Consider the following 72,089-nt stretch of genomic DNA (forward strand, 5'->3'; position numbering starts at 1 on the left):
GGTTAGTCTCCATCAAAAAGAGAGAACAGGTAACAACAGATAAGACAAATAGCAAGCACTTTTTGAAAGAGAAAAGTTTTCGTGACCTTTGAGAAAAATGATCTAGTTCAATTAGAACCTAATCAGAAACAGAATTGTTCTTGCGAACAACCTACTCTGATACCAATTGTTAGGTCCGGAGGGTCTCGAATAGGTGTATGGGGGGATACACCATAGGCTATTTTTAAATCAGTTAAACAAGATCTCAATACAGTGATCAAAACGAAACTTTACACACAAACTGAGACACATGTTTACTAAAAAGAGTTTTGACCAGAACAAGGTTGACGACTGATACTGAAAGACTCTTCAGTAAGGAGTTATCAGTTAAGTCACAAGAACTTAACTGATCCACGTAAGGCTTCAGTTGAGTTTGATAAAACAGAAATGTTATAAATCTTCCTGACTATCAGAGGATAGATCAGTCAGACTGATAACATACGCAGCAGAAATCTTTTGTTTCGCAATAGCCTTTGTTCAGCACGTTGGTAGTCTTAAGTTTCTCTTTGCAATTAATCAGTATTCAGTTTATCAAAGGTAAGAGCACAAGTAGGAAAGTAAAACTGAAAGCTGTAAATAACACAGAGATTTTTACGTGGTTCGAAAAACACTTCCTACATCCACGGTCGGTTGATCAGACCAACAACTTCACTTTGCAAGTTCTTACGGGTGGACTGCAAACCGATGCTTGTGCTTACGGGTGCACAGCAAACTGAACCGTGTGCTTGCGGGTGCACACAACCGAATCAACTGAAGATTCAATCTTCAGTACCAACACACCTTGTTGGATTTCTCACTCCTAGCACGAACTGGCACTAGGATCTCACGGAGTTAGAGTACCTTCCAGAACTCCTTTGCAACTCAAACACTCGATTCTATCGGTCGAAGGGAGGTTTGAAATCTTGCCAACTAAACTTCAAAGATCAAGTTCTTTGGAGCTAGTTTGACCTAGGCTTTGGATAATCAAGGTTTGCCTAAGGTCTAAGAGAATTTATGTAATCAGCAGTGACTGATTTTTGGCTTTGGGATTATCTTCTTCGATTCAAGCTTTGGGAAGTTTGAGCTTTGGTTGAGGGGCAATTTTGGCAGAGCTTCAGCTTATGTTGTTGAATCGGTGAAGATTGAAGTGATCCTCGAGCGCTACTTATAGGAGAAGTCTTGAATAGATCCGTTGGCGGAGAAGGTCTTCAAGATTTCTTCCGTTAGAGAGTATTTTGAACTTGGGCTGAGGCTTCAATCTTCGAGGTTCCTTGTTTGGTGAGAACGGCTATGTTGAAGAGCAGGAGATACAACGTCTCTGATAAAGTAGTCACCAAATAGGAATGACCTCTGCAGAGAAATGATGATCCTGAGATCTCTGCATTTAATGTTGTTGTACCTTTCTGGAGTACGTGGCTTCCTTTGAACGTTGGAGGTTCAGTCCGAGGAAGAATGTTTAACTGATACTTGACTTTAGTATCAGTCCGCAGATTCCACGTGGCATGCATTAAGTAATGAGTTCAAGACTGATTCTTCGACTGATACTTCAGTCGGCAACTTCAGTCTTCAGTCTTCAGTCCTTCGTTCTTCAGTCTTCAGAACAGCAACTAAACTAGAAAAGAACTCTGACACTTGAGTTCGAACAGTTTCTAGTCTATTACAAACAACGCCTATGGATTTTGGTATCATCAAAACAAGAATTAGGATATTCCATTAAGTTCCCAACATATATATTATTGACACTCTTCACTAATACTCTCTTCGTTCCTAAATTTGCAAAACTATGTTCGCCGTGCATCGCACAGGCGAATATATTCTCCATTATGAGTTATTTGCAACTAAAATTTGCGAAATCTTTGGCAATTCCAAGCTGTAATTTCTTTAATTTTGCAATACGCTCCAGCTTATAGTAAGAAAAAAATTTGTTTCACCCATGAAGAAGTATTGTCCACCCATGAAGTATACGCTCCAATTTTTGCAATACGATTCACAAAACACCTTAAAGATAGATAATCTTTTCGTATAGAATCCTTATTTAGTCCACCCATGAAGAAGTATTGTAATCAAACTAATTTCATAAACAATTCATTCATTAGAAGAAAATAAGAAACTTAGAAGAGGTAAATAAAGTCCCATATTTAGTCATAAAATGACATTCGTTTCTTCTACCTAATTAGTAAAGAAAAATAAATAAGTTGTGAATGACTAAAGCCTAGCACTGATGAGATGCTGTGCACAAATTGTGCAGTCTATACACATAGTAACTGCCACTCACATTCTTGGCGCTCTATCACAATCAGCAAGGGGCAAAATGGGAATTTTACTGACTTCACCATGGCCATGCCTCTACTCACTTCTTATTACTCTGCATCATGTCAACACAAAGTGGCAATCACCAAGCTACCTCATCCATGTAATCTATGCAACGTTGCACGAATGGCTATGTAATTTGAATAATATTTTTTACATAGAAAAGTCGACACCGTACCTTCCCAATCGTGAGAGCTTAGGCTCTTGGAGCAGCAGGTCTTGAAGTGGTTTTACACTCGTTTCCTTGGAAGGAGAGCTGCAATAGACAAGAAAACAAATGCCTCTAATTGCTCGTCTCAAAACTTGTTCAACAAGTAAGCACAAATATGAGTATAAGTCAACACATTCCTAAGGCAACGATGGGAAAAGTTGTGGATAATGATGGGTCCAACTGCCATATATACATGTCTATAAGAAATTCCTGCGTACGGATTTACTACTAAAACACGAAGCTGGCTGAGGTAATAAAACAAATCTCATTATGCAAGTCAAAGTGCCTACCAGACTAAAAAGAGACCAACCTGTGAATGAAATCAAAAGAGAGAAGCCTGTGGCGAATGGTGTAGTCGTTGTCAACATAAGTCACAACGAGGTTACCCGCATCTGGGTGAGGCCAGCTCCTTGACGTAGGGAATCGTAGTAGAAATGTTCCAGGATCTTGAAGACCTCCTGGGCCTTGAAGTGAAGATTCCGCTTCTTCTTTGGTGATAAAACCTTCGATCCACATAGGTGACATTGAATCCCACATTGCATTAACCGCACTTTGTGACAAGGTAAAAGCTACTGGGAATAACCATGACCACATTCTCTCAAAACCTTCTTGCAAAACGGCATCCCGACAGCCAGTTATTCTCCTCAAACACTCAAGGTCCTGTGAGTTTAAAAGGATCAAATAGTTATTCTAATTTGTATCTTACATAAAAGAGAAAACAATGGACAACATATAAATGTAAGTCTTTTTGGGAGAACTTGATTATAACCCAACCAGGAAGAAGTAGAATCTTAAAAAAGAGTAAGCAGATGAGGCAAAGTGAATGGACATGTTATGAAATAAAACGTAGCAGTCAGTTCTTACTTGATTAAGAATACAGCATTTAATGTGTAAAATCATGTCAAATCCAAATAATTTATACGCTGATTGCTTAAGATCCAAAGAATTTATCAAAATGAACCAAGTTAGGTAATTAGTTGCTTACGGGCAGTGAACGTTCATCTAAAAAGGAGTAATATGGAAGCTGATATATTATACTCCCTCCGTCCACTAATTCATGACCTAGGGGAGGAAACACGGGTTTTAAAAAAAAGTGCATTGTTTATTAGTTGAGTGGAGAAAGGGACCCACAAAGTGTATTGTTTATTAGTTGAGTGGAGAAAAAGTGTATTGTTTATTGGGACCCACCAATTAAAAAATGTATAAATAGTTACTAAAAATGGGTAGGACATGAAATGGTGGACGGAGGGAGTAAATCTAAATGTGAGGTTCACATATAACCAAAAAAATAAATAAAGAGCTAGACCTGATCCATTAAAGGACGAGTAGAGCAGGCTATCTTCATGAATTGTTCATTAATACTGAAAGCCAGATTCTCCCACAGAACGTGATGGTTGTTCCCTGATACTGAAGTCCAAGCTTGAATCCCCTCCTCCACCAATCTCTTTGCCATTTTTATTTGATGCCTGAAACATACAAGCTTGCTTCACTTATGAAAGAAAATATTTGAATAAAACAATACGAGGAAAAATGGAAGCAGGTTCAACCGTAAACAGTGAAAAAGAAAAGGCATGAGCAAGAAAAATTATATTTGCATCGCTAATATCCACATAACAAAAGCAGCAGGATTTCAACTCTATGACACCATGTTTAACCGGCTGATGCTATTTCATGAATGCATAATAGAGGGACACACCATAAACATCAAAAAATTAATGGAAAAAGCAATCCTAAAGGTGTGGGACTAAAAGTGGTTAGTACAAATTAGTTTGGAATATGGGATTAGTTCCTTATGCTCATTCTCTATTTCCTCCTTGGTTGATAATAGTTGGCGCAATGCAAATAGTCGATGCGGCTTCAACATCTCTTGGTCAACAGAATTTAATAAGAATAGCATGTTCCTCTGTCTCTCATAAGAAGTATAATCTCTTCATGCGTGTCCCATGCATGGGGGGCTCGGCTCGTACAAGACTCCAGTTGAAATTAATGAAAATTGGCAATTTTCGCCACAATCCCAGCTTCGGCAAACCAAGCCTATACCATGAACACAAACTCCGACAAGCATATATGCCCAATTCTTTATTCTATCATTGATAATTCTTATTTTGATGATCATCTATTCAAGCTGGGCGGCCATCCTTCAATCCGGCTTATCCATAGTTTGACCGGAAAAGGTCTTAGACTGCTATCTCTAGGCTTTAAGAAAGAAATCCTCAGGCAAAGGTGAGGGAAATTCAGTATTGCTTTCCAGGTTGGTTCCCAAGTCCTACCTTGGTTAAGAGTTATACATGAGGTCCCTGATTACGTACCATGTTATCAAGGAAGGAAGCCTTGCCCTACCATGGGTACGACCTTCTCAGTTGACTGCCAAAGTGAGAGCATTGAATCAAAGGTAGACAGCATAAGGGGCAAACAGCAATTTAGTCAAGATTAGAACTTAGAAGCTCAACCCAAATAAAATTTAATATGAACCTACTCCCATTTTACAGCGAATGAAATAAATAGCCAATATGAAGGTGAAGGTAAAAAGGTAATACTGTATATGATGAGGGATTACCATGGTACCAAGAGAAACAATACATAACTCTTGAGCATTTTGCAAAATGTATTACTAGGGATTTCAACGAAGCTTACAAAGTTTGGAGGTAACCAGGATGCTGTGAACTAATCAATGATTTAAATAGGCCAGCAGGACTTTATATGAGTTAAACTACTCGTGAGTTAGTCGAAGCTCAAATACTTAAAGCTCATTCGAGCTCATTTAATGAGGCTTCTAAACATAATCAAATCAATCTTGAGCTTGACAATACTTGGATTTTAGCAAACTGAGAAGTCGTGTGATTATTGTAAACAATTTATAAAACGTGTTGAAAACCAAAATAAGTCAAAGCTCGTGAATTGTTTAACAATTAAGTTAACCCTTGAATTTAAATATGTGTGTGTGTGTGTGTGTAGGGAGAAGATCCATAGAGAACTGCAAATAATTAGAGAACGGAGAATTCGGGAAAAAGTAACGAATAAGTCTATAATTTCGATGAATAAATCAATGTATCGTATGAATAAGATTTTGGCCTGGGTTCGAATCCTGAGAGGGGTGAGATTTTCACTATTTTTACTGAATACATATATTCATTAGTTATGCTGATATCTTCGTTAAATTTATAGATTTATTCGTTGTTCTCCGTTCTCTAATTATTTGCAGTTCTCTATGGAACCTAACCCTATATATATATATATATATATATATATATGGTGTGGTTCTAGAGAGAACTATATTATTTGTGAGAACGGGAGAACCATCAAATCTAATGCATTCACTGTAAAAATTAATGCATCCGCTGTTAAAATTAATGCACTTAAAAAAATAAAAAAAAATGCTCCCTTCAGGATTCGAACCCAAGATCTGCATTCATCCAACAAGATGATGCATCCACCGTAGATCTTGATGATCGAATGGCTGAAAATGGTTCTCCGGTCTTCTTTTATTTATGGTTCTTTCCTGAACCTCTCCCTATATATACATATATATATACACAAGGCTCACTTAGGCTCAAATTAAGCTCGAGCTTGACTTAATAACAAACCATCCCAAATCAAAACTTTCTAATATTCACCTACACACATTTTAATTATGCCCCTAGCGTATGTGTGTGAGAGAGAGTATATTACCTATGATGTAAGCATCCAGAAAACAGGGAAACCTGCTTTTCAAAATGTGTTAGTTGCTCTTCAGTAGCTGAAATCGCAATTTCCTTGAGAAGATGCCATTTCTCTGCTGGACCTCCTAGGCAGTATTTAAATATTATCAAATCTGAAATTGGACTTGAAACACTGAGCATGCTTCTTGGATCAGAGTTTGTTGCTTCACTATTATCGGAAGCACATGAATTGTTCTCTGTTCCACAATGATCTTCTGGTTTCCTCTTCATACTCATTGCATGTGCATTATCCTAATTCCAACAAATCATTAAATCTTGGTGCAGAAAGCCACTAGGAATGTATAGCCAATTAAAAGAAGCATACGTTGAGCACAGTTTATATCCTAACTAAGCTAATTCTCAATCATAAATTATCTAAAGAGAAAAAAACCGATCCCAATCTGGCACACAATATTTAACCTGTAGAAGTATAAAGGAACAATAAAGGACGAGGAATCAATGTATGGTAGGTAAAGCCACCGATAGCAACAATCTGATTTTTGCACACACATACAGAGTAAAGAGGCATTACCTGATTAGCAGTCCAACCATGAGAGTGGTGAACTTTGTTGGCTTGACTAACTTCTTCTTTGAACATCACAAATGGCACGTCTTGTCCTAATTTGATCCGCTTTGATGATGGACTTGGTTTGGCTTCACGAACAATATTGGTGATCAGTTGCATTGATCCATCATCAGGACTAGGCGATTCACATCCATTCCCATAGTAAGTTCTATTGGATGACTTTCTCAATGTGATCGAAGCTGTTCGTGTATTCCTACTTCGTGAAACACAACGAATAGGAAGAGATAGGGTCCCAAGGAAAGGGTATTTTCCCAATCCTGGAACGTCAAACATTATCTGGAAGAGCCTGTTGTCACATTTCGAAGAAAGCTGAAATGAAAAGTTGAAGGACTCAGTATCTACAGATGTAAGAACATATAATTCAATGTGAAAAAACATAGACGGAGCCTATGGTTTTCAATATTACGTCCAGAACCATGGCTTTTCACTGATTTGGCCACTACAAGATACACAAACTAAATTTTGGAAATTGATGATTGTTTCCAAGCTTATACGAGTTCGGAAGCTATACAAGGCTATAGTAATTCACTTTGAAAAAGTTGGGGCACTGAGATCCACCTCAACTGGTGAAGGTTTATATATTCAGCTCTAACAGATGATACTTGAAGGTTTCGACAAATTTCTGAGGTGACTTTCCTCAAAATTGACTCAATGCATACCTGCGATATCTTGAGCTTAAAAGAAGCGCGCCCGTTGATCAGTTTGCACAGTCTATTATGAGAAGCATATTCAATACCATCGCAGTTCATAAGAAGGGGAGGTTCTGCATCAGTAGTGTTCTCAACAGGGACTCCATTGTCAGCATACAGGAGAGAAGCCACAACCTAAGAGGGAAAGAACACCATGCACGTAAATACAAAGTTACATTTGTATGATTATCAACTATTAGAAGATGGAGATGGGAAACCTCCAATTCTTTGTTCACATGACCGCCAAATGCATCCAATAACACAACATCCAGAGAAAATATCCTGCGGCAAGATGCCTGCTTTTTGTATTTTTCACAAAAGACAATATAGATTATCGGAGTTAGATATAGAATAAGATGTGAGGACATTAATCACAGATTCACTAAGTGATTCCCTAATGATATGCCAGGAAGACATGACATTCTTGCAAATTGGAATCCAACTATGATGCATTTCATGTGTATGATACAATTTCAGTGCCGAAATTTACAGGATCTTCAGTCTAGTATTACTTTTAACAGCTATTTACTATTTACATGCAAGTGCAAAAATTGGCGCAATGAGACAATGTTAATTTCCCTAAATTGGTGTAATGTCAAAGAGTATAAAAAAAGTATGTGCACCAAAAGTTCCCAAGGTTCACTAGTCAACTGTCATCTCGTGGAACACTTAGATATCAGGATCACAAAATAGCTGAAGGTTGAAGGAAGTACCACGTAGTCTTCCAATATTAAAAGTAAAAACCTTCAGTCCATTCAAGAATGAGTTTCTATCTCTTTGAGCTTCGTTTCTTATTCTTAAACACTGATGAAGATTACAACCTAGTGCATGGCTAAGAGTTAATAGTTTTAGTTCTAGAAAGATGAATTTTGACACAAGAGGCTGCACAAAGAAACAAAGGATATGCAAATGCAGAGGTTGTTAGTAAACCTTAACTCACACAAACTTATACGTATAATTTTTCCATGAATAACAGTACACAGTTACCCAGTGTACTGTGAGAAATATATTCAAAAAAATTCAGATTGAGTTGATTTACCTTGCCCCCAACAATGCTCCACACACCATCGCTGTCTTCTTCAATTTCTGATGCACTTGAATGGTCAATCGACAGTTGTAATGGAGGATCCTGGCGTCATTAGGGGGCAACAGTCTCAGAAACAAAGGATTTACTTATACCATGAAAAAAACTAATAAACGATGGTAAAATCAAACCTTGACATAGTGATTTTTTATAGCTGGTTTTCGGAACATGATATCAAGCCCATGAACATAACCATGTAATATATCTTCATTTTCATCGGGGCATGCCAAGCATAGTCTTTTCAAACCCTCTGTGTGCAAGTCCTTGTTAAATGAGCAAGTCAAAGGATTTTCTCCGACAATTTCTCCATCTACATGAAGCCTCATGAGATCCCTCAAAACCTGAAATGGAGTTCTCGATCTATCAGGTCTACCTCAATAGGCATAAGAAAAGACAATACACTCACGACTCAGCAAGTTTTAACAAAGCATGTGTTAAACTATGAAGTGACGCATGAAAAATAAAATATATCAAACATGCTACAGTAGATAAATAAGCAGTCTCCTTTCCCATTTTACAAGTCCACCTAGAAATATTAACCTCCTAATGGTAAATTCCAGCTGCAACACCATGTTTCTGCAGCAGACTTATCCTGAACCATGTGCTGTAAATTATGTTCTTGACATATCGGGGTAATGCACACTATATTATTTTAAATTCCCATATATCATGCTTCCACATAATAATTCTTAATGATTTTGACTCAATCAATTCAATATATCCATTCCATCTAATGCGATTCAGTTATTCGGGATATTGCTCGAATTCCAAATCTTTTAACCTTTTTCAGTCCCAGACCCCTCCAATTTAAAGCTTGTAAGGTGACATTTATTTGATCTGTTACTTTGAATAAGGCATCATTAGTGCAGCCCTTAAACCACCAGCTTGGCATATCAATAGATGCCCAGAGTTAATAATGTATAACATAACGAAAACAGCATTTTCGGAAACCACATGTTATATGAAACTTACCAGTGCATCTTATTCAAGATGTTACATTCTGTTCATTTATTTTGTGTGAGTGAGAGAATACAAGCAGAAAACGATGGACATGTAGACACATGATAACTAATGAGAAGTGTCAGACGATAAAAATAGATGGATTTCCACTTCTTCCATTCAAAAAAGCCCACAATCTAAACTTACTTTTGGAATCCTTTCTCAAACTTAAGGAAGATGCATCGAATTCCACCAAAATTTGTGTCTATGTTGTTTGCAAGTAATCAGAGTAAGACTTTTGTCAATGTACTCAACAAACTTCTTATGAAGCAGTCATAATACAAGCTTATGGTGTTTCACATCATATCAATAAGTCATGGAAATGACCATATTTTCTGATCATATATTAATTACTACAACCTCGAAGTAATAGATTCTTTTATTTTCAGAGATGATATAGAATCAATCACCACATATATAATAGAGAATTGGAATAGTAAAATGTGACAATCAAGATCTAGGAGGATTTGAGAAAAATATACTTCATAGTGAAAACTACCATTCTCATCAATAAGTGACAAAAGAGTCAGCAAAGTATATCTAGATCTAAAAAGGCATATCAAGTTATATAGATCAATCCATAGTAAATACTACAGTAAAGGAAATGTAATGTAGGACATCTAGTAAAGTTTGAAAGCGTAACACCTAGCAAAACAAATACCTCACATCCAACATGAACCCATTTTTTCATAGGGAACTCAATCTCAGTGGAAGCGCATGGAATTTCAGTCGAGGGAGTTGGGTTGTCAGGACTTGGAGCCTCTTTGTGCATAAACAGCAAAGGAAAGAGCTTCATTTTCTTCTTGTCATCCAGGTACAGGAAAGGCATATTACAAGTGACATCCGGGTGTTTCTGCATAATGCACAGATGATAAAATGAACCACGTCAAGCATGATTCTAAATACCCGATAGTGAAGTTAAGCTCATATAAGTTTGTCCATATCGTAGAAAAGCATAACTACCATAACACATTACCCAGCATTATGTGAATGGAAAGATAAATAATTTGGATGCTTCATCACCTTAGTCATTAAAACTAAGCTTGCACCTTAAAGAGTAATAAGATGAAAAGCCATACTAAACAAACAAGATATTTAGAAGCTGTTTGTTGAGCAATACAATGACGGAACATAACTTTCACTGGCACGGTGGTTGCACTAGTCAAGACCAGGTCACCCTTGTATGATCGATCTAGCATCATACCACAATCACTTCGAGATACAATGTGATAACTGATGAGCAACAGACATATGTAATCATCCGACATCAACCTTCTAAGAGGACATCAAAATGAGCCAAACACTCCCATTTACTTAAGACACATAAATCAGCACAAGGGGAGAACACAAACCCCAAAAATTCCCCAAATGCACAAGAAAAAAGGCATAAACAGAACACAAGCGCCTCAAAGATTCAAACTTTCTCGACTAAGTGACCAACCCTACTTCATCCTTGAAATCATCAGAAAGGAAAACAGACGCATCGGAGTCCATTTCTTAGACACACACAAACAAAGGAAGGTCGAGTGAGAAAGAGAAGCAGCAGCAAAACCTGAACAAGAATTGAAGACGGGAAAGAAACACAACTATCAATGTAAATCCAGAAACACAGAGCGAAACATCCATCTGCCTCCTCCGCATCGTCATCTCTTCTGAATTCCACTTTGAGATTCTTCAAGGAAACATAATCTTTCTCCTCCACCCCACTGAAATCACTCATCCTCCCCAAAATTTTCTTTGATCAGAAACACAAAAGTTTTGCAGAAACCCTTTTCAAGAACCGGCGGTTTTTGCAGATTTTCACCGCTACTAGTGAGGCATGTCCTGCAGTTGCGGTCCCTTTTCAGCAGAATTTCAAGAATCTTGGGTAAATTTTCTATTTCCTTTTTCCTGTATTTTGGTATTGCTTTTTTTCGGTTTGTTTTGTGGGGAAGTTGAGAGTGGAGTTGTTGTGTGACGGCTGTTAATTAACGGTTGGTAGAGTCTTCGGCAGTTCGGCTTCTGGTCTTTTCCCCCGCTTCAAAAATTTGGGTTATGTTTGCATGTTTCGCACCTACAGTTTAAGGGACAAGGTAGCCAAAAGAACAAGGTTCTCATATCAAAATAGGAGTTATTGCTGAAAAATACTACTCCCTCCGTCCACGAAATGAGTACCCATATTTCCTTTTTCGTCCGTCCACGAAATGAGTACCCATTTCCCTTTTTGGCAAGTGTACCCCACACATCTCTTTAATTAATACACTCAAAAAGTGGGACCCTTAAACTATTTACACTACATTCCATACATTTTCTTAAAACCCGTGCCGTCCACAAATGGGTACTCATTTCGTGGACGGAGGGAGTACTTCAAGTTTGACAATTTTTTTGGTTTATATCATAATCTTTAATTTATGCTAAAAAATACATAAATTTAAGATTAATTCTGAATTGTCCCACAATGGACAATTTCGTGTAAATCCAATCTTAACAATCCACTAATCAGGGAATTTAAGCTAAGCTGTAGACTAATAATAGGATGGAATAGGACAAATTTTTTTCAAATTCAATATGAATAATTCCACGATTTGCTATTTTTCACTACAACATTAAATTGGATTTGGGCAAAATTAATCGTCGTGGAACAATTCAGAATCAATCTTAAATTTATGTATTTTCTGACAAAAATTAAAAGTCGTAATATAAATCACAAAATATGCAAACTTGAGGTATTTTTAAGCAATAACCCCAAAAAAATAAAGGTAAACAAATATATTGACATCTATCTATATATGTTTATATAAAAGACATAAATCCTTTTTAATTATTGGGATTGTATATTGAAAGCTGGATGTTTTATGTTTGTATAGGATGTTACTAGTTTGTCATTATTTATCTCTTATTTGAATTGTTTATAATTATATATGTTTGTCCAATTATCTTGTTATATAAGTAGATTATATGATGTGTTGTAAATCACATAATATCATATGATTTGGTTAACCTTATGAGATAATAATATTAATCACAATTGAGATAATTTGAGGATGGAATATTAATTTAAGCTGCAACATACAAAAATTAAAGACTTGTCTTCATTATTTATGGGTTATTCGCTCTTGAATATATGAACTTTGGGTCCATTTTTATTTTTTCCACCAATTTTAAAAGTTGTCAAAAAAAAACAAACAAACTTAAAGATTGTTGCAATTTTTCCATAATTAAACATTAGTCAAAATTAATGTTGACATGACAGGTGATGTGGCACCAATTCAATCAAAACGACATCGTTTTGAACTTATCAAAATTACTACTCCATATTAATTCAATCTCACATCTCCACCCTCTCTATCTCAAACATTTCCACACTATGCACCGCCACGCCATTGACGTCAAGGCTGAGCACCATCATCTTCAATCAGGGCTGGTCTTGTATCTCACAAGGCCCTAAGCAAAAATTAGAAAATGGACCCTTATAGTTTTCTTTTATATCGGCGAAACAACAATATATTAATATAAACTTTTTAGCCAAAAAACTCAGAAGAGTTTTCAAACAAAAGAAAAGAAAATATAAGTTATTACGAATTCAACACTAATGGTATGATCTAAATGAAGAAAATAACTTTCATAAGACGATGCTCTGTAAATAAGTACCTTATTATATGGTTCACCATAGCAGCAATATTGAATGCAATATGTCCCCATAATATGTAACCAAAACACAATTTCTTGTATATCTAGCAAGGATAAAAAGTACTATATGAAATATTGATAGAACATATAACAAATATTAGTTCAAAATAGGGATAAGTTTCTTACTTTATCTAAATACAATACGTCTTGCAATTTTAGAGACAAAAGTATTTATCAAGTTTGTGTAATCTAATTGATCAACCAATTTTCTTTCAATTGATAACATAGCCAACCTATTCAACCTGTCTTGCGACATAGTTGATCGTAGATAAGTGTAATACCCGGGCTTTTAATGACTTGTTTAATTGCTTAAGTTTGAGTAATTAAGGTTTTAGCTCCCTTTAATTTTATAGAGACACGAGAATTCGTTTAGAACTATTTTGATTTACAATTTTTGGGAAGTCAGTATTTTTATATACGGATGATGTGAGATTTTATATCCGTATTTGAGTATGAGTATTTGAATAATTTGAGATAATTATTTGAAGGAGAATGATGAACTCGAAAGTGAGATCTAAGTCCGTTAAGACGCTTTTGAAATTTTAACATTTTGACGATGAATAGTAATAATCTCTATTTCGTCTTTTTGTCGACTCTCAAAATCTTACGTGCGCGTCATCGAGAAATATTCTTAGTTTTTCGTTACGAGTCCAAAAATGAAAGTTTTTATTTTTGGACGACGAGTGAATAATAAACCGGGTTTTATCGATAAACGAATAAAGCTCGTTTATTAGAATTTCGAGAATGAGCTTGCATTTTCTATATTTATATAGAATTACGAGCGTAATGAAAGTGAGTAGGAGTTGAGAGAGCGAGTAACGAAGAGTATGGGTAGTTAGTCGTTAAAACGAGACGAGATATTCAACGATTAAAAAATAAATATCTAAACCTACCCTACCCCTATCCCCCCCTCCCCCCAACCGCCCACTATCCCCCTCTCTCTCTTAACTCACGCTGCACACAACACACACACACTAATTTGTGCTGCACACACACTAAAACACATTAGAAACACACACACACACTTCACGTTAACACCATTTCATTGGTGTTGGAGCTTTTAAGATCCGATTTGAGTGCCGAGACGAGCCCCGATCATCTTTTCGAACACGTATCTAGGTAGGTGACATATTTACCTTCCTTTTGATGGTTAATTTTTCGAGTTTAGTCGACGTAGAAAAACGTCGATTTCTCGATTTTATTTTGAAACGATGTCGGATCGTCGTGAATTTTTAATATGTTGTTCCTAGCATATAGTTGAGCATGTTTAATGAAGGGAGTAAGAACGGAACGAACCGTAGCTATGAAACCCATGAGGGCAGCCCCGTTTTTCACATATTAGCTCGTCTTTCGATTTTTGTTTGATCGTTTAGACTTGATATTTGTGCTTAGGGGTATACTAGGATCGATATATATTAAATTCGTATTTTTCCAAGCACGAAAATTGTATAAGTTTTAGAGTATGATTATTTAAATTCGTGAAGTTTGGGACGTTGCATGATGAATATTATTGCGTATATGTGTTCTACGATATCACATGAGCATGCTAGATTAATTTCGAATTTTTTGAGAAATGTTAAAAACGAGAAGCATGAGGATCGAATGGTTTGATGCCCCAGATGTGGATATTTGATTTTTATTTTAATGATTTGAGTTTATATATGCGTTTATATTTATTGAATATTGCACGTATAATTTACTTAGATTTATTTGAACACCGACGTTCAAATTTGATGAAGACCGCGAGTCATAAGGCCAGAGACGAGCGATGCTCGATTTTAATTGAGTTAATTTGAGCATGCCAATGTGTTTAGAATAATTAAAAATATTTGTATTTAAATTTTGGGAATTTATTTCCATTAAATAAAAATTTTCTAATTATTCGATTATTTATCTTTCATCAGGGTTGGATTAAATTGGTAATTGAATCAATAGGTTGAATACATGTGTTTGATTAACGATAGTACATCCCTAGAATCAATAGGTTGAATACATGTATTTGATTAATGATAGTACATCCCTAGGGTCAGAATCTTTTATTATTTGAGTTTTTATCCTGTTTTATTTGCTTTGTTTTTATTTTAGTTTTATTCTTCCATCTTTTTTGAGCTTGCCTGAATATTACTAGAGTTTATTTAGGATTACTTAGAGTGATTCGTTATATTAATCCATGTGGATACGATACTCTACTTGCCATATTCGTGCTACAATTACACTGTTTAGTTGCAGTTTTTGTTGCTATAGAAATAGTGATCATAAACTAGCAAATTATAAACAATGGAAAATAAAAACATTTGATAGATAAAACTGTAAGAAAATTCTTTGAATCTTATTGTCTCTTGCGTTGATTCCACTGATTTTCTCTTCTTTTTTCGTCTCTCAAGGTCTAAAATAAAGGCTATGACCATTTACTGAAACTTTCAGAGGGCATTTATAGGGCATAATGAAAAAAAAAACACTGACTAATCCAAGTCAAACTAGAATTAGGCCCTAAAAAAATCCTAAAAATTCATCAAAACGCCCTTAATACGATGCCAAATGTGGGCCAGGAACGCGGCTGCAGGCTCCCTCGAATCTTCTGAACTTCGCAACCTTGCGATGGAAACACGTGAAAATGGCCTTCAGGCGGCCCCGGCACGTGACCATGCATTCTAGCCGCGTGCAATTTTCTGTTGCGTGCGACATTTTTTGTTTCAATCTGTTTTCTCTCGTTCGTAATTCAATTTCAATCTATTTTCGCTCACGAACTTGTATTGAGATAAACTTTAATCCTATAAAGTTCAATATCCTTGATTGATATCCAATAGTTTTGCAAATTCACTCAAACAACAAGGAAGTAACAAGTTCGAGACAATAAACCAACTTAAGCTTAAATTAACCATCAAACACACATTTTTCTACCCTCACTTTTCCAACTAAGTTGATCAACTTCTTTTCAGCACAGGATTTAAGAAACTAGTGTTTTAAGGGTATTCGGTAATAAATTGAATAAGTGCTTAGATGTTTCCATATATTTATCATGTATAAGGAAATTGATCAACTTAGTCAAGTTAGTTGGGATAGAGGAAGTATAAAATTGATCAATGAGCATTCTCTTGTGTGATTATTTTGCAGCTTATTGTCCACCCGGCAGCAAAATCTGTTAGAACCGGGTACACGATCAAGATATTACAAAATACTCCCTCCGTCCACGAAATGAGTACCCATTTGTGGACGGCACGGGTTTTAAGAAAATGTATGGAATGTAGTGTAAATAGTTTAAGGGTCCCACTTTTTGAGTGTATTAATTAAAGAGATGTGTGGGGTACACTTGCCAAAAAGGGAAATGGGTACTCATTTCGTGGACGGACGAAAAAGGAAATATGGGTACTCATTTCGTGGACGGAGGGAGTGTTTATTTTGAGAAAATACGACTCAAAATAATTGAAAATTACAAAGTAAATAATTTGAGAAATTACAACTCAAATAATTTGATACAACTGAAATACATGTATAAATAATTTATACGTATAAACAAAGTCGAGTCGAGATGAATCTCTTCCCGCAAGAAGATTATCGCCCCGGTAGTGCTCTTCGGTTTGGCGTATCTTTCCCAAAGGTAAAACGACTACGTCTCGTCGGATGTAGCACCACAATCCGGCGAGCTCCGGCGAACTGAATAGGATCAAGAACTGAGCACAAGTGTTATGTAGAGAGTGTGTGTGTCGAAATGGTAGAATGCAGTATTTGTTGGTGTATCTGAGTGTGTGTTTTCTGCATGCTCTCCACAAGCCTATTTATAGACATGTGGTAAGTATGAATTCAATACATTGAATTCCACTCCGACGGCTGGAAGGTTGAAGATGTGGCCGGTGGCAGCAGCCATTGAAGAAACTAAGCTGCAAAAATGAAGTTGCCATGCAGAAGTCGTACTGGCGTGCTTCTGCTGCTGCTGTGACTTGTTCTGCTGCTGTGGGCTGGGCCAGGAAACAATTAGTTGGGCCAAGAAAAATCTGTTGGGCCAAAAATTAAAAAGCCCAGTGGAGTTGGTCCAAAAAATAGTTTGGGCCCCAAACACCACCCCAAAGCACCAATTGCCAAGATCCAAGTCCTTGGCCGCGGCCCGCCCGTCCGGCGGCGGCGGCGGCGGCGGCGTCGTCGTCGTCCGTCCGTCCGATCGATCGTCGTCGGCGGCGGCGGCGCGCGTGTGTGTGTGCGCGCGAGGCTAGTACTTAGATCAAGCCCACTAGCAAGCCCACAAGTCAATTTATCAACTCCATGTGCTTTGCTATTCTTATACATGAAAAACATCTCTATGTTTTCCAATGTGGGATAACATAGCATAAATGTTATTTTCCCTCTTCAACATCCAAACTTTGACATACAATATCTCACTCATCGGAAATCGGTTTTGAGACTTCAAGTATATCACGTTGATCTACTCGAGATGTAGATTAACATCCAATCATTATTTTAATTAAATAATAAATATTTAATTAAATAATAATTTCCAAATATGGCATTAAAACCATATTTCCAACAATCCCCCACATGAGTGAGAAATCAGTATGCGAAAGTATGCAGACACTTAGCTCAGTCCTCTTAAGATACAACATTGCATTTGGAAAGGTAGCTTGTGGCTTTGAACCTGCCATAGTCAATATTATCGAGTATACCGGCGGCCTAGTGGATTGTGTTCCTTGAACTAGTCCTCCTCGGTGTATACTTAGTCAACAATATTGACACAATATTGCTTCAATCCTTATTCGTTCTCACGTTTGTGTCCATTACAGGCCTTGGAACACCTCTTTGGATTCATAAGTGTTTCAATCGAAGCGGCCCCACTTCACACTTACATAGGTGACTCTTAACTCAAGTATCCTGCTATACTTGTCCTCTTCGAGGAGTTCTAGAATCATTAAAAGTCAAAGACTTAACCTCACCACGTGCAGGTTTCCGAACACTCACTGTTCTACAAGGAATAGGCAATTCGAGTGTTCAACACACGGATTTTCATAGCTTAGTTGTCCCATTGAACCAAGTTCTTGGGATCCTCCAGTCATCATGGTTGGGTTGCCACTATGATTATCCTTAATTTGTGGACTTCAAACCCATTCCCCCTAACAGTTTATACATCTGATCTCGATGGATACTTTTTGTCAAAGGATCCGCTATGTTATCAATTGATCTTATATAATCAATTGAGATAACTCCACTAGTGATCAAATGTCTCACGGTATTATGACGTCGACGAATATGTCTCGACTTACCGTTATACAAATGATTTTGTGCTCGTCCGATAGCAGCTTGACTATCACAATGAATTATTACGGACGACATAGGTTTCGACCAACATGGAATATCCTCGAGGAAATTTTTAAGCCACTCGGCTTCTTCACCAGCTTTATCCAAAGCTATGAATTCTGATTCCATGGTCGATCTAGCAATACATGTTTGCTTCTTGGATTTCCAAGACACAGCACCACCCCCCACAGTGAATACATAACCGCTCGTTGAAAACGAGTCTTTGGCATCAGATATCCAATTTGCATCACAGTACCCTTCAAGTACAGAGGGTTCCCTAGTATAATGAATCGCATAGTTTTGAGTATATTTCAAATATCTCAAAACCCTTTCAAGAGCTTTCCAATGTTCATTACTAGGGTTAGCTGTAAAGCTGCTCAACTTGTTGACCGAGCATGCTATATCGGGACGAGTGCAATTTGTTAGATACAACAAGCTCCCAATAATCTTCGCATATTCTATCGCGTCAACAGGTTCTCCCTTGTGTACATTCAAATGCACACTAGGTTCCCATGGTGTCTTAGCTATTGGCTTGTCAAAAGCGTTGAATTTCTTTAACACTTTCTCAACGTAGTGAGATTGTGTTATAGTAATACCATCAGGTCTTCTTAGAATTTTAATTCCAAGGATAACATCAGCTAAGCCCATATCTTTCATGCTAAAATTTTTACTTAGCATGCCTTTGGTTTCTTGAATCACTCGGGAATTACTTCCCATGATGAGCATGTCATCTACATAAAGACAAACAATAACATATCCGTTATTAGAATTCTTAATGTAGATACATTTATCGCACTCATTGATTCTGAATCCATTTGACAACATTACACTGTCAAATTTTAAATGCCATTGAAGCGGTGCTTGCTTCAACCCATATAAAGACCTTTGAAGTTTGCACACTTTGTGCTCTTGCCCAGGTACTACAAACCCTTCAGGTTGCTTCATATATATTTCATCTTCCAACTCGCCATACAAGAACGCAGTTTTCACATCCATTTGGTGAATCTCGAGATTGTGCAAGGCAGCAATAGCGAGAAGCATCCGAATAGATGTTAGTCTGGTCACAGGTGAATAGGTATCGAAGAAATCGTACCCTTCTTTCTGCCTGAAACCTTGAACGACAAGTCGGGCTTTGTACTTATCTATAGTACCATCAGATTTGTACTTCTTCTTTAGGATCCATTTGCATCCTAAAGCTTTACTTCCAGGTGGTAGATCCACTAACACCCAAGTATGATTCTGCATAATGGAATCAATCTCAATATCGATGGCTTCTTTCCAGAGAGTTGCATCTGAGCCAGACATAGCTTCTTTAATCGTCACCGGTTCGCCATCTAGCATCAAGACAACATAATCCGGTCCATAGACATTAGCTTTTCTAACTCGTTCCCCACGTCTCGGTTCTACATCCATAGGTGTAGACCTTGGTCTTTTCCTATTAGGTGGTACATGATTAGAACCCGTGGCATCATCTACTTGAGTAGAATTACTAGCTACTTCCATAGGTTTAGAACCTGTAGCATCACCATCAACTCCATCATTAGAGTTCGATGTACCTTTATCCTTGTTAGGATAGATATTTTCAAAGAATATAGCATTCCTTGATTCTATCGTTGTCCCAACATGTATATCAGGTATCTCCGATCTGTGCACTATAAAACGATAGGCACTGCTATTAAGTGCATGACCAATGAAGATACAATCCACCGTTTTAGGTCCTATTGTAACTTGCTTTGGTAAAGGCACTTCTACCTTGGCTAAACACCCCCACACTTTGAGGTATTTATACGAAGGTTTCCTTCCTTTCCATAGCTCATAAGGAGTTACATCTTTCCCTTTGAGTGGAATCTTGTTCAAGATATAGTTGGCCGTTAAGACAGCTTCCCCCCACATGTTCTGGGGTAATCCTGAACTAATCAACAAGGCATTCATCATCTCCTTAAGAGTTCGATTCTTGCGTTCAGCAACGCCGTTAGATTGTGGTGAATAAGGAGCCGTCGTTTGATGGATTATACCACTTTCGTTGCATAATTCAGCAAACGGAGCTACATATTCTCCACCTCTATCACTTCGAACCATCTTAATTCGACATCCAAGTTGATTCTCGGCTTCATTTTTGAAGTTTCTAAAAGCTTCAATAGCCTCATCTTTACTTTTCAATAAGTAAAGGTAACAATACTTTGTGCAATCGTCTATAAAGGTGATAAAGTACTTCTTGCCAGCTCTAGTTTGCACGAACTTTAAATCACAAACATCTGTGTGAATAAGTTCCAATGGTTGAGTGCTCCTTTTTACCGATTTAAACGGTAACTTAGCCATTTTGGCTTCAACACAAACTTCACATTTTTCTTGTGAGTTGTATTCATCAACTTTTAGTAAATTCATTTTTACTAATCTCTTTATAGCATTTAGATTAACATGTCCAAGTCTACAATGCCATAAATCAGAACACTCAATCAAGTAAGCAGAAGAAGTTGATGCATCTTTATTGATTTTAGCCTTGGCAGGCTTACAAGCTCTTACACCAAGTTTGAAAAGTCATTCGGAGGCATAGCCTTTCCCTAGGAACTTTCCCCACTTGCGTATTACAACATAGTCAGATTTGAAAAACAATTCAAAATCCTTATTCGTAAGCCTAAAGCCCGAAATTAAATTCTTTCTGACAGTTGGAACGTGTAATACGTCTTTCAATGTGATCTCCACGCCCGACGTGAGTTGAAGAATCACATCTCCCATGCCAAGGACTTGGGATGTCCGTTCGCTAGCCTCCATTATCGTTTTATTTTCCACTTCTTTGTAGTTGTGGAACAACTCACGATTTATGCATATATGGACGGTAGCGCCTGTGTCCACGAACCAAGCGTTCGGGTTGTCCACATGATTCACCTCGGAGATCATGGCAGCAAAGTCATCGTGGTTCCAATCGTCGAAGTCCTTCTCGACGTTGTTCACGTTGCCATTTGCTTTCTTCCGCTTTGGCTTGCGGCAATCCTTAGCCATGTGACCTTTTTTGTCACAATTATAACATACACCATCAAACTTTGATGGTTGATGTCCGCCTTGCTTCCCTTTACCCTTATTATTAGGGTTAGGGCGACCACGTTTGTTGGAGGGACCGCCTTTCTCGGTGAGATTGGCCTTTGCCTCCATTGGAGCTTTTCCCTTTTGATCACGACTTCTCACATGATCCTCCATTTGAAGCTTGGATATTAATATCGGCACGGACATCTCCGAGCGCTCATGCTTCAAAAGGTTTTGAAATTTCCTCCAACTAGGAGGTAATTTCTCTATGATGATTGCAACGAGCAATGCATCCGCCAAGGGCATCCCTTCGGCTTGAACCTCATGTGAAAGATTTTGGAACTCTTCCACTTGGTCCATCAATGGCCGGGAGTCGACCATTTTATATTCCAACCATTTGGCGACAATATACTTGGTAGTATTTGCCTTGTCCACTTGATATTTCAGATCAAGGGCCTCCCACAATTGTTTCGCGGTTTCATGAACCTTGAAAACACGATAGAGCCGTTCGTCCAGAGACATGAGAACGGTGTTACGGCACAAGTAGTCGCCGCGGCACCAGTTCAAATATCCGGCACGAATTTCTTGGCTTGTCTCCCCTTCCCCTTCACTCGGGGTTGGAGGTTTATCCTCCATTAAGAATCCGGCAAACCCCACGGTTGTGAGGTAGAATAGCATCTTCTCTTGCCAATATTTGAAGTTCTTGCCTGAGAACGTTGATGGTTTCTCGGCAAGACCAATAGTTCTAGATGTTGACGATGAAGCCCCCGTTGATGCAAACGAGGAAAATATTGACGACGTGGTTGAACCGATGGTTGCAGAGGTGGTGGAGCCATCCATATTGACGTCGGTGTGAGCCATTTCTCGAACGTGTATCAACGGCAGAGAAAATAATCTTCTTGCGATTGTTAGAACCGGGTACACGATCAAGATATTACAAAATATTTATTTTGAGAAAATACGACTCAAAATAATTGAAAATTACAAAGTAAATAATTTGAGAAATTACAACTCAAATAATTTGATACAACTGAAATACACTGTATAAATAATTTATACGTATAAACAAAGTCGAGTCGAGATGAATCTCTTCCCGCAAGAAGATTATCGCCCCGGTAGTGCTCTTCGGTTTGGCGTATCTTCCCCAAAGGTAAAACGACTACGTCTCGTCGGATGTAGCACCACAATCCGGCGAGCTCCGGCGAACTGAATAGGATCAAGAACTGAGCACAAGTGTTATGTAGAGAGTGTGTGTGTCGAAATGGTAGAATGCAGTATTTGTTGGTGTATCTGAGTGTGTGTTTTCTGCATGCTCTCCACAAGCCTATTTATAGACATGTGGTAAGTATGAATTCAATACATTGAATTCCACTCCGACGGCTGGAAGGTTGAAGATGTGGCCGGTGGCAGCAGCCATTGAAGAAACTAAGCTGCAAAAATGAAGTTGCCATGCAGAAGTCGTACTGGCGTGCTTCTGCTGCTGCTGTGACTTGTTCTGCTGCTGTGGGCTGGGCCATGAAACAATTAGTTGGGCCAAGAAAAATCTGTTGGGCCAAAAATTAAAAAGCCCAGTGGAGTTGGTCCAAAAAATAGTTTGGGCCCCAAACACCAATTGCCAAGATCCAAGTCCTTGGCCGCGGCCCGCCCGTCCGGCGTCGTCGTCGTCGTCCGTCCGTCCGTCCGTTCGATCGTCGTCGGCGGCGCGCGTGTGTGTGTGCGCGAGGCTAGTACTTAGATCAAGCCCACTAGCAAGCCCACAAGTCAATTTATCAACTCCATGTGCTTTGCTATTCTTATACATGAAAAACATCTCTATGTTTTCCAATGTGGGATAACATAGCATAAATGTTATTTTCCCTCTTCAACATCCAAACTTTGACATACAATATCTCACTCATCGGAAATCGGTTTTGAGACTTCAAGTATATCACGTTGATCTACTCGAGATGTAGATTAACATCCAATCATTATTTTAATTAAATAATAAATATTTAATTAAATAATAATTTCCAGATATGGCATTAAAACCATATTTCCAACAAAATCTTGACACATGATCACAGTCTAGAAGATCATATCGAGAGTCTCTCGTCCACGCCTTCGCAAGCAAGTAATTTTATCTCTTCTGTGCTGCAGTTTAATTGGTTAAGAGCAAGCCTAGAATTTATAGCTATTGTATATTAATCACCATGTTGTACTATTGATTTCATTTGATTATGGAGCAAGATTGACGATAGGAATAGTGGTAGAAGTGGTTCTCGCTGGTTTCAATAAGAAAATCGGTTGATTTGGGAAAGAGGATTCTGTGGTAATTAGCATTGATGAAAGTTGGAGATATTGTTAATTTTCAAAAAAAAATTCCGACCCAACATCACAACCACATCGTTTGATACGGTAATGTGGGAAAAAATTCACCTCAAAACTTCGATGAGATGAATCATAATTTAGTCACCAGAATTTGGATCCCGAAACAATCTATAAAAATGTTGAAAGTTGAGGATTTTTTTCAAGATAAAACCAAAGTTGTGACATTTTATGAAAAACTCTGAAAATTGAGGGCACGAACACTATCAACCCTAAATTGTATACACATTAAATAAATTTAACATGTTACAAAGCTCATACACCTTGTCGAGGCAATTTTTTATGACTACAAATAATTTGCAAGTTCAGCATAAATTTTGGCCATCTTGTTTGTGCTGTAAAAGCCATCATCTACTTAGGCTTCAGTTTAAGGGAAGCACTGCACAAATTCAATAGGAAAATTATTAATCTTTTGCAAATTATAACAAGAGAATGTAAAAGCAATGCCAATGGGTCATTGATAGGTATGAATTTCTATACAAAACCTGTTGATACAGTAGCGCTTTCCTGTAGGCGGAGGACCATCGTCGAATATGTGGCCGAGATGAGCATCACAAACTGCACAGAGAACTTCTTGACGTGGCATGAAGATGATAGACAGATCCAGCTTTGACTTCACATTGTTTCCTATAGGCTGATAATACGAGGGCCATCCAGTCCCACTATCGAACTTGGTGGATGACCTAGAGCACGGGGCGCACCAGGTTCAGAGACAAATAAGAGATCCAAGTAGTTGGAGAATGTATTGTTACTCAACTAAGAAATGTGTGAAAGCACTCACTCGAACAAAGGAGTGTCGCAGCAGATGCAGTGGTACGTCCCAATGGTTTTGGTGTTCCAGTATTCTCTGGACATCATGATCAGAGAGTATCATAATTTAAGATGATCAAAAAGAAACAGAACCAAAAGTTTCTAGAGTATAAGTTGCCAAGGCATCTTGTCCATCAATTAAAGTTCTACACCAGTCTCCCTTAAATTATAAGCATTGAACAATCTCAAGCAAGTTGGCATAAGTGAGATGCCATGCCCCTATACAATTTTGAAAAGCCAAAATAGACATAACTTAGCAGCAACTGCTATCGAAAACCATAACTCAATTCGTGGTGAGTTAAAAGGAGGTAGCTTTCCTCATGGTGCTGTTGCTATCACATGTCTTACTTAATAACTGACCACTTAATGCTCAAGCTGTAGAAATGGTTCCTGAGCTACAGCAGCACATCTGAAAGTTTCTGTCTCGTGCCATTCTGCTCCCAAGAATAGTCTAGTTATTCGCTTCATACTACTACCATGATACAGTAAGCAGTAGAGGAGACCAAATCCCATCATTTCGTCGCTCAAATGGAACAACGATTAGAGCTCAAGTTAAATCCCTATTCCTAGTTCAGTGAGCATAGTTTAGTGAGTGATGAATCAATCCTAGGACCTCAAGTACGGAAACCATGAAGTTCATATGAAGCTAGTAACTCCTAAATGAGAAACATGAATTTCTAAAAAGAGCTTGTGTGAAACCACATAGTTAGATGAGGGTGTGGGTGTACCCGGTGAATGCCCTCTCAGTACCCTTCTGTCTAGTAACATAGAACTGTTGGTCAGTTAGCTTCTTCTTCCACTCTTCTTCACTTATTGAACTGTAATTCATGTTTCCTGCCTCTGCACCACATTCACCATAACAACCGTGTTACACCTACCTATACAACAACATGTAGTATTTCTAGGAACTATAATGAGCAGCTCTTAACAATTTAAAAACTTCACAGCTCTCAGCTTGTTTGGAAGTAAAATGACTCATTGCAACTTCAAAGCTATCAATCAACAAATCATCCAAGTTTAACTATTAATTCAGGAACTGCACATATATTTCCCATCAAGAATTCCAGATGATGATTATAATCAATCCCGTGCCTAATAGCACAACTTAATCAAGCAAAACCGCATGATCGCAAACACTTATTAAATCCACACTTTTGCCCATGAACAAAACCACCAAAGAAGACTCATCCTCCAAAATTCAATCTTTATCTCTTCCACACTAACAAAAATGTCCAAGTCTAAGAGATGAACCCCCAGCAACAAATATGCAAAACCAACAGTTAACTTTTTTTTTTTTTTTGAGAATAACTGCTAAACTTAAAACACTTTTAAGATTTAAAAAAAAAATACTATTGCTGTAAAACAGAAATATATATCGATCGAGAGGGGGGAAGGGGACCTTACCTTGAGTGCTGTCTTGTTTCTGAGAGGAAGAGGAGGAAGAGCCCATGGCAGATACAAAGAAGGGCGGCCTGCTTCTGAGTGTGTCGAGAGATTTCCCGCCGAAGGCAAAAGAAATCTGCCGCTTACTACTTAAGACCAATTGGGATTTTGCTGTGGAATGGGGATTAACGAGACAGCTGAAACTGGTTTTGGCTATGGCTATGGCGTAGCAACCCATTTCTAGAACACACTCGCGCGCAGTCACAAACGACGTTAAATTCCACAAACAGCTGCTTCTAAGGTTATTTTAGTGTGTGCGAGTTTTCATTCCACAATTATGTTCCCTTCATTCTCCACCGCTAATTAACCTATGTCAATTTTTTTTGTCCAGACGTCGGTCTCTGATTGGAAGTAATTTATGGCGCCTAGATGCAACTGCGTACTGGATTTTTTTCGAACAGGTGGAATTTGAGGATCCATCCGTGTAGGAACGAAGGCTTTTCGATCCACGTCAGCAAGAACAGACGTGGTGTCTTGGTTGACCACAAATTGATTTTGGATGACAAATTCGGGAGCCTCTTCTCCTATTTTTCTAGGGTTAAGTATCGAACTTTCTACGTCTTTCACAAAATTTTGGATTTTTCGTTTACTCAAAAAATTGGAATTTTCAGCATTTTTATAAAATATTTTAAATTTTCATTTTTTATATAAAATCTCAAACTCTCAATTTCATAAAATATTTTCGATCTTTCTACGTCTCTTCTCAAACTGATAACAGTCAAGTTGTGAATCTTATACAATCAAATTAATAATTCATGACTTATTGACAAGATGAGTTATTTTTCAGTTACAAAATTTTGTATAGCGGAACATTTTATGAAAAACATTAAATAAAAATGTGATTCTTTAGAAGAAAATAAAAATTCAAAATATTTTATAAAAAAATACTGAAAGCTCAAAATCTTTTAAATAAACAAAAAAAATAAAATATTTTATAGAAAACCCTGAAAGTTCAGGATATAAAGAATTATTAATCTTTTTTCTTTGGAATCCGAAAATTAGGAGAAAAGTATGTTATTCGGATATCACTTACACTCTTGATTTATTAATTGATCTTGATTACTAAATCGATAAACCCATCATTAAGTAATACTCAAATAATTGAATAACATCTCAAGATATTTAATTTTATATATATATATATATATATATATATACACACACACACACACATATATATATACTAATAAAAATATTATTGAAAAAAAATACGGGGTATTACAGAGATAGAATTCGTGAAGTACAGAAGGATGATGACTTTCTGTAAAAAAATGCGAGTTAGAGAAGTATCTGACGACCCGAAGAGATTTTAAATTTTGCAAAACGAGACTCTTGTTTCAGGTAAGAGAATTTATGTACCAGACAATAAAATGACTACATTATCCTTTATACCGAAAATAACACATGGGTACTTCAATGGATATGAGCCGTTAGATAGATCAAATCTATGGCTTTGATTTGTTCTTAGGTGTCACAAAAATATGGAGTTCTCACAGGAACCTCCCTAAATATATATATATATATATATATATATAGGGAGAGGTTCAAGAAAGAACCATAAATAAAAAAAGAACGGAGAACCATTTTCAGCCATTTGATTATCAAGATCTATGGTGGATGTATCATCTTGTTGGATGAATGCAGATCGTGGGTTCGAATCCTGAAGGGAGCAATTTTTTTTATTTTTTTGAGTGCATTAATTTTAACAGCGAATGCATTAATTTTTACAGTGAATGCATTAGATTTGATGGTTCTCACGTTCTCACAAATAATGTAGTTCTCTCTAGAACCACACCCTATATATATATATATATATATATATATAGGGACGCGCTCTAGTGTGACCCCCTATTTTTCGTGTAACGTGATGACAATCTGTGGGTTCTTTCTCCAAATTTTTCAAGAACTTTCGCTCAATCTCCTCCTCGACCAACGGATCAAATACTTCAAAATATGGGCAATATGCTGATAATGGAGTCAACAATGACAAAACTCTATCCTCGTTCTTACGCCATCTTAGCTTTTCATTCTCGTCATCACTCATCGTATCCCTTTCGAGAATAGTGACAGTAAATGCTTGCACTTGTTGTGTTTGTAATTTTTCATCGAGATAAATTGGTTCCTCATCATTTTCCGGATGCACCATTTCTTTCACAACAGTAATAATTTGTGCAATTTGAGCATCGAGGGTCTGCAACCTCAACTCTCTGTTGACATTCCGCTACTGTCTCTACGGACTCAAAATTTTTTGTGAATGCTTGAAGGGTGTCTTCCAACGTTGGCTCATAAGATGGAACCGACTGTGGATGACGGTTCTGAATGCTTTCACTGAATTGATCGAGGTCTGGATTTCATGTGAAAATCAGGTTCTCCATCCATCCATGATTATATGACTGCTCTTCAGTAGTGTCACACATCTCCCAAGTTGAATTTAAGTAACAATTCCAGCCTTTCTTGTATGTGCCACCGAGCATAAACCATTCTTGTTCCTCTTTGACTCTGCACAATCGATGGATTTCATGTGTTAGCTCAGCTATCTGCTTCGTGATCTCACAACTTGGAGGATCCTCGATTGGTGGATAAATGTAACCCCACATATTTCATTGATACTGTGCCATTCTTTACATTGAGCTCCAGATCTATAGCAGCTTGGCATATCACTCGTATTTTTCTCCCCCGGACTCCTTAATCATTGCACAACAAAAATACAAAGACCGATCAAACGCACTTGAGGGATAAAAAAGAACCAAAAGAAAAATAAAAAGAAACACGAAAAATAATGCAACACAAAAACCACAAAGCCTAAAGCCTTCCCCGGCAACGGCGCCAAATTTTGTTTAACCTAAAGTGTATCTCTAGATTGCTCTCAAGAGAACGAGGTCAATCATAGAGTGATAAGTTGTCCAAGTCATATCCACGAAGAAGGCTTAACAGGGCTAGTGATTTATGTGTTACACACAAAAAGCAAATAAATCCTAAACATTCTATCCATAAGTTCAAAGTTTGTTTCAAGGAAATAAGAAATAAGTTCAAGGCAAGTACTAAAATAATTCTAGAACGAATAACAATAGGAAAAGCGAGTCTAGGGTCCAGGATTATTCGCCTTAAGAGTTATAAACACGTTAGCAAAAGATGAGCACAATTTATCAATTCTAACAATGCATTCACGTAGGAGCTCAAGCGACAACTTTCGTATTCAAGCTTTGAGATTATCCAAAATAATTAACGGTTAATAGCTGGAAAATACACAAACTATCAACGGATTTGCATATTGCACATTACCTTCAAAAATAGCTACAGAATACATCACCTTTTAATTTAGTTGTAATTTGCACACGCGTTGACCACCACCTTGATCGGTGTTGATGTGGCTCCAGGAATTTTCAGACGTGGACTCACCGGCATTCAAAACAACGTCGTTTTGAGTGAGTATAATTATAAAAAAAGAAAAAAATCCCCAGATCTGCACCTTCTTCCTTTCTGGATGCCACATATTCAAAACTTCACCGTCGCGCTTTCTTTCCGTCTGGACGCCGCCTTCGTCGCCTGGGGTAAAAAGGGAAAATCCCCAGATCTGCACTCGAGCCCAGATCTGCTTCCTTGGATTCGCCTGGGGTAAAAAGTGGAGAATGCTCAAACGACACTCCGACGACTAGCACGACAAGGAAATCGGTGGCGTTGGATTTATCCTTGCAAATCCAGTTGGTTTGGTTGATGGAGGCAATGGACCGGAGGCGGCGCGAACTGAGCTTTGTTGTTGTGTGGTGTGTGTGGGTCGAAGAAGGTCAGAGAAGGTCAGAGGTGGTGGTGGCTCTACCACTGATAGGGGCGGCGTCGCCTTCGTCGCCTGGGAATAAAGGGGAAATCCCCAGCTCTGCAAATCCGGTTGTGGTGCCCGTGGCGGCGAGGAGGGAGAAGAGCTAGGGTTTGGTGACGGGGTCTGGGGGTGGGGAGGCGCTCGACGCCGTGGGAGGCGTGGAGGGTGCAACAGGATTGGATGAGGCGGTGGAGGATGACGTTGGGGTGAGGTCGACGTCAGAGACGGGAGAGGGGCAACCGCATATGCGGTTTTCCGGTGCTGGAACGAGGGGATTGCTCGGTTCTTCAATTTCTTTTTATTTTTTTTTAGGAAGAATTTAATTTTTGGGCAAAATGACGTCGTTTTGTCCACATCGCTTGCCAGCATGTAAAAAATGCCACGAGTAATGCCATGTAATGTTAAATACTGTCCACGTCATCGCCAGTCAAATTTAAGAGTAATCGGAAATCTCGTCGTGTGCAAATTACAACTAAATTGAAAGGTGATGTATTCTGGAGCTATTTTTGAAGGTGATGTGCAATATTCAAATCCAGTGATAGTTCGTGTATTTTCCGGCTATTAACCCAATAATTAATTAGAATTAAAAAATCAATTAGATTACACGTTTCCGATCAAATCTAACGTTGATTAAACTATGATCCAACAATAAATTCATCTCTCGATCTCATTTATTGTTTACAAAGATAAATCAATGGTCAATTGATAATTATAACAAGAAAAAATTAATCAACTAGCACAAATCAATCACAAACAATTTAAACTCATCAATTTGAATATCCTGAACCCTAGAATAAGAATTTAGTTCATAAAATTGATAAAAGTTGAAAATATATGGATAAACTTAATAAGTTGCTAACATTGAAATAAAATTGAAACATTTTTTAAATTTAAAAATTAAACTCCCCCGAGTCTCCAAATAAGTATCTATTTGAGAATGACACAAGTTTTAAAAAATAAATACTCTCTTCGTCCCGCGAAATTTGAGCAATTTCTTTTCGACACAAATTTTAAAGAGTTTGTATTTTATGTGTTAAATGTGGTAGGTAAAAAAATGAAAAGATGAATAGAGGAAAAAAAAATTGTCATATAAAAAAAGTACTCAAATTTCACGGGATAAACCGAAAAGAAATACTGCTCAAATTTCACGGGACGGAGAGAGTATTTATTTTTGGTGTGAGTGAATTGTGTGAGTATATTTACTAAAAAAATTGAGTATTTATTGAAATAATGGAAAAAATGAAATATGAGTAGTAATAGGGGAAAGAGAGAATAATAGAATTAGTAATACTTCCTCCGTTCGCGATATCGTTTCCACTTCCATTTATAGAAATAGGATCTATAAACTTCCACTCACAACAATAGTGAGATCCAAACTCCACTCACTATTATCTACTATTATTCACTACTTTTTTTAAAACTCTATCTACTATTATTCACTACTTTTTTTAAAACTCGCGCACGAAGGGAGTATAATATAGCTAAAGAGTAAAGATATGTATAGATTTGATACTAATTAAAAAAAAAAGAGGCAGCAGAATGATATGAATAAAACAAAATCCTACATCAACCTTACTTCAGCTCGAGTCCAACAACACACACAGTCACAGAGGGATCAATCAGAAAATGGGAGCATTTGCGGCACTCTCGACACCAACTCCATGGGGCCAAGCCCAGTACCGCGAGAGCCCCACAATCCACAACCAATCCGCCCCCTCCGCCCATTTCCGTCCCCCACCCAGGCCCTTTTCGTGCTTCGCCTTGGACGCCTCCAGGGACAACGTGCCGCCGCTGGTGGTGGTGGGCTCCGCCAACGCCGACATTTACGTGGAGATCGACCGCCTGCCCAAGGAGGGCGAGACCGTTTCCGCCAGAACCGGGCAGACGCTGGCCGGCGGCAAGGGGGCCAATCAGGCGGTCTGCGGCGGCAAATTGGCGTACCCGACCTACTTCGTGGGGCAGGTGGGGGAGGATGCTCACGGCAGGCTCATCACGGACGCGCTCCAGGGCGGTGGGGTGCTTCTTGATAGGTTGACCACGGTCGCCCACTTTCCCACGGGCCATGCCGTGGTTATGCTGCAGTCTGATGGCCAGAACTCTATTATTATTGTTGGTGGTGCTAATATGGCTGGCTGGCCGGATATTTTGCCGCCGGAGGATCTGGACGTGGTCAAGAATGCTGGCATTGTTTTGCTGCAGAGAGAGATTCCTGATCAAGTCAACCTTCAGGTTGCAAAGGTGACATCTTTGGCTTTACTCTTGGCCTCTAACCACGCTTTTCTAATCTTTTTCCGCTAATTGTCATCAACTATTTTCTTGAATGATGTTATATCTCCATGTCTATCTCTGTGGAGATGAAAGGTGAGAACTTGACGTTGCCGACTTGCCGTTGTCAATGGATTAATTTGGTTTTACTGAAGTTTGAATTGAATGGTGGAATGTGAAAATTTGTTTTATGTAGGCTTATACTTATTGTTATGTAATTATCTTGAGCACTCTCTTGAGTGGTATCTGTCTGGAATGTTTTCTAGGTTTTCCTCTTGAACTTGCACAAAGTTGTTTATCCATTACTGATTATTTTCCAAAAGTAGGGTTGTTTCATTTATATGTTTTTCCTAGGCATGCTGTATCAGTATAACCAAGTGGAAAAACTTGTATGGATTTTGTACTTATTGCAAAAGAACTTACAGTTTCAATCAGAATTTTTTTGCGACTTATGCTGAAGATTTAGGTCTTGTGTCGAGTTGTTGATATGTTATTTCAGCATTTTCCGTAACTTTACTTTGTTATACAATAATTTTTTGAGTTAATAAGGTGGACTTGGCTTATTGGTTGCTTGAAGATGTAAGGGTGGACAGCCTATTATTTAGAATCTTTGTATGAAACTATGATGAGTTGATTAGAGTGGTGTTATGGGATATTTATATTTCTTTCTGCTTTAGTGATAGGTGGGCGTGGGCCTTCAAGAAGGATGATATACAGAGTTTAGGCTAGACTAGTATGGTGAGAGATGTATCCTGGCAAGATCTTTGCTGGTGTTTAAAAATCCTCTGAAGTAAACCGATCAGAACAAATGCTGAAGGAAAATTAAGGTTGCAACTAAAGAAGTTTATTGTTCAGTGTATCCCAAATCATTCCATGCATCAAGCAGCTTAATTAGGAGTTAGGACGAATGTCAAGCTCAAGAGTGGTTGTAAGTATTGAGGTGTGATTCATTAAGTAGTTGTATACTTTATTAAAAATGTTTCTGGGAGTGTAAATCAGAAGAATATAATCCTCAAGAGTCAAGAGTACTGAAATAAAAATGGTAGCATCTGAAACTGTATCAAGTATAAAGATGTGCAAGTTTCTTGAGGGCAAATATGAGTTTCATATTTGTATATAATTTACATCAGGACAGCTGCCTAAGATAATCTTTTCTCTTGATGTTCCATTTCCCTATTTTATAATCTCGGATATTAATGCTATATGACTACTCACAAAAGTGAATAACAGAAATAAATCGTTTGTGATTTTAGGTGTCAGAATTTCTTTGATAAGGAAAGGCAAAATTAAGACTTTGTTTGAAGAAAATAGAGAAAATGTATCCTTTTTCATTTGAGCCATGGCAAATCATGTTTTCTGTCTTTCAAATTCTTTCACCAAGAAAACACTATATATTTCATGGGATTGGCTCTTTAAAGCATTGAGTTGATTGTAGCACAATAACATCATATTGTGATGGCCTACGTAGGCTGTTGCAATTTACCATCATTACTAAATTGTTGTGGAATACTATGTATGCGCTCTCCAAGCAATGCACGTTAAATGATCTTAAGTCACCACAATTTACCCTTGGAGCTTTTTCACATTTTTGTTCACTTTGCCACCCAATAGAAGGAACTCTGAAAGGATGTGCATGGGGTTATAGAGGCATTTGCTACTCGGGCAATGCAGGGAAACTGGTTGGGACTGGTTAAGGGAATCGGAGATGGGCTTTTTATCTGTTAGTTTTCTTTAAATTTGTCACTTTTTTTGTTTGTTTCAGTTAAGCAATATGGAAATAAATTATCACCAAATTATTTTATCAATTTATCACTAAAAGTTGGAATGCCAATTTATCTTTCAGTCCTCCGAATTGTATGAAAATGTATAATGTAGTTTAATATATTACAGTTTGGTACTTTTATTTTTCTTTTGTTAAATTCTTAAATTACAGTTTTCATATTAGTATCTGAATGATTTTCTGTTTTCTCCATCTTAAGTATGAATTTGCAGTTTTTAGGGCATCTTTATTAGGATAGCAAATTGTTGTTTTAGTTTATTAAAATACGAACAAATAGAGGAATATTATACTATTGTTTAAGTTATAGTAAGCATGTATTATTGTTTTTTATTTAACAATTTAGAAAAGATTATGTTTTTCTCTTTATTATTGTTATTAATATTTTCAGACAGAGGGAAGAAGAGTAAATAAAGGAACTGTTATTTGGAGTTAATTAGGTATTCATTAAATTTAAGAGCAATTGTCATATTTTATAGAAAAATGATTTTACGCTTATAATTAAACGATTTTTATCCCAAATAGTATAAACATTCATGACATTTGTTTCACAAAATTTCATGAATACTTGTACCAAGTAGAAATTAGGATGTCCTAATCTTTAGCTGTCAGGACTAAGCTATGTGAATTTAAATAAATATATGCTGGTTTGGAGCTTCAGATAAGAATAGGTATCTGACAAAGAGCTCAAGACAAATATTAAGGTTATTTGTCATTAATCATTATCAAATTACTTCAATAAGCCAAGCGCAATGGATGTTTTCTGCAATTGACGACTTTTATAACACATCTGATGCATATACTCATGTTTAGTCCGTTGAGTGCTGAATATAATTAGTTGAAAAGAAATATGTGCATATATTTCTAATGATCTTAAATTCTTAATAATATATTTGTGTAATCTTTCTCATGCTTTCAGGCTGCACGGAGTTCTGGTGTTCCAGTCATCTTGGATGCTGGGGGAGTTGATGCGCCAATCCCTCCGGAACTACTTAAGTTTATTAGCATTTTGAGCCCAAACGAAACTGAGCTTGCTCGTCTAACAAATATGTCCACAGAAAGTTTTGAACAGATTAGCCAAGCTGCGGGACAATGCCATGAAATGGTCAGTTTATAATATAGAGCTGTGAAAACATATTAAACGATGAAGATGTAAACGTTTCCTTTTTTATGGTTTCTTAGTTGATTGGACTGTTTTATTTAAGAACTTTATTGCACTTCCACCTTTACTGTAATCATGTTTTTTTTGGCCTATGTCAAAAGTTCAGCTCTTCAGATCAGGACTCTATGCATTTCCTATTTGTGGAACCAAATTCCATACTGTTAGAACAAATTACTGTTAAAGACATCCGAACCTGTGTAATTCTAAAGATTAATGTTGCCATCAGCAAACTTCCTCTCTGTAAAGATAATATATTACTCGATCAAATTCATGTTACTGGCGGAAGGCATTTAGCTATGTACTTATATCTGAAATACGTGTTTTGGCATGTATTGCATTTATTGGGTTGATTACAGATGCTTCCCTTTTTTCCAGGGTGTTAAGGAAGTGCTTGTAAAACTTGGAGCCAAAGGTTCGGTTCTTTTCACGGAAGGAGAGGAACCAATCCGACAACCTATCATATCAGCTCCGAAAGTGGTTGATACCACGGGAGCTGGTGATACTTTCACTGCAGCGTTTGCTGTCGCCCTTGTGGAGGGAAAGCCCAAGAAAGAATGCCTGGAATTTGCTGGTATGTTCGGCTTTCCCTTTATACTCTTTCTTAGTAAAAGCTCGGTCTCACAAAGTTATCAATTATCTTTTCAGCTGCTGCAGCTTCACTTTGTGTGCAAGTAAAGGGTGCCATACCGAGCATGCCCGACAGAAAATCAGTTTCAAATCTTATTCAGATGCATTATTAGCTCATCTGGCATGTATGTAATAAGAGGTATTCTTCTCGACACTGTTTTCTGATTTTCTCCTTTAACAAGGAGGATTAGCTCTACACCTAGTTTTACAACAGTTAAAGCATACTTTATATCACACTTTTGCTTTCCCATATGCAAATGATAACTCATCTCTCTCCATAAATCATTCTAACGGATCAACTTATTAATGATATCTTAGAACCTATTTCTATATTTTGTGTTATTTATGTGTTTCTTAGAGAAATATTTCTGGGACAATATAACTTGGAGTTAAACAGATGGGTGCCAGTGGGGAATAAGTTTGCAAATCTTGAATGTACCTTGGTTTTTTCTACTCTTAATATCATATCAAAATTTTCATACAATGTAATGAGTGATAAATTGCATCTGTACATATCCTCTACTCTAATTAACTCCGCTGGAGCTGTATCATTGTATGTATTGTTGGTTTTATTAAGTTTTCTGTGTAGGGCATCATTGTATGTATATTCATGGTTTTGCCTCATCATAAAACCTTCCAAGTAAAACTATGCTGCATAATACGTCTAGAAAGGAAGTAGACGACGCTCTAAACTCACATATTTGGTACAGGTAAGGGAACTAGGGCAAGGACAGTCATCAGAAGTTTCACTGCCTGCAGACTTGCAAATTCTTGAGCACTTTGATCATCATTCATCAGTTTGATGGAAAAGTTAATCCTCCTCAAAACTAATTTGAGGTTGCTAACTGCACATATTTTATCAAGAATCATGTGGTGGTATCAATCTTTCTTGACATGAGTTTTGTTGAGGTTCTTGAAACTTTGATTTAGGTCTTATAGCAATATATAAGGTAATTTTGAGCTAGTGCAGTATCCATCATGCACACATGTTGAACCCTTTTTTTTTTTTTTCCCACTATGATGGAAATCCATGGCCTCTCGAGCATAATAGTCTGCAAATCACATAGGGAAGGTGTAGTGCGTAGCTTTATTCTTCTCACACCCTCTCCCCTCTGGATTTCTAGATATGATTAAGCAGGCAGCTTGCAAATAATTGAGTAGGTTGTTAAGAAATGAGTCGTGTGTTAAGATTAAATAGACACATTTCCTAAAGAAATAATTCTTTGGTAATAAACATCCTTTAACTCAATAAATATCTGTGTTACAACTTTGCACACCACATTAAAATTTACTATAAGTTAGACACGTTGACCTAATGGAAAATAGTTGATATTGAACACTGAACCGCACTACTATGTAAACTGATTGCGTTTCATAAATGTACTAGGAAGGAAGACCAAAAATTTATTTGGATTCTCTAATATGACATTTATTTTAACGCAAAAACTTGGTGCACTCAGTCTCACGGATGATACGGGTGTGACCCGCGCCCCAACCAAGCGCCATGACCTGTGCCCCCTCCCACCCTAAACCTTAATAGCAATAGTCATTTCGTCCCCTCCCCTCCCCTATTATCTCTCTTATCTCGTCCTCTCTCTCAATTTTCAGAAAACACACACACAAATGCACACTCTTATCTCTTTCCATCTCTGCTTGGGGCGAAGGTTCGACATCACCGTCGCCGACCACCTTGCTGAGCCGTTGTCGTCTCGCTTTTCATCCCTTTCTTCTTTATCTCTGAAAACAAACACACCCATAGCTCTAAATATCCCCCCTTCCCCTTCTGAATTCGTCCTTTCTCCCTTGGATCTAATAATCGCTGCCACCTCGCTCCCACGATGGTCGCCCGCTGAAGCCACCACCTAACGCCACTGAGCCTGAAGGAGTATTGTGTCGCCGCTGCGTGTGCCTCTGAAATCACCGTCGTCGTCGTTGATGGTCGTTGCCGACAGTAGCAGCTCCTGAAGCTGCCGCTGCTGCACACGGTCTGACGACACCGAAAACCGTTGCTTGGAATTGCTGACTGTTGCCGGCGATAGCAAAAGCTTCGGCAGCCACTGCCTCGCCCGAAGCTACCTCCCGAAGTCGCCATTCGTCGTGGCCACTGCGCGTGGGAATTATTCTCTGATTGAGCAAGAATTGATGGGGATGTTGCAATTTTTTGCTTAGTAATTATTATCTGATTTCATGGGAATTTTAATTGTTTTTTATTTGACTAAATTTTGTGTTCAACTATCTGCAAATGGAAATTTGATGGTAGCTAGCTATTTGGGTGTTGGTGTTGATAGTAGATGTCGAATTATTCTTGGATTTTGTTCATTCTATTCAGTAAACAGTCCAAGAACATTGAAATTTAGTGAATGTATCAATTTATGAGCTCTGTTTATTAAGTTTTATTGTTTCTTCTTCGACTTATTTGGTCAAGTAATTATTGATATGAAGAAAGATAATGTTTCAAAAATATTAGTACATTTTTTTCACGACAATTATTATTTTAATCACGAGAAATGGTTATTTGTTATAAACTAGAGAGAAACGAGAGAATAGAGAAGAGAATATGTATTGAGCGTATTCAATATGAGGGCCAAAGGCCTCTATTTATACAAGTAGGAAGCTAGGGTTTTAGGGAGATTTCTTGGTCAACACACATAAGATATATCTAGAAGATATATTTACAACACTTCCCCTTGATTGACCAATCCCTAAAATAAAAATGTTGCCTCATTAAAACCTTGCTAGGAAAACCCAATGGGACAAAACCTAGTCGAAGGAAAAAGAGTACAACTGCTTTCCCTGAACTTGAAATCATTGAATATCTTTTAGTCGACGCATGCCGATCTCGTGTACCAACTTTTTGAATGTCGATGTTGGTAATGCCTTGGTGAATAAGTCTGCCAGATTATCATTTGAGCGAATTTGTTGAACGTCGATATCGCCATCCTTTTTGAAGGTCGTGTGTGTAGAAGAGCTTGGGAGAAATATGCTTCGTCCAATCGCCTTTGATGTATCCTTCCTTGAGTTGCGCGATGCAAACAACATTATCTTAATATAAAATAGTTGGTTTGGCCTTTGATGAAACTAACCCACACGACTCTTGGATATGACTCGTCACATTTCTCAACCATACACATTCTCGACTTGTTTCGTGGATTGCAATGATTTTAGAATGATTTGAGGATGTTGCAGTCAAGGTTTGCTTCATAGATTCCCGTGATGTATCAGTTCCACCACATGTGAAAACGTATATAGTTTGTGACTTAGCTTCATGTGGATCGAATAAAAATATTCCTGCATCCGAGTACCCCACTAGAGTATTATCAGATTTTTCTTGATAATATAATTCAAGTTCAATGGTACCCCTTTAGATAATGTAGAATGTGCTTAACACCATTCCAATGTCTCAAAGTGGGTGCAACGCTAAATCTTGCTAGAAGATTGACAGAAAAGTTATATCTGATCTAGTATTATTAGCCAGAAAGTCAACGCTCCAATTGCACTTAGATATGGTACTTCAGGACCAAGTATTGTTTCACCCTCTTCAATTGGTCGAAATGGATATTTCTTAGTATCAATAGATCTATCGACCATTGGTGATGCTAATGAATGTGCATTATCCAGGTAAAATCGTTTTAACACTTTTTCTGTATATGTGGATTGATGGATAAACGTTCCTCCACAGATACGTTCCATTTGCAAACCAAGACAAAACTTTGTCTTTCCCAAATCTTTCATCTCAATTCTTTCTTCAAATATTCAGCAGTTTTATTGAGCTCTTCAGGAGTCCCAATTAAATTTAAATCATCAACATAAACTGCTATGATTGCAAATTCACTTTCGGTTTTCTTAATGAAAACACAAGGGCATATATCTTTATTCTTGTATCCTCTTTAAAAAGATACTCGCTAAGTCTATTGTACCACATACGACTAGACTGTTTCAACCCATACAACGATTTTTGCAGTTTAATTGAATACATGCTTTTGGGTTTTGACTGCAATCCTTCAGGCATTTTAAATCCTTTGGGACTTTTCATATATACGTCATTGTCTAATGACCCATATAGATAAGCAGTTACTACATCCATAAGGCGCATATCAAGCCTTTGTGACATAGCCAGACTAATCAAAATCTGAAAGTAATAGCGTTCATTACGGGAAAGTATATTTTCTCATAATCAATTCCTGGTTTTTGTGAGAAACCTTGTGCTACGAGTTTTGCTCTATATCTCGTAACTTCATTTTTCTCGGTTCTCTTTTTAATAACGATCCACCTGTATTCAACATGGATTTTAGATTTCGGAGTTAGAGCTATATATTCAAATACTTTCCGGTTATCACAGGAATTTAATTCCCTTTCTATAGCTTCTTTTCACTTTGGCCAATCAAGTCTCTGTTTGCATTCTGCAATAGATTTTAGTTGAGGATCCTCATTTAAATCATGAAGAGCTATATGAAAGGCAAATATATCATCAACAATGATATTTTCTCTCTCTAGTATCTGATGTAAATAATTTATTGAGATCTCATGATTTTCATATACTTGTAATTCTTTAGGAATTACATCGCTTTCATTGGTTGATTAGTCATTTTCGTCATTGTTTGGTTTCCATCTTGCCCATTTCTCTTTCTAGGCATAGAATCTTTGGAACCAACTGGTCGACCATATTTTTGACGAATTTTAGACTCATTTGCTGCCAAAGCTATATGTCCTTCAGGGACATCAATTTTAGTTGGAGTATTTGCAGCATGTATGTGAGATTGTGTCACTTTTCTTGTATCTACAAAAGCATCAGAAATTTGATTTGCAATCTTTTGCAAATGAATGATCTTTTCAATTTCTTATTCACATTGATTTGTTCTAGAATCAAAATGTGATAAGTTTTTCTCATTCTGGATGTAGATTTGTTACTCATAATGTTGGAAATGTCATTTCGTCAAAATGACAATCTGCAAAACTTGCAGTAAATAAATCACCTGTTAAAGGTTCTATATACCTTATAACCGAAGGTGAATCAAATCCAACATATATCCCAAGTCTTTGTTGGGGACCCATTTTTGTTCGTTGTGGGGGGGTGCAATTGGGACTTAAACCGCGCAACCAAAAGTTCGTAACTGAGAAACATCAGGTTCTCAGCAAAAAATAATTTGCATTGGGAAGTATTCATGATTGGCTTATGTCGAACTAATGTTGCAGCATGTAATATGGCATGACCCCAAACAATAGTTGAGTGTTTTTATTTCATAAGTAATGGTCTAGCAATAATTTGAAGACGTTTAATCAATGATTCTGCTAAACCATTTTGAGTATGGACACAAGCTACTGGATATTCAATCTCAATTTCAATAGCCATACAGTAGTTTTCAAATACTTGAGACGTAAACTCACTAGTGATTTGAGCAAGTAGTCTAGCAAATGTTGCATTTCTAGTAGAAAGCAAGCATACATGTGACCATCTAGAAAAAGTATCAATCAATACCATAAAGTATCGAAAAGGTCCACAAGGTGGATGTATAAGTCCACAAATGTCTCCTTGAATTCTTTATAAGAAAGATGGAGATTCAGTATTATCCTTCGTATATGAAGGTCTAATGACTAACTTGCCTTGCGCACAAGCATCACATGTCATTCATTGTAGAAAGAATCTTTTGATTCTTTATGTTGTGCCCATATAAATTATTGATTATTGGCGTATTATAGTTGCTCCAGGATGTCCAAACCTATCATGCCAAAGCTTAAAGCTTTTGTGTCATTGAACTTCACGTTCATGACATGGTTTGTCTCAATTGCTTTTATAAATGTGTAATACGTTCCAGAAGGTAGTGTTGCTAATTTTTCTTTTTGTCAGCTTATAGCCTGAAACAAAAGAATTTATGCAAAGATATTCATTTTTACCTTCCACACAATTGTCTCGATGTGGTATCCATTATTACGGACATTCTTGAAACTTAGTAAGTTCCTTTTGAACTTACTAGAGTACATGGCATTTTCAATATCTAATTTAGTATCATTTGACAAAATGATACAAGCTCTTCCGGAGCCTTCAATGATATTTGATGCACCTGATATTGTGTTAACATTATCCTCAGCTAATGTCAACTTAAGGAAATACTTCTTCTTTTGAAGAATAATTTGTGTATTGTCACTATCACCAAGACAAATATCATAAGATTCCATATCATATGATGTTAGTGTATAGATATTTATGCCTTGTTAAAAACCTCTCCATAAAAATCCCATGGGAAAAATTCGGTAGAGGAAAATAGTACAAGACATATATATTTACTCATATATTACACTAGTTGCCTCGTTAAAAACCTTAACTAAGAAAACCTCGTAGGAAAAAAAAACTTAGTAAGGGAAAAAGAGTACAACCATTCGGCCTTTATGGCCATTTGACCTTCACGGTCTAATTTTCGAGAGCGTGTAATATATATTTCTCTTCAAGAGCATGTAATATTCTTCAGGAATATTACTTGTGCTACTTTAATAGCATCAATTTAAGATCTTGAATATAATATTATTCAGGAACACTACTTGTGCTCAAGGTCTAATTTTCGAGAGCATGTAGTATGAATTGCTCTTCAAAAGTATGTAATATTTTTTTTAGGAATATTACTTGTGCATCAATTTAAGATCTTGAATGTAATATTCTTCAGAAATACTACTTGTGCTATTTAAATAGCATCAATTATTTTTCAAGATTATTTCTAACATGTCAAATTTTGAAATAAGAGCACAAAAATCATAGAATTTGACATGAAAATTAATAACAATAAATTTCACAGTAAACAAATTGATTTGATTTATAAATCACGATCTATATTGGCGGACTATAAAAGCAAAAAAATTTACTTTCGATGGAACACACAGCATGATATAAGATGCACAGATATTGAAGTGATTGGTACATGATGATAAATAAATAATGATCCACTAAATCATACTGTATATACTTATATGTGAGGTCACCGGATATTTTAATTCAATATAATAAATAAACATTCAAATATTATTAAACTCACGAAATCACTCAAACAATATAGATGTATGCATAGGCAGGTAAAATAGATAGCCTAAAAGAATGATGGTATAATTCCATAAATCAAAATCACTCAATAAAATACGAACTCATATCACAAATCATGGATCCACTAATATTTGTTAAAAATAAAATAAAATAAAATAAACCAATTCTATTTTGAGATCCACCTATAAAGGTGTTTTGGGATAATTATTTAAGCATTTATGAACCATAGTGGTTTGATTTCGATGACTCGCGCGTGTAAGTCCAAAACTATGCTCATGTTGCAGGACCAAATATCATAACGTGCATAAAATCATAAAAAAAATTGTTCAGATCGAAGATAAAAAATAGATATAATATAGGAGTATATAGCCTAACTAAGTTATTCTGTTTTCGTTTTCCGGAACCAATTGATTGGTATGATCGCGTATTTAAATAAATTGATTGGTTTGATTTAACTGGAGTAGAAAAGCAATTGAACATAAACAAATTATGTGAATGAAAACCTTAATCATCGCCAGCCACTTAATTAAACAATAAAAAATTGAGTATATTAACATACATGAATTGATGCGTGACTTTAATATCAAGAATTGTTAAACAAATATTATACAGTTCGGAAAAATATCAAAACTTTTTGAATCAAATATGAATGCGAGAATTTCGTGAAATCAAATAGAGATGAAATTATTTAATTAACTACACTCTTATATGATTCACATAAAATCGACACATATATAAAAATTAAAGTAGAATTACCTTTCTACGATCGAATCTACGATCGAAGGGAGATGAAAGAACTAGAACTATCGTGATGATAACGTGTTATAAACTAGAGAGAAACGAGAGAATAGAGAAGAGAATATGTATTGAGCGTATTCAATATGAGGGCCAAAAGCCTCTGTTTATACAAGTAGGAAGCTAGGGTTTTAGGGAGATTTCTTGGTCAACACACATAAGATATATCTAGAAGATATATTTATAACATTATTTTAGTTATTTGGTCAAGTAATTTTTTCGCAAAAAAAAGTAACCATTGATATTAAGAAATATAATGTTTCAAAAAAGAAAAGCAATTTCGAAAATAATTGTTATTTTTACACACAAGAACTTATACTTTTAATTATTTGGTCAAGTAATTGTTGTCGTACGAAAAAATAACCATTGCTATGAAGAAATGTAATATTTCAAAAAAGAAAAGAAATTTTGAAAATTATTGTTATTTTTACTCACGATAACAAATAACTTATACTTTTAGTTATTTGGTCAAGTAAATATTGTCGTAAGAAAATGTAATCCAGTATATGATGAAAGGTAATTGTAATACTCTGGATTTTCGATCCTATAATTAATAATATTTTAATGATATTATTAATTTAAGAAAGGTTCTTAATTCTCGGTTAATGAGAATAACTATCTTTGTGATAATTTAAGTGTCTTTGATGCCTAGGTTTTCTTTGAAGGAAATACGAGGATTAAATAAATCAATATCCCCTCCGTCCTCATAAAATGTATCCAATTTATATTTGGTAAGCTTTCCACTCACAATAAAATGGGACTATTAATCAACTCACAACACATTCAACTATTTTATTAAAACCCGTGCCATTTATAAATGAATATTTTTTATAAGGACATAGGGAGTATATTTTATGCATTTCAAATGGAGTCAATATATGAAACTATCAATTTTGCTATAGTAAAGATAAATAATATCCAGTCACATAAAAAATTTAAAAATTAGCCACTTTTGTATATAAAATACATATATACCCTTGTCATAAAAATTGAATTTATCAGCTTGAAATTCTTATTCATGAATTCCCGTTAGATTTTTACAAAATCTGAACTCTCTCTCTCTCTCTTCGTGCTCTTCCATTTCCTCACACAACAAAATCACTCTCTCTTTTAACTACACACATGATTTGAAAGCATGTTAGGTGGAATCAATTTTTCATGTCAGTTGATAAAGCCTTCCTCATATCTACCATCTTCCATTCCAGAGTAATATTGAAATACACGTCAATAAACAACGTAGTCAAGCTTCTCATACATCTTGATGCAGGTGTATTTGAAGCTCTCAAAAAAAGATCCACAAATTCGATGGTGGTTGATCTCGGGAAAGTTTTTAAGCTTGTAAATATTTTGAATTTGTGATGAGGAGTAAAATATGCGTAAGACAGGTCTGAAAGTACCAGGGTCGTCAGCTCTGGGAACAAGGGCGGAGCGAAGAGTCCGAACAGTGCATTTCCGAGAAAGTATAAAGGATAAAGGCATCAGGGCTATTTCGGGAGAATTCGCACATCACGCAAGACAGGGCTGAAGTAAAGAAAGAATAAGCAGCGCTGGGAATTGAGCAGGGCTAGTGTAATCAGGAGTGGATTTCATAGCTGAAAGATTGATGCAGCCCTGTAAAAGATCAGCATCCTTGTCGGTTGGCAATGACCTCGGGAAGATTCTCTTTAACCGCCAGGGTCACTTTCAGCTGTATAATTACTACTTTACCCTTGTATTAGGCCTCTATAAGTAGGAAGAACACCGGTCATTGTACATACATGCAATTCGAACTTTAATACAATTCTCTCTTCTCTTGTTTTGATTTTTCTCGTTCTATCTCTACCAATTTACCCACATACTGCAGGTGAACCCCTTTACTCATAATCTAAAGTGAAATTATCGAACTCACCAACTGGCGCCGTCTGTGGAAAAGGCAGATCGAGCTTAAGACGTGAAGATAGTTGTGCATGGAATCTGCTCAACCGAATTTCTTGGCACAAGTTACATATCTTTGCCGAGGATTCGGATCTGATGGGCACAAACACTCGTTTGCGTGTGTTCTCTGTGGTTTTAATTGATTCTATGGTGGGGTGTTCGCTGGGATCTTTGTTGTTGCGCATGTTTTCTACTTGATTTTTGTGACTAGTGTATCTTTTGCGTTACTATGTGAATTGATGTGCTCATCTCTGTTTGATTTTGTGTTTCACGGGGTATGTGAATTAGGAGTCTCTCGATGGAAGATCTATGGAATTCTGGGGATACGGTTTTCTACTACTTTATTTGTGGTAGAGATCCGTTGGATCCGTGGGATTTTGGGGAATTTTTCTCGCATGAGCTCTATATCAGACGAAAATGGGCCTTCTTATGGGAATTCTTCATGATATTTATGGGCTACCTTCTTTGCAGATGGAAACATTTGCTATTCGGGAAATTAGCTTGATATTTTTTCTTTGAGATTGCTAACTTTGATACTGCAGGTCATGGAGGACACAAATATCATCAAGGATCTGATGGGAGATTTCGTGGGAGAAGGCAGAGCTCCTGCTCCTAACACAAACGCCACTGTCACAAATGAGGGACGCAGGGTTGAGGATTCCACGCCTACTGGTCCGCTCAGGCCCATACTGCCAGGGCTGCAAGTTACTCCGGCTGAACAAGGGTCATCTGCACAGGGACAAGGGCTGGTTAACATTACTATGACTGAACATATGCTATCTTTTCTGAGCTATGCCTGCTTGAGACAGGTGTTGGGCACATCTGTACTACCGCTGAATTTGGGATTATCAGCAGTGCCAAGGTAGGAGACTGTTGGAGGGCTGACTCAAGCAATTCCTAGGGGTTTACCGACTGGGAACTCACCACCCTTGGTGAAGAGCACTGTTGTTATCCCTCCGAAAGGGGTAGGGGATGTCAGGGCTGACAAAATCGGGAACATGTGTCGTTCAGGAACTGTGTTTCCAAAGGATATGGAGGGTATTGAAGATGTTGGGGATACTTCTAGTCAAACTAGACCTGTTAATGAAAGGCGGGAAAAGGGGCCAGTGCTGGAGGACCCAGCTCAGTTACAAGAGAGGGTCTCAGCTATGCACCGACACCTTCAAGAATTGGAAGAAGTGTTGGAGGAAAAAGAAAACGAGAAAAGCAACGCTGTTTCATGAAAAATGGGGCGATATGAGGGTTCTACTCGCTCTAGGGCTGGAGATTGAAGGAATATTAAATTGAATTAACGTTCCGTTTGCCCGATGATCGTTTCTTGGTTATTATTAATTTATCATACAACGATTAATCCTAAACATGCTCCTATGAATTTAACAGCTGCACATAGGTGTTAGGAATACTTACTTGTAAAGCGGATGCAGAGGTCGTTGATGATCGTATCGAAAAACTCCAGTTCTGATCTTCTCGACTGTATCCCGCTCAGCTTTCACCGTTGGATGGACAACGAGCTATGAAAGTCCCAAGCTGGAAAATCCCACACGTTTCCTGCGCCTACCAGTTCTCTCAGAAAAACTAATTTTATCAGTGTGTCTTTCTTGAGAGCTGACAGCTGTATTTAAATAGAAAATACAGAGGGAGGGGGCGCAGGTTTAGGGCTAGGGACGATTTCCAGCTCTTTCTGGGCTAGGAGACTTTGGGCCAGTCCAGGTCAAACGTAGTCGAGACTATTAAATCAAATTCGGAATGAGGGGCTTACTCGCACCGCACCTAAAGAATTCAGAAGAATTCGTCAAACTCGCAGCTGAACAGATTAGTCAGCTTCAAGCCTTTGTTTGAAGCCTCAAAGGTCCTCAAATCGTATTCTACCCAGAAATACGACTTCTTCGTCTTCGAGAGAGCTTTCCGTGGCCGCCTGTTTCGCCTGAATCGGAGTTCTGTGGAGGAAGTTATGGCCGTTCTCCCGAATCTGCCAGAACTTGATTTCCTGCGAAAATCTGACTCCAGCTCAGATCTTCTGAACTGTATCCCGCTCAGCTTTCACCGTTGGATGGACAACGAGCTATGAAAGTCCCAAGCTGGAAAATCCCACACGTTTCCTGCGCCTACCAGTTCTCTCAGAAAAACTAATTTTATTAGTGTGTCTTTCCTGAGAGCTGACAGCTGTATTTAAATAGAAAATACAGAGGGAGGGGGCGCAGGTTTAGGGCTAGGGATGATTTCCAGCTCTTTCTGGGCTAGGAGACTTTGGGCCAGTCCAGGGACCAGATACAAGGAATAAAGATGGGCCTCAAATAAATTAATTTATCTATGGTCAGCCCAGACCATAATTAATTTATAAATATCAGTTCATTCCACTAGAGAACCGATACTGACTTACCTCTTTATTGCCGGTGATGAGTCGGGGCTTGTATTTAGACTTATTAAATCCTCGTATTTAAAATATCCGACATCCATTAATTAATTATAGCTCTGACAGCCTCAATTAATTAATCTCTTTGTAATCCTTAAGCAGTACCACTCAAAACTTATTATTGCGCCTGAACTTAATCAACCTGCAGGGTTTAACGCAATAAACATTATTGAGCTCCTTAAGGGGATTTCATTATCCTATACGGATACGAGTACTAATACAGATAATCAAATATAATATATTAACCGCTATCACCCAAGATACAGAGTACTCAAGTTAGTATATAACTCTCGCTCATAGTAAATCAAAGTGATAAACGAATCAACATATATATCTGAAATCTTATTAGTATTAAGATCATATAAGCTACCGAGATCTTGATTCTTCACTTAAGTCAGATAGAAGAATACATCTCACTGTGGTCCTATCAATACGTTATGACGTACTAGTATAGATAAGTAATCAAGACAAACTACTTCCATCTATACCGCAGCCTAAACCAATAACTTGTCCTAGAGTTATTTCGGCTGTGATTATATTATATCTCTTAAGGTTATTCCAATTATACGGTCTTCTGTGATCTACAACACACCATATAATCTACTTATATAGAGATAAAGAACATACATATGCAATCATGAACCCAATCAGATAGGAGATTAAATAGTGAACACATGAATCATTGTATACAAGCATAAAACGTTCTTGCTTTCAGTATACAAATCCAACAGAGATCACCAGGATCAACGTGACCATCTTCGGGAAAAAAACAAGCACGCCAGCAGAGCTGGCGAAAGTAAGCACAAATGCGTTAATCAGCATAGTACCAGGGAAGACAAGGGAGAAAGTCGCCGCAAACAATATTATCCTGAAACTATTGCTCGGACAGGGTCGAGTCCGTTTTCGGATTATATCTTGGCAGACCCATTGCCTCGCCATTATAAACCTATCAATATGGAGTACAATGGATCTGATGACCCAGAGGTGGCCCAATTTGAAACTATGATCACATTGCATCAGTATACGGAGGGGATCAAGTGTAGAATCTTCTCTACCACGCTAACAGGGATGGCCCAGCAATGGTTCAGAGCTCTGGAGCCTGATTTTATCCATTCCTTTTAACAGTTACACACTGTCTTCATGTGTCAATTCGCTAGTTCCAAACGAGCTGCGAAGACCGCTATGTCATTAATGGATTTCAAATAGGAACCCACTGAGACTTTGAAGGAGTTTGCCGCCCGGTTTACCAAAGCATCCTTAGAGGTGCCCAAGGCTAAATCCCAGATTAAGGGTTATGCTTTTGTATGAGGGCTAAGTCCTGGGGCTTTCTTTGACAATATGCAAGTAAAACAACCAATAGACTTTGATGATATCTTTGTTGGATTTGTATACTGAAAGCAAGAACGTTTTATGCTTGTATACAATGATTCCTGTGTTCACTGTTTTATCTCCTATCTGATTGTGTTCATGATTGCATATGTATGTTATTTATCTCTATATAAGTAGATTATATGGTGTGTTGTAGATCACAGAAGACCGTATAATTGGAATAACCTTAAGAGATACTCCCTTCGTCCCGGCTTTTGGTATCCAGTTGAGAACGGCACGGGTTTTAATAAAGTGATTGATGTGTTGTGAGTGGAATAAGGGTCCCACATTTTATGTGAGAGTTAAAATAATTAAAGTGGAGTAGGGCCCCACTTACTTTTACCAAAAATAGAAATGGATAATAAAATGTGGGACGACCAAAAAAGGAAAATTGGATACTAAAAGCTGGGACGGAGGGAGTATAATATAATCACAGCCGAAATAACTCTAGGACAAGTTATTGGTTTAGGCTGCGGTATAGATGGAAGTAGTTTGTCTTGACTACTTATCTATACTGGTACGTCATAACGTATTGATAGGACCACAGTGAGATGTATTCTTCTATCTGACTTAAGTGAAGAATCAAGGTCTCGGTAACTTATATGATCTTAATACTAATAAGATTTCAGATATATATGTTGATTCGTTTATCACTTTGATTTACTATGAGCGAGAGTTATATAGTAACTTGAGTACTATGTATCTTGGGTGATAGCGATTAATATATGATATTTGATTATCTGTATTAGTACTCGTATCCGATAGAGGTTAATGACATCCCCTTAAGGAGCTCAATAATGTTTATTGCGTTAAACCCTGCAGGTTGATTAAGTTCAGACGCAATAATAAGGTTTGAGTGGTACTGATTAAGGATTACAAAAGAGATTAATTAATTAAGGCTGTCAGAGCTCTAATTAATTGATGGATGTCGGATATTTTAAATACGAGGATTTAATAAGTCTAAATACAAGCCCCGACTCAACACCGGCAATAAAGGGGTAAGTCAATATCGGTTCTCTAGTGGAATGAACTGATATTTATAAATTAATTATGGTCTGGACTGACCATAGATAAATTAATTTATTTGAGGCCCATCTTTATTCCTTGTATCTGGTCCCTGGACTGGCCCAATGTCTCCTAGGGCTAGAAATCGTCCCTGCATAGAATCTGGCGCCCCCTCCCTTTGTTCTGTATTATAAAATACAGCTGTCAGCTCTCAGGAAATACACACTGATAATTATTAGGGTTTTTGAGAGCTCAGGAGGCGCAGGAAACTGTAGGGAGATTTCTAGCTTGGGACTTTCATAGCTCGTTGTCCATCCAACGGTGAAAGCTGAGCGGGATACAGTCGAGAAGATCAGAACTAGAGTCTTTCGACACGATCATCAACGATCTCTGCATCCGCTTCACAAGTAAGTATTCCTAACACCTATGTGCAGCTGTTAAATTCATAGGAGCATGTTTAAGATTGATCGTTGTATGATAAATTAATAATAACCAAGAAACGATCATCGGGCAAAGCGGAACGTTAATTCAATTTAATATTCCTTCAATCTTAGCCCGGCTCCCGGGATACATACAACTCGAGGAAGCCAGGGCTGCCTGAAAGACACAGTACGGCGAAGGTAAACCTAAGAAAGTGAAAAACAGAACTGAAGCATCGGAGGCTTGCCCTCAAGGGAGAGCACCATATCGGGGATTGCCACCTCGAGTGCTGCTAGGGAAAACGCAACCTGCGTATCAGCCCCCTCGTAATGAACAAACATATAAAGGCGTGAATAACGTTAACCGACTCACTGATCAAACTCCACTAAATAAACCCCAAGAGGAGATTTTTGACCTAATTAAAAACGAACCATGGTTCAGAGCTCCACGGGACTTTGCGGCTGGAGCTCCCAAGCCCGGACCGTATGGGCTGTTATGTCAATACCACAATCATTATGGACACCCTATAGAATACTGTGGACATCTGCGCAATCAATTGGAGATATTGGTAAGACAGAGAAAGCTTGATCGATATTTGAAACAAACACCACCCCCACATCTACATGACAACACTTATAATCCCAGGGCTGAAAGGGAACAAGGAAATCAAGGGAATAATCGTGGGGCTGTTCCACCCCGTGAGGAAAAAAGACAAGTACATATGATTATTGGCGATGAGAATGGGCCCATGTCCAATAAAGCATGGAAGCAGCACATCCGCAGCGCTGTGACAAGAGAGCCAAGTATTTCTTTTGGGCCCGAGGGCCATGCAGGGCTAGTCCATCCACATGATGATGCCCTAGTTTTCTCTACGGACGTAGCAAACTGCATAGTGCACCATATATTCATTGATTCGGGCAGCACTGTAAATATAATTTATAAGGACTGTTTGACAGCGATGGCTTTAGGCGCTACCTTGAAACCGCCTGGTAATCTACTGTTTGGATTTACCGGGAATCTATTTTGCCATTAGGCTCTTTAGAGCTACCCATGACGTGGGAAAAAAAAGGGGGCCTCGCAGACTCACACACTTCCCAAAATCGAGTCACAATATCATCATCGGACGGCCAGCGCTGAATGCCTTCCAGGCAGTGATCTCTATGTACCACTTGAAGATGAAATTCTCATTGGAAAATGGCAGGGTAGGAGAAGTGTCAGGAAATCAAGTCACATCGAAAGAATGCTTTGTTAAGAGTTTAACAACACAGGGCGGAGCTAAGAGAGCACAAAGTTTCCAAGGAGGGCCAGCAGATAAGGTCGCCAGAGCTGGAGGTAGTTATAAGAATGCAGCAGAACGGGCCGAGATTGAAGAAATCGGGAAATCCCCGGACAAGCAACCACTGATCTCAACGGATGATAGGTGTATGCTGGTGGAATTATTCCCGGGAGAGACGGGTTTTACCACCCGCGTGGGCACAGAGATGCCTACAGCTCTGGAGAAGGAAATGATCGAATGTTTACGGCGCAATGCTGATGTGTTTGCTTTCACCATAGCTGACCTAAAAGGAATTGATCGAATACTGGCGGAGCATCGCCTAAATGTTGACCTAACAAAGAAACTAGTTATTTAAAAGACACGACACTTCAGGCCAGAGAAAGATGCAGCCATCAGGGAACAGGTCAGGGCTTTGCTACATGCAGGCCATATAGTGGAAGTACAGTACTCAGTGTGGTTATCCAACGCTGTCATGGTCGAGAAAAAAGAGAAATAATGGAGAATATGTGTGGATTACAGGGACTTGAATGCCGCCTGCCCAAAGGATTGCTACCCTCTACCTCGCATTGATCAACTAGTTGATTCAACGGCTGGGTGCGAATTGCTGTCCATGATGGACGCTTTTCAGGGCTATCATCAAATCAGTATGCATCCAGAAGATATAGCAAAGACAGCCTTTGCGGTGTGCTGTAGAGTTTTTGGTTTCGCGAAGATGCCTTTTGGGCTAAAAAACGTTGGAGCTGCATATCAGCGCATGATGGATACGATATTTCAAAATCAGATTAGGCGCATCATGTCAGTATATGTTGATGATATGATGGTGCAGAGCAGGGCTGCCATTTCTCACCCTTTAGATTTGGAGGAGGTATTCAGGGTCATTCGACATAATAGATTAATGCTGAACCCGAAGAAGTGCACCTTTGGTGTCAGGACTGGGAAATTCCTGGGCTACCAAGTGACTCCGCAGGGCATTGAGGTAAACAAGGACAAAATACAAGCTATCATAAACATGACACCACCTAGAAATGTTAAAGATGTACAAATGCTGAATGGGCGACTCACGGCACTCGGACGATTTATCTCACGACTAGCAGACCGGAGCCTACCTTTTTTCAAAATCTTAAGGAAATGAATCAAGTTCGAATGGACTAAAAATTATCAACAGGCTTTTGAGCAATTGAAACAATATTTGGCGGGATTACCAGTGCTGACGAAACCGAAGGTTGGGAAAACTTTATACTTGTATATCACAGTAGGAGCAGAATCTTTGGGATCGGTTTTCATTAGGGAAGAACGGGGGCAACAAATGCCAATATATTTCGTTAGTAAAATGCTGCAGAGGGCAGAGCTGAACTACTATGAGGTGGAAAGAGCAGCACTGATAGTGTTGATCATAGCCCGAAGGCTAAGGCCGTACTTTCTGGCACATAAAGTCATTGTGCGAACGTCATTGCCATTCAAACAGGCCTTAGGGTGACCAGATCTATCGGGGAGAATGGTCAAATGGGCAATCGAGTTAAGCGAATATGATGTTGATTTCGAGCCACGGGCTGCGATTAAAGCGCAAGCTCTGGCAGACTTCATACAAGAAACTACCAGGGCTGCGAAACAGAGCCCCTAGAGGGCATTCGTGGATGGTTCTGTTACAAAGGATGGGTGCGGGGTGGGCATCTATATCCAGTCCCCCGCTAATGACGATTTACAATTTACAATTAAATAAGAGCAGCGTCTGTCCAACAATGAAGCTGAGTATGAAGCTGTTGTCAGGGCCCTTGTCCATTTTATCAGAATTAGGGGTTGAATCTGTACATTTGAAGTTTGATTCGCAGTTGGTGGTGCAACAGTTGCTGGGAGAGTATGATATCAGGGATAGCCGAATGGCCGCATACCTAGGGATGTCAATGCAGCCCGAAACCCGTGGGCCGACCCGAATAACCCGACAAAATTAGAGGGTTAGGGTTGAAAAATCGCAACCCGAAAAAACCTCCAGCCCGATTAGCCTACACCCGACTAACCCGGAACCCGATAGGGCTAGCCCGAAAACCCGATGGGCTGGCCCGGTGGGCTGACGGAATTGTGACTGATGCATCCAGTTACAACTTCTGCTATGTTTAGATCTATGGTATTTGCTTAAATATATATATGTAGCCTCATTAAAAAAAAGTGAAATTAATTAATTAGAATATATATATATATGTGTGTGTGCAATTTCATTAAAAAAAGTGAAATTAATTACGGATTTTTTGTAGAAATTGATTATTAGTATCTCATTAGTTAGAAATTAATTATTAGTATCTCATTTTAAAGTGATACCAATTGTTTTTTCTGTCAATGAGACGTGCATGGCAAATCTACTAATTATTCAGTAATAATCCAGATTGATTCTAGTGCATTGATACATGTTAAATTTTACTATCTCATTTTAATATAATTTTGTTTATGTAATCTTGAATATCTTATATTTTTGCATTTCATGTTTTGCTATATAATTTATATATTTAATATCTATGTATATTTTATACATTATACATTAGATCATTAGGAATAATAAAATACAAATGATAATTTTATTTTTACGCCTTTAACCTGATTAGCCCGATGGGCTAGCCCGAAACCTGAAAGTTTAGGGTTAGGGTTGAAGATTTACAACCCGAAAAAATCTCCAACCCGATTAGCCCGCACCCGACTAACCCGAAACCCGATAGGGCTAGCCCGAAAACCCGGTGGGCTGGCCCGATTGACATCCCTGCATACCATGTCAAAGCTGGGGACTTAATGCCCAAATTCCAGGACTATATTGTTGAACAAATACCCCGCGAATAGAATAACAGAGCTGACTTATTAGCAAGGATGGCCAGCGCTGTTGAGCATAGCTGGACCGATTCAGTGACTTTACTTTTTGAGCCTAGCACAGAAAACAAGCAGGGTATTTTTGGCATGGAAGTACAAGAGGATTGGCGCACACCCATAATTCATTTCTTAAGAACAGGGGAACGACTAGACTCGGTTATCTCCCAGCGCTGTCTTTATGGCAGATATTGCATCGTCAACAATCAGGTTTACAAGCGGTCGTTCACCCACCCACTGCTAAAGTGCCTATCTCCCGAGGAAGCACATTTCGCTCTCAGGGAGGTTCACCAGGGCTGCTGCGGGAATCATGCCGGATATAAAGATTTGATGCGGAAAATTGTCAGAGTTGGGTTTTATTGGCCTACACTGGCAGAAGATGCCAATCAATTTGTCAAGAAATGTGAAATTTACCAGAAGTATGCTCTGCGCATCAATATCCCCGGAGAAACTATGGGTGCCATGTATGCCACTTGCCCCATTGATAAGTGGGGGATTGACATTGTAGGGAAGCTTCCTACAGCTCCTGGGGGCAGATGTTTCTTGATAGTGGTTGTAGATTACTTTTCTAAATGGGTGGAGGCAGAGGCAGTGACGAAGATAGATTAATGCACCATTAAGAGGTTCTTGTGGCGCAAGTTGCCGATACTGGTCACCACGAGTACTCGTCTCGGATAATGAGACGCAATTCACGGGGCAACGCATAGCAGACTTTTGTCACATAATGAATATCATTCAGTGCTTCGTATGTGTGGCCCATCCACAAGCCAACGGTCAAGTGGAGCTTACTAATCGCACAATATGTGAGGGGCTGAAGAAGCGGTTGGAAAAATGCAAAGGCAAGTGGGCGGAAGAGCTGGACGGGGTCCTTTGGGCTCATCGCACTAGCGCTAAGACAGCTACGGGAGAAGCACCGTTCACACTGGTATATGGATCCAATGCTGTGATACCGACCGATGTACGCTTAGCATCACATAGGGTCTTACATTATGACCCCATACAGAACGATGAGCTTCGACGTTTAGACCTGGATTTCAGTTGAGTAGAGACGCAACTGTTCTCAGGGCTGCAAAATATAAGAGCCTTATCAAAGCTGGGTTCGATAAGAAGGTGATAGTTAGAAAATTCAACAAGGGAGACCTGGTATTAAAGCAGGCAGACGCGCTGCATCCGACCAAAAAATTTGATCCCACTTGGGAAGACCTTTTTCTGGTAACAAAAGTGCTGGGTGGCGGAGCATATCACTTATCTGATAGTGAAGGAAGGCCTCTCACTCGGCCTTGGAACATCAATACTTTGAAAAGATTCTATGCTTGAAAGGCTTGCAATGTGAACTTATCTTTGTAGACTGAATATTATTTTTCTCCATAGGGGTTTAAATGAGGTTTGGGACCAAATCTCTTTAATAAAATGAGATCCTTGGTTTTAGGGTAATTACCCGTGTCTTACAGCATTCTTCATTTATACTGTGATATCTATATCTAACCAACAAAGATCTGCAGGGCTACCAAACAATCGTGCTTGACTTCTAAAGTACGCGCACGACATTTGGGGTGGGGGAGTGTTGGATTTGTATACTGAAAGCAAGAACTTTATGCTTGTATACAATGATTCCTGTTATTCACTATTCTTATCTCCTATCTGATTGTGTTCATGATTGCATATGTATGTTCTTTATCTCTGTATAAGTAGATTATATGGTGTGTTGTAGATCACAGAAGACCATATAATTGGAATAACCTTAAGAGATATAATATGATCACAGCCGAAATAACTCTAGGACAAGTTATTGGTTTAGGCTGCAGTATAGATGGAAGTAGTTTGTCTTGGCTACTTGTCTATACTGGTACGTCATTACGTATTGATAGGACCAACAGTTGAGATGTATTCTTCTATCTGACTTAAGTGAAGAATCAAGATCTCGGTGACTCATAAATCTTAATACTAATAAGTATTCAGATATATATGTTAATTCGTATATCACTTTGACTTACTATGGGCGAGAGTTAAATACTAACTCGAGTACTCTGTATCTTGGGTGATAGCGGTTAATATATGATATTTGATTATCTGTATTAGTACCCGTATCCGGTATAGGATAATGACATCCCCTTAAGGAGCTCAATAAGGTTTATTACGCTAAACCCTGCAGGTTGATTAAGTTCAGGCGTAATAATAAAGATTGAGTGGTACTGCTTAAGGAATTATTAAGAGATTAATTAATTTAAGCTGTCAGAGCTCTAATTAATTAATGGATGTCGGATATTTTAAATACGGAGATTTAATAAGTCTAAATACAAGCCCCGACTCATCACCGGCAATAAAGGGGTAAGTCAGTATCGGTTCTCTAGTGGAATGAACTGATATTTATAAATTAATTATGGTCTGGGCTGACCATGGATAAATTAATTTATTTGAGGCCCATCTTTATTCCTTGTATCTGGTCCCTGGGCTGGCCCAATGTCTCCAAGCCCTAGAAGACAGTAATTTTCGGCCCTCTCACTAATGTGGCGCCTCCTCCCTCTTTTCTGTATTATTAATACAGCTGTCAGCTCTCAGGAAAACATACTGATAAAATATTAGGGTTTTGAGAGCAGAGGGAGGCGCAGGAACGTGATTGGCCTTTCTGTCTTGGGAGTTCTCATAGCTCGTTGTCCATCCAACGTTGGGAATTGAGCGGGATACAGTCGAGAAGATCAGAGCTGGAGTCTAAATCATTCGACGCGATCATCAATCATCTGTGCATCCAATTCTCAAGTAAGTATTTCCTAACACCTAAGTGCAGCTGTTAAATTCATAGGAGCATGTTAGGAATTAATCGTTGTATGATGAATTAATAATAATCCAAGAAACGATCATCGGGCAATCGAGTATTAATTCAATTTAATATTCCTTCAATTGGTATCAGAGCCCAGGATTAATTTCTTGGCTCTATTATTAATTTGTGTACGATTAATAATGTGCGTTGTTTTTTAACTGCTGTTGTTCTTCGTGATTCGTTGATTCGTGGAATACGTCGTTTTGACGTTGTAATCGTTTTTCACCACGAGAAAATCCGTGGTTAGATTAGGATTTCAATTGTATTTGTTTTTCCGTTGTAAATCTGTAAAACCGAGGAACGAAACGAGGATGACGACGAATCAACGACGAGGAAGGTGTAAGGAGGGCGGGACTGCACGGCGCGACACGGGCTGCCGGCGCCGAGGGCGGCGCGCGCACGAGCGCTTTGCGCGCTGTGCCGCGCGCGCCTGGTCGGGCTGCCGAGCAGCGCCGGGTGCCGCAGATGCCGAGGGCGGTTGCTGCTGCTGCTGTTGCGTGCGAGGCGTGGCGAGGCGAGGCAGACCGAGGCAGGCTCGGCTAGGGCTGGGCGAACGGCTGGAAGCAGCGGGCAGGGGCGGTGTGCGCCCGGGGCTGCGTCTGCGCGCTCTGCGCGCTGCGCGCCCGGCGGGCGGCGCGCTGCCGCTGCTGCCGCTGCTGTTGACGTCCGCTGGAGCAGCTGCCGCCGAGATCGCCGAGGGCCTGATGCTGCTGCCGCTGTGCGCGCGCTGGAGGCGCGCTGGAGGCGCGCGGAGGCTGCTGCGACTGTTGCTGTTCGCCCGGTGCCGCGCAGAGGCTGCTGCCGCTGGGCTGCTCGCTCGCCGGGCTGCTGGTGCGGCATACGCCGGTCTGCCGCGCGCGCCGGGGCGGCTGTGCAGAGAGGCGGCGGCGCCTAGGGTTCCAAACCCTAGGTGGCTGCGTTTCAAACCCTAGGGGGCCCAAACCCTAGCTTGACGGGCCCATGTGTTCGGGCCGAGTTTTTTTTTCAGTTTTTGGGCTTGTTTTTCTATTTTATTTTGTAATAGAATAGATGTTGGGTTTCCACGAATGGGTCACGAAGAATTTTAATTCTTTTATTACTGTTCTTTGCATGTCGTGGTTGTTAATCCCTTGTGCTCTTTACCTGCCTTTTTGCACGTCTTTGCTTGTTAATATTTGTTTATTAATTGCGCTTAGACGAGCATGTTAGTAGGTTTGCCGTTTTCTTAAGCATGTTTTAGAATTCTGCGAGCATGATTTACATGTTGCGTTCTAGAGAAGCATGTTTAGGTTTATGTGCTTGAGCATAACAAACCTTTTGAAAGAAAAAGACTAAGCAGTTTAATAATTTTTATAGTAATTAAAAATTATTTTAGACCTCCACATGCGGTCTCTAGACAAAGTGATTAGCAATATGAGTAAACGTCCACCCAACGTGGCTTACTTCATATTTGTTTTTCATAAGTTTGTCAGAAGAGGTTTCTATAAAAAATATTTAAACCATTAAAGTAGTGGGAGTTATGCAGTAAATGTCCACCCAACGTGGCTTACTTGTGTAATTTTCACAAGTACTTTGGATAATGGAATTAAATAAGATAACCAAGAAAATTAAATTGAAAGCGGCATGGTCCTAGTGAGTATGCTAATTTTGAGAATTTAATTTTCAAGGTTAAAATGTGGTCATTGCTTAGATATCATATCAAGTACAATGTACAACTCCCAAAGGAGTCCCTTCTTGATGATGATATGGTCTAGTTAAGGTGCCAACTATTAATTTCCTTTGTCGAAAGGTTAAGTTGACATGGATGGAAATTAAATGACTAGGTAAATAGTCTGGTTGAGGAGTTCATGTGTAAACGTCCACCCAACGTGGCTTGCACATGGGATTCTTTGAGCCGTTGGAGGTTTCATTAATATTGTTTTATCAAAAGGTTACAATATTACTGTTACGAACTATATGTTTTTTCATGTTCTTACATGTTTATTTGTTTACTTTCAGATATGTCTATGTCTCCGATTATTAACATTCTAGCAAACAATCCTCTCACCGATCCAAATTACACCGAATGGAAACGCCATATTATGTATATTCTTGACGCTGATGAGCACAGTTTTGTGCTTACCACTCCACGTCCCGCGGCCTTAACTGATGAGTCGACTGATGCGGAACGTGAGGCGCATAAAAGGTGGCACAAGTCGAATAATATGGCCAAGTGCTATATTATGATGACTATGTCACAAAATTTGCAACTCCAGCATCAGGTCATGGATGACGCAGCGACCATCATGTTAAACCTCAGCGAGGTTTATGGGGAGTCCGAGAGGTCTGCTCGTTTTAACTTGATGAGAGAAATCTTGTCTTGTAAAATGAGCGAGGGCAGCTCGGTGCACGATCATGTCATGCATATGACAAACCTGTTTGACAGGCTTGATCTGCTAGGAGGGGGTATCGAAGGCGAAGCCAAGGTCGATATCATCCTCAATACTCTCCCCAAGACTTTTGAGCATTTCCGTCTCAATGTCGTTATGAGCAAGGCCAACTATACTCTTAATGAGTTATTGAATGCTCTAGTTTCGGCAGAGGGGGTCATGGGCACGCGCAATGGGAAAGAGGTCCTTGTTGCTGCCAAGGGATCTACTTCTTCGTCGAAAGGCGGGAAAAAGAAGTGGAAAGGTCCAAAGGGCAAGCATGACCATGAGGCTAGTGGGAGCGGTAAAGCCAAAGTTGATGGCCCTAGCGGCGGCGTGAACAAGCCGACAGCCAAGGGAAAGTGCTTCAAGTGCGGCAAGGTTGGGCATTGGAAGAAAGATTGTCCAGTGCTCAAGGCAAAGGGACAAGGTACGTCACAAGTTTTAGTAACAGAAACATGTTTAGCTTCGTTTTCTACTCATTCGTGGGTAGTGGATACGGGGGCAACTGACCATGTTTGTTACACCTTGCAGGGGTTCAACCCAACAAGGGAGCTGGCAAGTGATGAGATCACCATCTCCATGGGCAATGCGTCGAAGGTCGCAGCTGTTGCTATTGGAGATTTATCTTTATGTTTTGGTGATGACATTTTAGTTTTGAGAGATATTTTATATGTGCCGGAGTTTCGGCGGAACATAATTTCTGTTTCAAAGTTGTTTTTGAATGGATATTCTGTTACTTTTGATGGGGGTGTCTCTATCATGAGAGATAACAAGATTATTTGTTCTGGAATTTTGAACAACTCTCTCTATACTATTACATGTCCAATGAATAACTCTGTCCATGTTGCATCTACATCACAAATTCTTCCAAATCCAAATAAGAGAAAATATTATTCTCATGAACAATATACACATACTTGGCACCTAAGATTAGGCCACATCAATCTAAATAGGATCCAAAGGCTCGTTTCAAATGGAATCTTGAAAGATTTTCAAGCTGTGCCATTTAGAACCTGCGAATCCTGTATAGAGGGAAAGATGACGGCAATGCCTTTTAAGGCAAAGGGGAATAGGGCCTCGGATGTGTTAGAATTGGTTCACTCTGACTTGTGTGGACCAATGTCCACTAGAGCTCGTGGAGGGTATGAGTACTTCGTTACTTTCATTGACGATTACTCAAGATATGGGTATATTTACCTACTTCAACGCAAGTCTGAATGCTTTGAGAAATTCAAAGAATTCAAGGCGGAAGTGGAGAAGAGAACGGGTAAATCTATCAAGTCATTGCGGTCTGATCGCGGTGGCGAATACCTCGGGAACGAGTTTCTGCAATACTTGTCAGATTTTGGGATTACATCCCAATTGACTCCACCGGGTACTCCCCAACAGAACGGTGTAGCAGAGAGAAGAAACAGGACTCTTATGGAAATGGTACGATCTATGATGAGCTATGCATCATTGCCTATTTCGTTTTGGGGATATGCCTTGGAAACAGCGGTTTATTTGCTGAATCGGGTACCGTCCAAATCGGTTCCTAAAACTCCTATTGAGTTATGGTCAGGGCGTAAGCCCAGCTTGAATCATATAAAGATATGGGGTTGTCCTGCATACGTGCTAGACAAGGAAGCGAGGAAATTGGAGCCGAGATGCGAACTAATGCTGTTTATAGGATACCCTAAGGAAACGAAAGGTGGTTACTTTTATAATCCAAAGGATCAGAAAGTGGTTGTTAGCACCAACGCACGATTCTTGGAACACGATTATGAAAGTAATCACAAGTCTAAGTCCGAGATTGTCCTTCAAGAAATCGAAGGCAATGGACAGACGATTCCATCACCCCAGCCAAGTGTACAAGTGAATGCACCACAAGACACTGTACAAACCATTGTCACAACTGTACCACCACCGCTTCGTCGTAGTGGGAGGGTTGTAGTTCAACCCGATCGATTTATGTTCTTGGGAGAATCTTCGGATCTTCTCCCTGTTGATGAACAAAAGGATATCGACCCTGACAACTTTTGACAAGCGATGAAAGATCAAGATGCAGATTCTTGGTACGAGGCCATGGTTTCTGAAATAGAATCCATGGGTGCTATGGATGTATACGAGAAGACCGAACTACCAGATGGCTTCTTAGCTATAGGTAGTAGGTGGGTATACAAGAGAAAGAGAGATTCGGATGGCGAAGTCGCAGCTTTTAAAGCTAGACTGGTGGCGAAAGGTTATACCCAGGAACAGGGTATAGATTATGATGAGACCTTCTCGCCGGTTGCCATGCTCAAGTCTATCCGAATACTCCTTGCCATAGCAGCCCACATGAACCTTGAGATTTGGCAAATGGATGTCAAGACCGCTTTCCTAAACGGTTTCCTTGAAGAAGGAAGGGACATCTATATGCAGCAACCTGAAGGGTTTGTGAAGAAGGGCGAAGAGCATCTTGTGTGGAAGCTTAAGAAGTCCATTTATGGACTTAAGCAAGCTTCGAGGTCATGGAACAAACGTTTTGACGAGGTCATTAAATCCTACGGATTTACTCGTTGTGAGAACGAAAGTTGCGTGTACCGTTTAGATGCCAATGGTGACGTGGTTTTCCTTGCACTTTATGTAGATGATATCCTCCTCATTGGCAACAATGTTGAGCTATTATCGGACATAAAGAAGTGGTTATCCGAACAGTTTCAAATGAAAGACTTAGGAGATGCAGCGTACATCCTGGGGATCAAGGTCGTTCGTGATCGCCAGAAAAGGATGTTGAGCTTATCTCAAGCGTCTTACATTGATACTGTGATTGCTCGTTTTAGCATGCAAAATGCCAAGAAAGGCTTGCTACCTTTTAGACATGGCATTCCTCTGTCTAAGGACATGTGTCCTAAGACGCCTAGTGAGGTTGAGGAGATGAGGAAGATACCCTATGCTTCCGCCGTAGGTAGCCTCATGTATGCGATGCTATGCACGAGACCTGATATTTGCTATGTCGTTGGCATGGTTGCAAGATATCAGTCGAACCCTGGACCAGGACACTGGACTACGGTAAAGCATATTCTCAAGTACCTGAAACGGACTCGAGATTATAGGCTAGTTTACCAGTCAGACAGTCTATTTCCTTTGGGTTACACCGATTCGGATTTCCAGGCTGACCGGGATGAGAAGAGATCTACCTCTGGTTATGTGTTTACCTTGGGAGGTGGAGCCGTATCGTGGCGGAGTGCAAAGCAGAAGTGCATTGCAGACTCCACCATGGAAGCCGAGTATGTAGCTGCTTCGGAAGCTGCTAAGGAGGCTGTATGGTTCCGGAACTACCTCTTGGATCTAGGAGTGGTCCCTAATTTGCCTAAGAGTATCATAATTTATTGTGATAACTCGGGTGCAGTGGCAAATTCTAAGGAACCCAGGAGCCACAAGGCGTCAAAACACATAGAGAGAAAGTACCACATCATACGAGAAATCGTAAACAGAGGAGATGTGCTAGTAGAAAAGATTGATACATTGGAGAACCTAGCTGATCCTTTCACGAAAAGCTTACCGCAAAAGACCTATGAGAAGCATGCTCGAGGGATGGGATTGCGGTTGATGCCACCCACTTAGAGAAAAACTTTCAGTATAAGTGGGAGAGATGAAGTGAAGTCTTGTAATAGCTAGTATTTAGACACATTGTATACTAAAAGTTTTGCTTTAGTATAAGTGGGAGATTGTTGGATTTGTATACTGAAAGCAAGAACTTTATGCTTGTATACAATGATTCCTGTTATTCACTATTCTTATCTCCTATCTGATTGTGTCATGATTGCATATGTATGTTCTTTATCTCTGTATAAGTAGATTATATGGTGTGTTGTAGATCACAGAAGACCATATAATTGGAATAACCTTAAGAGATATAATATGATCACAGCCGAAATAACTCTAGGACAAGTTATTGGTTTAGGCTGCAGTATAGATGGAAGTAGTTTGTCTTGGCTACTTGTCTATACTGGTACGTCATTACGTATTGATAGGACCAACAGTTGAGATGTATTCTTCTATCTGACTTAAGTGAAGAATCAAGATCTCGGTGACTCATAAATCTTAATACTAATAAGTATTCAGATATATATGTTAATTCGTATATCACTTTGACTTACTATGGGCGAGAGTTAAATACTAACTCGAGTACTCTGTATCTTGGGTGATAGCGGTTAATATATGATATTTGATTATCTGTATTAGTACCCGTATCCGGTATAGGATAATGACATCCCCTTAAGGAGCTCAATAAGGTTTATTACGCTAAACCCTGCAGGTTGATTAAGTTCAGGCGTAATAATAAAGATTGAGTGGTACTGCTTAAGGAATTATTAAGAGATTAATTAATTTAAGCTGTCAGAGCTCTAATTAATTAATGGATGTCGGATATTTTAAATACGGAGATTTAATAAGTCTAAATACAAGCCCCGACTCATCACCGGCAATAAAGGGGTAAGTCAGTATCGGTTCTCTAGTGGAATGAACTGATATTTATAAATTAATTATGGTCTGGGCTGACCATGGATAAATTAATTTATTTGAGGCCCATCTTTATTCCTTGTATCTGGTCCCTGGGCTGGCCCAATGTCTCCAAGCCCTAGAAGACAGTAATTTTCGGCCCTCTCACTAATGTGGCGCCTCCTCCCTCTTTTCTGTATTATTAATACAGCTGTCAGCTCTCAGGAAAACATACTGATAAAATATTAGGGTTTTGAGAGCAGAGGGAGGCGCAGGAACGTGATTGGCCTTTCTGTCTTGGGAGTTCTCATAGCTCGTTGTCCATCCAACGTTGGGAATTGAGCGGGATACAGTCGAGAAGATCAGAGCTGGAGTCTAAATCATTCGACGCGATCATCAATCATCTGTGCATCCAATTCTCAAGTAAGTATTTCCTAACACCTAAGTGCAGCTGTTAAATTCATAGGAGCATGTTAGGAATTAATCGTTGTATGATGAATTAATAATAATCCAAGAAACGATCATCGGGCAATCGAGTATTAATTCAATTTAATATTCCTTCAGGGAGTAGGGGTGTATACCCCGTATACACTTGCTATATCACGACACACATCCTACTTTTTAGGGATAAAAAATTAAAATTGTTTAGAATGCCACTTAAGTTCGAGCTCCAAGAGCTGGCTTAATGTGGGCAGCTACCTACACCGGATCCCAACGCTGGTGGTAGCGCGAGCACATAGGACCTAGAGGTTGCCTAAGTGCGAGCTTCCAGAACTTCCTTAGCGCGGACATTAAGTGGAAGAAATTTTTTAGAATGTCACTTAAGTTCGAGCTCCCAGAGCTGGCTTAATGTGGGCAGCTACCTACACCGGATCCCAATGCTGGTGATAGCGCGAGCACATAAGACCTAGAGGTTGCCTAAGTGCGAGCTTCTAGAGCTGCCTTAGCGCGGACATTAAGTGAAAGAAATTTTTTAGAATGTCACTTAAGTTCGAGCTCCCAGAGCTGGCTTAATGTGGGTAGATGCCTACACCGGATCCCAATGCTGGGGGTAGCGCGAGCACATAGGGCCTAGAAGTTGCCTAAGTGCGAGCTTCCAAAGCAGCCTAAGCGCGAACATCAAGTGGAGAACTATTCTTATGGGTTGCCTAAGTGCTAGCTCCCAGAGCTGCCTTAGCACAGACGGCAAGTGGAAAGGTAGGCCAGGGAATTGCGTAAGTGCAAGTTCCCAAAGTCATCTTAGCACGGATAGCTGGGAGGAAGATACTTCAAAAAGTTGCCCAAGTCAAAGCTCCCAGAGCCGATCCTAGATAAGTATTCAGAAAGACTAGAATCATGGGAGGGGGCTAAGCATGAACTGTCAGAGTTGACTTAGCATGGACACCCAAAAAGCCAAAATACCAAAATGGCACGCAGGGTCAAATCCTCAATAGTAATCTCAAATTGAATACTCGTTTGAAAATAAGGGAACAATACAGAATAAAGGGAGAAATAAAATTATTACCATTAACTAGTACGCGAAAATAACGAATTGGGAAACGAACATTTCATACGGGGCAACAAGGTTTGTACATTTACAAAATTGAAAGGGACACCCAAAATACAAGGAAAAAGTACATATATGTTGTCTAAAAAGGAGGGGCTTCAGTCTGGGCAGAGGTCGGAGCAGGAGTAGGGGCAGGGCCAGAGGCGCCAGAACTGGGAGCAGTAGGTGCAGGGTCCTCAGAGAAAATAGGCAAGAGCCTGGAGGCATCAACGTCAGGGAAGGGGTCTGGATCTTTGGACAAATCCCCAACCAGAGAGCGCATGAAGTTGGCCTCGTCCTTATAAAGTTTAGCCAACTCCGCCAGGACTTCCTCTCTAGAAGTAGATGGGGTAGCTGAATCAGATACCACCGGGGGAGGGAGGTATAGCCCAAACTCGGCAAAGGACTGAAGCATAGCCCTATCCCCAGAAAGATCCCGCACAATTTCCCAAAGGGACTCAAGAAAAGGGCTGGAGTATACGGGCACCTCTAGAACCTCTTCGGAGCAGATCCCCACGGTGAACTGCTGTAATGCCCGATCCAGGGCTGGCGGGGGCCTTAGGATCTATCCCTAGTTTTACGCACAAAGAATTGTTGTCAAGAGACCTCATCAAGGCCCTCAAGTCCAACTTGGCAATCTGCTCAGGGGTGGCCCTAGTCATCTCTGCTCCCTTGCGGCCGATTTCTATGATCATGTAAGCCAGGGCAAGGACAAACCTCTTTAGGAATTCGGGGGTTTTTCAGAAAGCATCCACCGTCCCTTCGAAAAGGAGCTTGAGAAACTGGTGGCCTTGGGGCGACAGGAAGAATTCTAGTCATTGATCACGGGCCTCGAAGATATACCCTTCCCGATGAGCCCTGATACGGGCCTCTCTCCATATTTTCTTGGACTCCTCGTACTCTTTGGAGAACCATTCCTTAAATCGGTAACCCAATTCATGGGTCTCCCGCTTAGCTTCCTGGAGAGCAGATGACTCAACTAGAAACACCTCTAGATTGACTTGCAATAGAACAAGGACATCCTAGCGATGGTAAGTTGACCCAGTGTCATCTCTCAAGAAAGATCTTTAAGGGCTTTTAATTATGTCTCAAGAAAGCGGTAAACTTTGATTATCAAACTAAGTGGTGTTTTATGAAACCAACACCTAAAACTACAAAGTGAAATCATAAACTATACCTAGTGCGGTTGACTGAAGAAGACGAAAATGAACGATCGGAAACTTTGCACTAGAGAGAAATAACTGTTCTATTCAAAAGTGTAAGATAGCGTAAATGTAATACACGAATTGAGGTCTATTTATAGATTACAATTGAGGGTAAAAAGGTAAAATCAATATCCACGCATGCTCCTTGCGTGGTCGAAGGGTAGAGCAGTAATTTTGCCTTTACGCGGGAGGTCTCCCGCGTCTCTGACGATCTCATGGATGAGGATGATTCCTCTGGCGATGAAAACTTCTCTGACGGTGATGATCTCTCTGTCGAAGATGACTTCTCTGGCGTGGAAGACTTCTCTGACGTGGATGACTTCTCTGGCATGGAGGACTTCTCTGGCGTGGATGACTTCTCTGGCGTGGAGGACTTCTCTGGCATGGAGGACTTCTCTGGAGAGAATGATTCTTCCGATTTGTATCCTTTCTCTACTCTGCACATATTGCTCCTCATCAACCACTCCCCCCTCTGGTCTGGTTGAACCGGGTATTCTTCGTGTTCAACCATTGAAGTATTGTTAAAGCTGATGTTTATGATGTTTTCCCTAATCCCTGCAAGTCATGAAAACACGAGAATCTTAATACTATAGGAAAGCAAGGACAAACTCTATAAATTTTCCTCCAGTGTTTTTGTTACTCCCACCCCCTGGTCTGGCTAGTTCACTCTGGGTTAGTGCAACTAGTCAGAGGACTTGTCCGCATGGGTGACGTCATCCGCATTAAATGCCTGTCAAAACTACAGTGCTTTTCCCGTACCCCGAGGTTATCTTTTTAACCTTTGCGTCCTTTCGTCTTTCTGTAGGAATTTTTAGCCGTCGATTTATTTCCGTATGCCACGTGTCGTTCATCCCGCATGTTGGTAGTTGCCCGCGTATACTTTTACTTAGTCGATTCGAACTCCCGTTTTTCACTCTTCTTCTTCTCCGGTTTTATGAAACTCCCTTCATCTGCAAATTTCGGCGATTCTCCCTCCTGTTCCGGCGTATCTTCAGCGACCCTTCCGCTCCGGTATTTTGCAATCAAACTTTATTTGACCTAGGTAATTCGCATACCCTTCTCTCCCAACTCTTGTGATTAGTTATAGCGTAGGGGTGTGATTATTTGGTGCTCTGATTGAGCGTGCTAGAAAACCCTAGGATTGGTATTTCTGATAATGGTTTCCACTTCCGCTCCTCGACCCTCGCGTTCGCCCTCTCCTTCTTCCCGAACTTCTTCATCTTCCTCTCCCCAACTCCAGGATCTTGATAACCTCCCTTCCCCCACTGCTTCTTATGATTCCCAAACTGTTTCCAGTTCTTCTCAGCCTAAGAAAAGGGGTTAGAAGGCCCCCTACCCCCGAAGCGTGTTCCTAACTCCCTCCTTAATGTCGCGGCGGTTGAGAGATTGGAACGCAAATGTCGTCACCCCGAAGGTTTAAAATTCGAAGCCTTCTCTAAAAGTTCAACACCTCCCGAGAGCCTTCGCAATCCTAGGATAATAGTCATCTGGCAGGCCCAAATAGACGCTGGCCTAAGGCTCCCTCCTCCTACCTTTTTGGTTGATGTCTGCAACCATTTTCATATTCCTTTTTTCCAAGTTGCTCCCTCTGCCATTCGAAGACTATACGCCTTCCATATCCTTTGCCGAGCCCACGGTGTTAAGGACACCGCCAAACTATTCTGTCAAACCCAATCTCTTCGCATGCAAGGCAATCCTTTGTACAGCTTTGCGGGTCTTCGAAGATTCCCCACTTCTTTCCTTTCCTCTTTAAATTCTTCTGATGGCGGTTTTTTGAGCTATTACTGTTACGTACGCACCCTTCTCGGCACCTGGCGCGAGTATTATGTTCGGGAACTAGAATGGCACAATTCCCGGACTGATTATAGACCAGCCTCCCCAGAAGCTCCCTCTGCCTTTGACCTGGATGTCATAGCCCGTCTGAATGCTATGAACAAAGTTCAGCCTTTAGACTGTAAATACCTTGCTGAGAATAATTCGGCTCTGGCATACAATGGTCTGTTTCCCCTATATCCAAAGAAATCAATAGGTAAAGAATATGAATTAAAAAATACATTAAATTTTGTTACCCTGATCTTAAAGATATGGAATTTTGATTTGCAGACATGTCTTGGAGGAAGAAGTGTGGGGACAATCTGCCCGCTGTTGCTTCTCCTGTTCCCAGTGGGGAGCATGGCTCCAGGGGTTCTGCTTCTGGGACAGGCCCCTCAGAACAGCCAATTGGGGTCGAGCTGGTCGTCCTCCCTCCTGTGGTAGAAGTCCCAGAGGGAAATGTGGAAGTCTCCCGCCCCACTGATGCCGAGGGGGTTGATGCGGGTAGCCTTATTCACAGGCGTGGCCGCTCCCGCGCTGGTGATACATCTGGTGCCGATGGAGAAGATGTCCAAATTGTGGATATTACCGATGAAGTTCCCTCGCCTGATTCAGTCCCTGGTGTCACCCTCTCCGAACTATCAAAGAAGAGGAAGAGAGGTTCCCTGATCTCCGTTGGTGAAAAAGAGAGGCAGGAGGGCCTGAAGAAGGCCAGCAAGTCTTCAGAGCCAGCGAAGAAGTCTGCTGGTGGTTCGAAGGTTCTCTCGTCTGCCATGGAGAAGGGCAAGGGGCCAGCAAAGAAGTCTGCTGGTAGCTCTAAAGTTCCCGCTTCTGCCGGGGGAAAAGGCAAGGGGAAATCTGTGGTGTCCCCTGCTGATGAACCAGCGGATGTTGTTCCTGGGCCGATCTCGAGTTTGTCGGGTCAAGGGCTAATTGATGCCTTGATAGCTCGTGTCCACTCAAAGGACCAGGAGAAAGTGGAGCAATTGCCCCGGGGAATTTTAGCCACTCAGTTATGCCAGTTGGCTCTTCAGGTATCCTACTTCTTATACTTTTATCATAGAAAGGAAAACAAAGTTGCTAACCTTTTTATTGTTCTGACGGAACCCCTTTTGTTTTCTTGCAGGTGGAGGCTCGGATGTGGGGAGCTGTTAAGTGCATCCACGACTACGACATGGCAGAGAAAGAAAGAGAGAAGGAGCAGGCGGACATCGCCAAGCGTGATGATGATGTCGCTGGGGTGGTGGAGCGTCTGAGTAAGGCTGAAGCAGAAATTGCGGAGTTGAAGGCTCAGCTGGCTCAAGCAGAGGTGGAAAAGTCTTCCCTGGTTTCTGAACTGACCAGGACGACCAAGGAAGGCCATGAGAACTTGGCCCGGTTCAAGGCAGGATATGAAGAAGCCTACAAGGAGACCCGGCGGGGTTGGAAGAAAACGCTTGTGGAGGCGCAGCATCGTGCCTATGTCTTGGGGGCGCGAGATCAACGCCTGGAGTATTTCTTGTCTCCGCAGGGTCAACACTTTCTGGGGTTGATGCTGGAAAGCACATTGGCGGCCTTCAAGCGGACTCAAGAGTACTTGGAGGATTTCGGACCCCTCTTTGCCTATGTGATACAACAGTCCGCCTCCAAGGCGTTAGAGATGGCGGGGGCGACCTCGGAGCAGCTCGCTACCCTGGATTTGCATGCCCTGATGGATAACCTCCAAGATAAGGAGATAAACAAGCTGATGGGGATCCCTGTGGATTCTCCGAAGAGACCAGAATGGTGGTATCCAGTGCTGGAGAGGGCTATTCCCTATTTTGCCTTTGGGGTTGGGTCTGTTTCAGTGCCCTCTACTCCATTGTACGCGCCTGCCTTCTCTGCTTCCCTGGCGGGCTTTGTGAATCGGCTGCGGGACCCCACCAACAAAAGCACCCGAAGGTTTTCTCAGTATGGTGTGGTGCCTCCTCTGCCCTCTGACTTAGCGGCCTTCGTCCCTGAAGATTCCGCTTCCTCCTCCGCTGTGATGAATCAGCTTTTTACCCTGTACCGAGATGAGAAGACGTTTGTGCAAGAAGCTGTAAAATTGCTGGACCTGGGAGTTCGTCTCCCCGAGGTGAAGGAAGCTGGCATGCTGCCCGTGTTCGCAGAGGGAGCCGTTTCTGGCCAAGTCTCTACGAGTGGTGTTCCTCCCCCGGTTTCATCTGCCTCTGCTCCTGCCCCTTCTGCCATTGATAGAGATACTTCCGTTCCTCCTGCCTGAGTTAATAAAATTTTTGTAATTTTTTGGTCTGTATGAACTTAATACTTACCTCCTGTTTTTGATATGCAACTATGCCTTCTCGGCCTGTTTATATGAAACTTCTTTTCCGCTTATGTCGCTCTTTCCCTTTGCTCTTTGTGTTATTTTTTGTTGCTTGTTCATGCTAAGTTTATATTCTCGCCTTTCGTCTGCTTCTTTGATTTGATTTTGATGACCCTTCTTGGCGAGGGTTCTGATGACTCCTCTGGAGAGGATTTTGATGACTCCTCTGGCGAGGATTTTGATGACTTCTCTGCCAGAGATTTTGCCGCCTCCTCTTGCGAGGATTTGGTTAACTTCTCTGCCAGATATTTCGTGATTGCTTTTCATCCAAGTGTTCCTTTGCTGCTTCCCACCTAAGCTGCTTCCTATCCGAGCTGCTTCCCATCCCAGCTTGAGCACTCTGCGCGGAGCATGGAGGACCCGGGGGGTGCAACCAACTTTCGCGGCTTACGATTATGTGCCACCTCTGCGCGGAGCATGGAAGGCCCGGATGGCACGACCAACTTTCGCGGCTTACGATTAAGTAGTATCCCTCCCTCTGCGCGGAGCATGGAAGGCCCGGATGGCGCAACCAACTTTCGCGGCTTACAAGCGCTTCCCTCTGTTCTGGTGGAGCGTGCTCCCTCTGCTCTGTTGGAGCGTGATCCCTCTGCTTTTCCCTTTACTTGTTGAGAAGTCATTTTTGAATTTGAAAAT

At 39.6% G+C, this 72,089-nt stretch overlaps 3 protein-coding genes across 8 annotated transcripts; 1 reads left to right on the top strand and 2 right to left on the bottom strand.

Moving 5' to 3' along the window:
• Positions 1-2,097: 2,097 nt before the first annotated feature.
• Positions 2,098-11,624, bottom strand: LOC130986842 (SH2 domain-containing protein A). Of its 4 annotated transcripts, none has more exons than XM_057910373.1 (12): positions 11,148-11,624; positions 10,257-10,448; positions 8,728-8,937; positions 8,552-8,641; positions 7,731-7,808; positions 7,483-7,647; positions 6,770-7,132; positions 6,209-6,489; positions 3,846-4,005; positions 2,850-3,199; positions 2,507-2,584; positions 2,098-2,383 (listed from the first exon to the last, which is right to left on the bottom strand). In XM_057910373.1, exons 1-12 carry the CDS (start codon positions 11,313-11,315, stop codon positions 2,365-2,367), a joined length of 2,154 nt encoding a protein of 717 aa, XP_057766356.1. In that variant the 5' UTR covers positions 11,316-11,624; the 3' UTR covers positions 2,098-2,364. The 4 variants fall into 4 exon arrangements, with proteins under 4 accessions (XP_057766356.1, XP_057766353.1, XP_057766351.1 ...); XM_057910370.1 differs by having other exon boundaries at positions 7,731-7,811; positions 11,148-11,552; XM_057910368.1 differs by having other exon boundaries at positions 2,098-2,584; positions 7,731-7,811; positions 11,148-11,554.
• A 12,428-nt stretch (positions 11,625-24,052) lies between these two features.
• On the bottom strand, positions 24,053-26,543 carry LOC130986843 (peptide methionine sulfoxide reductase B1, chloroplastic). 2 transcript variants are annotated; one of them, XM_057910375.1, is made up of 5 exons: positions 26,147-26,543; positions 25,471-25,582; positions 24,714-24,779; positions 24,418-24,615; positions 24,053-24,311 (listed from the first exon to the last, which is right to left on the bottom strand). In XM_057910375.1, exons 1-5 carry the CDS (start codon positions 26,361-26,363, stop codon positions 24,284-24,286), a joined length of 621 nt encoding a protein of 206 aa, XP_057766358.1. In that variant the 5' UTR covers positions 26,364-26,543; the 3' UTR covers positions 24,053-24,283. The 2 variants fall into 2 exon arrangements, with proteins under 2 accessions (XP_057766358.1, XP_057766357.1); XM_057910374.1 differs by having other exon boundaries at positions 24,053-24,615; positions 26,147-26,453.
• A 5,003-nt stretch (positions 26,544-31,546) lies between these two features.
• LOC130986844 (ribokinase) lies at positions 31,547-36,797 on the top strand. Of its 2 annotated transcripts, XM_057910376.1 has the most exons (5): positions 31,549-32,240; positions 34,964-35,149; positions 35,582-35,777; positions 35,852-35,972; positions 36,544-36,797. In XM_057910376.1, the coding sequence occupies exons 1-4, from the start codon at positions 31,629-31,631 to the stop codon at positions 35,944-35,946; spliced, it is 1,089 nt and encodes a 362-aa protein (XP_057766359.1). In that variant the 5' UTR covers positions 31,549-31,628; the 3' UTR covers positions 35,947-35,972; positions 36,544-36,797. The 2 variants fall into 2 exon arrangements, with proteins under 2 accessions (XP_057766360.1, XP_057766359.1); XM_057910377.1 differs by lacking the exon at positions 36,544-36,797 and having other exon boundaries at positions 31,547-32,240; positions 35,852-36,163.
• The last annotated feature ends 35,292 nt before the right edge of the window (positions 36,798-72,089 follow it).

This window comes from Salvia miltiorrhiza, chromosome 5, assembly GCF_028751815.1.
Source record: "Salvia miltiorrhiza cultivar Shanhuang (shh) chromosome 5, IMPLAD_Smil_shh, whole genome shotgun sequence".
NCBI classification, from domain to species: domain Eukaryota; kingdom Viridiplantae; phylum Streptophyta; class Magnoliopsida; order Lamiales; family Lamiaceae; genus Salvia; species Salvia miltiorrhiza.

Excerpts from the sequence above, each read along its gene's own strand:
- LOC130986842 (XM_057910368.1), bottom strand. The coding sequence starts at position 11,315 with ATGAGTGATTTCAGTGGGGTGGAGGAGAAAGATTATGTTTCCTTGAAG. Across the intron at positions 8,938-10,256 it reads GGGTTCATGTTGGATGTGAG|GTTTTGAGGGATCTCATGAG; the intron begins GTATTTGTTTTG and ends ACTCCATTTCAG. Across the intron at positions 4,006-6,208 it reads TCTGGATGCTTACATCATAG|GCATCAAATAAAAATGGCAA; the intron begins GTAATATACTCT and ends TGTATGTTTCAG.
- LOC130986843 (XM_057910374.1), bottom strand. The coding sequence starts at position 26,363 with ATGGGTTGCTACGCCATAGCCATAGCCAAAACCAGTTTCAGCTGTCTC. Across the intron at positions 25,583-26,146 it reads GAAACAAGACAGCACTCAAG|AGGCAGGAAACATGAATTAC; the intron begins GTAAGGTCCCCT and ends AATGTGGTGCAG. Across the intron at positions 24,780-25,470 it reads ACTGAGAGGGCATTCACCGG|AGAATACTGGAACACCAAAA; the intron begins GTACACCCACAC and ends CATGATGTCCAG.
- LOC130986844 (XM_057910377.1), top strand. The coding sequence starts at position 31,629 with ATGGGAGCATTTGCGGCACTCTCGACACCAACTCCATGGGGCCAAGCC. Across the intron at positions 32,241-34,963 it reads TCAACCTTCAGGTTGCAAAG|GCTGCACGGAGTTCTGGTGT; the intron begins GTGACATCTTTG and ends TCATGCTTTCAG. Across the intron at positions 35,778-35,851 it reads AGAATGCCTGGAATTTGCTG|CTGCTGCAGCTTCACTTTGT; the intron begins GTATGTTCGGCT and ends TTATCTTTTCAG.